At 52.7% G+C, this 66,674-nt stretch overlaps 1 long non-coding RNA gene across 1 annotated transcript; it reads left to right on the top strand.

Annotated features, from left to right (window-relative positions):
* The first annotated feature begins 6,338 nt into the window (after positions 1-6,338).
* On the top strand, positions 6,339-52,393 carry LOC306641681. The gene is made up of 3 exons (XR_013758243.1): positions 6,339-8,880; positions 40,184-41,172; positions 52,094-52,393. It is a non-coding gene; the product is annotated as an uncharacterized lncRNA (long non-coding RNA).
* The last annotated feature ends 14,281 nt before the right edge of the window (positions 52,394-66,674 follow it).

The raw sequence follows: 66,674 nt of genomic DNA, 5'->3' as shown, positions 1-66,674 counted from the left end.
AGTGGTAGGGAATAAAACCGATGAGGAGCAGCACTTGCCAGGCAAGGACAGACTGCTGCAGCTTTGCTGTGGACCAATGGCGACGTCACTGCCGCCCAGCTTCTGCTAGGGGGTGATCCTGAACTGCTGTCCCTGCTGCTGCCTTTTCCCTCAGTGCGTGTGCCAGTCTGCTGGGCTCTCCTTAACCACAGCCTGTTCACGAGGTCCACCCTGCCCTGAGGGTCTGCTTCTCGACAAGCTGCAGGTGAGCTGGGGCCTGCCGCTCCCTGCTGGCCACTCTGAGAGGCAAGGCCTACTCTCTACCACGCTGAAAGGATGCTGAGGTTTGGTCAGGTCAGTAAAGAAAACAAAGTTTGGTGAAATGGTTATTTTGAGTCATGTAAACAAACAAACAAAAAAATCCCTCTTCAGCTGGATTCTCTGCTGTTGCATAGACATGGCTGGAGCTGACCGAGGCCCCCGCTGTCCTGCCGGGGGTTACACTTAGTAACGTGTGGTGACCCTTGGCACCCATAAGAGCAATGGCCATCCTCCAGTGTAGCCCAAAGTGGCCAGGGATTTCAGTCCTTGCGTTCTGCTGATGCCGTGAGCCCCCTGAACCTTCCTCCCCAGCAAAACCGAACGCCAAGGCCACAGTCAGAGCCGAGCTGGTCTGCATGGGAATCCACTGTGGCAGGACTGGCCGAGGTAGTACCCGGAAAAGACAGCCAGGCCTGGGTTCGTGCTGGAGTCCTGCAATCCTGCCAGCATCCAGGCAGTTTCTGAAACCTTGGCTGCTTTAGTTTGGATCTTGAATGTCTACAAAGACCCAAGTGACAGTGGCTTGGTCCCCAGAGAGGGACTGTTGGGAAGCAGTGGAACCTCTATGAGGTGGACTAGTGGGAGGTCCTCAGGTGGCAGCGGCAGGCCCTTCCTCTTCCAGGCGAGTAGTCCAGCTTCCACACACTCTAGCACAAGGCCCAGAGCAACTGGGCCTACCGATGGTGGCCTGAGATCCTTAGGCCGTGCGCCCTGCAACTTTCCTCTCTGTGAGTGGACTGTCTCAGAGGTTAGTTAAGGCACCAACAACTGGCTGCCACCACAGGCACAAGGAACATGGTGGAGGTGCCCTGGGGTGCGCTTGCTCACATGCACGGCACGTGAGCCCTGTTGCGTTGTGGAGACAGGAGGAGGGGAGGGCTCATGGCTGGCGAGAGTCCTGGCCAGCTGCTCTGGCCAAGGCCCACCAGGACCAGCACTTCCCATCTTTACCTGGTACTCATGCATCTGACTCCGGTGTCTACAAAGTAACACTTGACCTGACTGCTTGTGACATCACGTGGAAAGATGTTCACGTTTGTTATGACCCTCTAAGTTGATGGGGCCCTCTATTGGTCACCCAAAGTGTGACGCACGCTAGGAATCCTCTTAAATCAGAATGTAGGACTGATCCATCTGGGGGGAGGCTCTGGTCTCCTTCAATAGGAGAAAACCTAATTTGGGAAGTACACGCTTAAAATGAAGATGCCTTCAAATCTTCCCCTGGACACTCTTAGTGAAGGGATTTGGGGTGTCTATTTCTTTGATAAATCTCAAAACATCTAAAAAATGGAGAAGAGGACAGTAGTGAATGGCATACTTGTGTCCTTGGGAAGTTTCAGTACAAATGCACTCAAAGAAACTGTTAGGTGTTACTGATAGGGGTAGCCCAAGTAGATATGAACAAGAAAATGCTTTTGAAATTAAAATTTATAGCAATAAAGTGTTCATAAGTTTTTTGTCATTGTGACCAAAACACCTGATAAGAACAATTTAAGGAGGAAAAGTTCATTTTGGCTCGTGGTCTCAGGGGTCTCAGTCCATGTCAGCTGACTCCGTTGCTCTGGGCCCAAGGCGAGGAAGAACATCATGGGGGAAAAGTTTGGTGGAGAAGATCAGCTCAAGGCATTGCAGCCAGGACCTGGTAGCCAGGAAGGAGAGGGCAAGAGAGAGGGATGTGTGCCAGGGGCAAAATATAGTCCCAAAGTCACATCCCAAGAGGCCTATTTCCTCCATCTGGAGCCTACTTGCCACCAGTTACCACCTTTCAAATCATTAGCTCGTCAAGCAATTTAATCCACTGATTAGGTCACAGCCATTGCAAGCTAAGCATTCCTTCTCTGATCATTGCCTCCTGAGTTTTGAGGGACACTTCATATTCAAACCATTACATATAGGAAAAAAAAAATGATTGATTTTTAAACAACTTTTAAACATGTCAAGGATCATGATCGTGTCAGTGTTTGGTGGGTCACTATGTACCATGTTATAAAGCATTTTAATTCCCAGACTCTTTAGAAATCACCCTTTATTTTCAAGAACAGGATGTGGCCCTGGGGAGACAGTGTGTTGCACTGGGCTAGGCTGATCTTAGAATTGGGAAGACTTTCAGATGATCTCATCTAGAGTTTTGTAGCTTTTAGCAGAGGCCCCTGGGAACAGCCTAAGGAAAAAGGTGGACATATTTTTTAGGAGAACATAGTGCCCAAGTTGGGGTGCAGGGATGGGGAGCTGGGTACATGTTCTGGGCAGCTCCACTGCAGCTGAAGATGGGCACCCCACATCCCCTCAGCCCCTGGGTGTCATGATGTGAAGAGACTGAATTTGACTCAGTTTCTCAAATGCTGGGCAGGGAAAATCAGATGGGCTCCCCTGGGCAGGTGTCCGTCTCTTGTAAAATTGGTAATAGTTTGGGACTGGGATTGTGGAGGAGAAACCTGGTGTGAGGTGTGCAACTTAGCTGACATGGTGGGCAGTTCTGAGGGTCATGAGCAGGGCTGTCCCTCCACAAGTGGCCATGATGGCACCATGGAACTCTGTTCAAAGGAAATCTTACCTAAAAGCTAGAGAAAAGAGATGGAGGAGTGTAGAGGAGTGTGCAGGAGGGCTTGAGGGTCCCGGACCCCTCCGGCTGGGGAGGACGGTTCCGAACCCTTGACCTCACCCTGTCCCCTTTGCACAGCAAGAAGAAGGAGGCCACTCCTGAGAGACAGTCCTCCCTCTTCTCAGACCACCCCCTCCTCATTCCCAGCTGAGAACGTCTTTTGTTTCTTCTAAGTTCCTCTTTTTAGAAATGAAACCACTTTTGTATTTCTTTTTTTAATGCCTTCATTTTGTTTGTTTTTACGTGGTGCCAAGCATTGAAACCTCGGCCACTGAGCCCCAGCCCCAGACCCCGCTTTAGTGTTTCTAAGGTGAATTGATTTTTGAGCTGCAGAGTTAAAAAAAGAAAAAGTGTGTGGGAGGGTTGTGCACCCCGCAGTGACATGCAGAGTCTCCTCCTGGCCCTGCCTAGCGCCCTGCTGCCTCGGTGTGGTCACCGCGACAAGAAGATGGTGTCATCCATGGGCCTGCTCTGGCCACTGCCATGTCTCCTGTGCTTTGGCACCTTTTACGGGACAGTGACTTTTGTCTTTTTGCCTCTGGGCAAAAAGGCCTCAGAAGGTGCCTTCCGGTGCTTGGTGAATTTGACTGCTCACCCCCATTGGACTGTCACCCATCATGCACGGCATCCGCGCCGTGAGGGCGTGCCCACCCCCTCGCAGACCCTTCCCCTCCAAGTGGTGCTGGGCCAGGCCTGCAGGGAGTCCCGGCTGGGCTGCTCTGTGAAGCCCTGCTGCTCTCCCGGGCGGTCAGCAGAGGCCCACCAGGCGCTGCCCTGCGCTGCTGGCTGAGCCGCTGGGTGGCACTGTGAGAACTGCAGAAAGGAGGCCGCTCCGCAGCCGTCACCCCACCAACCTCCCTCCACAAGAGCGACAGAGCCCACTTCAGCGGCTCCTGCTGCCGGCCGCCCTGTCGCCGCCCTGCCCTCTCTCCTGCCTCTCGCTGCCCCCTGCTCCTGGTCCCTGTGGAGCCTTGGTGTTCTGCATGGCGGGGGCTCTCGGGCTCCAGGCAGCCCGCGGGAGGAGGAAAGGCCAGGAAACTTGGAAGAACTTGGGAATTTCTCTGGAAGAGAAAGCAGAAGTTCCAGAGAGCCTTCTGGCCACATGACTCGTTTTCTAGAAGAAAGACGCAAACAACCCTGGGGCCAGGGCAGGGGGAGGCGGTGGGAGAAGGTGCTGGAAGAATGGGAGGAATGTGCAGAGAGGGCAGGAAGCGGGTCTCTGTGGTGGAATCTTGGCACTGGGTTGTGGCTTGAAGGTCTGTTCCCGGCTTCCAGCTGCCATGGTGTCAAAACCCCTCCACGGGTCACAGAGGGTGGGGCGCCATCCAAAGGGGCCCTTGCCTTCATCCTCTCACTTTGGCCTCTGGTTTCCAGTTCTTGCGGCCACTTCCCCTTCCTGGGAGAGATGGGACAGGCAGAGGAGGCCCATGAGCTGCCCCTATCTTGCTCACCAGACCACGGGCCCACAGCGCCACCCGCCCCTTTCCGTCTCGCCTCCCAAGGGTTCCAGAGGCAGGAAGGAGAAAATGCCACGGCTTGGGAGGAATTTGCTGTGAGAAAAGCATTTTCCCCAAACAATGACCGGGAAATATTGTCCTGACTGATATTTGAGACTTGTGTTACCCTCTTGGCAGAATTATCTGAAGGTTTTCTTGAGGCACATGAAAGGTGACCGGGCGCGGTTCCCAGACTCAGATGACCACCCACCCAGGCTGCCAGGGCCTCTGGGTCCCCCAGACAGGAGCTGTGTCAAAGCTGACCGGAGCAGGCCGCAGCCGCGTGTAGGTGGGGGCCTTGCTCTGCTGACTCAGGCCGCACTGGGCAGGTGCATGCCTTCAACCCATGAGTAATGCCAGCTTTCATCTTCAAAGGGCCTTCGAGATTCACCAGTTAGTCACCCCAGGAGAGCTACGGAGCAGGTTATCATTGTCTTCCTTAAGCCCGTGGTAGGGAGAGAGGCAAGTGGAGTCCCTCCTCAGGCCAGTGAGATCACAGTGGGAGTGTGCCCACTTGGTGGCCGAGTGAACACCTCTCAGGTGGCTCAGGAGGCTGGGTGAACCAAGGGCCCCTCACGTGGTGCTGGGGCTTCCCACCAGGCCGGGATGGGAGAGGCCCTGGGGGTGGGGAGGGACCGGGAATCTTAGACTCAGGCTCATGCAGCCGGAGCGAGGAGATGGGAAGACAGGTTGACGTAAACTTACCCAAGGGGACCGCACCATATGTTCTAAGCAATTCAGGAAACTGTTGCTGATTGTGCTCAGATCGCTCTGGCCCTCTGAGCCGTCCAGGTATCTGTGAGAGGAGTCTGGGGACAATTTTGTGTTGAGGATTTTGAGAAGTTGAAAATGATAACGACACATCACTCAAGGAACTTGCAAATAAAAACTGTGATTTGAAAACAGAAGAGTAAGAGGTGAACGTTCCTGCAGTTTTCATGCCACTAGCTTGTCCCCTTTGGGTGGACAGTGCAGAGAGGGTTTCAGAGGCAAATCTGTGTCCTGCTGACATAGAACCAGAGCACCTTCTGGAAGCTAGACAGCAGAGCGAGCCTTTCAGTCAACCCTGTCTGCAGCTGCTTTTTATAAACTTGGCATAAATACGTGCTTAGGAATGCCAGGACAGTGTATCTGGAAAATATTTTCCACCATTTGAAAACACATACACACACACACACACACACACACACACACACACACATGCTCGGAAAGAAAAGGAAAAAAAAACAATAGAGTTTGTTCACAGTGCAGAGTGGCTTCACTTGCGGTTTTTTCCCATTACTCCCTCAGTTCATTTTTCTGCTGCCAATTTTAGAAGGCAATAAGTCATAGTTGTTGTTAAACTTTGTCAGTTAAAGTGTAACTCTAAGAACAAAGTCATATGATAGGCTGTGGTCTGATAGCCCTTGGAGCACAGTCCTACCGGAAGGCACACCTTCCTATGCTTGCAAATTATGAGCTGGCTCCTGGGGTCTCCGGGTATTTTCTGGTGTGTGCGGCACATCGTGCTCGAAGGCAAGCCTGCCCCACCAGGCCCTGGCTCGCCACACCTCCTATCAGAGGAAAGGAGACGTGATGGACATCTACTCTGTGTGACCCAAAAATAAAGCGGGTCTCATTAAGGGACATTTGTTTTAAGTTCCCCACTTTCATTTCTCATAGAAATGTCTAGATCCACTTTCTTGTTTTCTTTTGTGATATGGAGGATTGAACCCTGGGGTGCTCTGCTGCTGAGCTATAGCCTTTTCATTTTTTAAGTTTGAGACAGGGTCTTGCTAAGTTACTAAAGATCTTGCTAAATTGCACAGTCTGTCCTTGAACTTGTGATCCTCCTGCCTCAGCCTAACTAACTGGTCACTGGGATTACTGGAGGGTGCCACTGTTCTTGGCTCTCTTGGTTCTTGATGCTCTGCCAGTCCAAGGGGGTGTGCACATGCCCTACTGTCTGTGAGACACACTCCCTACCTACAGTCCCCCAACCTTGGTGGGAAATGCAGTCACTTCCCTGCCCAGGGCTAGCCCTCTAGCGACAGTGCACTCAGCCTGGGGAGGTTCCTGTGCTGTTTCGGCTGCTGTGCAGCAGCTGGCTTCCTCTGGTCTCCAAGCCTCTCTTGGGCCTCTCTCTCCCTTCAGAGCTGGCGTGTTGTGTCCTCCTTCCTTCCACAGCACTGGCTGCACCACCCCTGTGCACGGGCTCTGCACTCAGCACTAAGCACATCTGGGAAGAGCCTCGGTCTCCACGGAGATGCTGTGCACGTGTATGTGTGTGTGTGTGTGTGTGTGTGTGTGTGTGTGTGTGTGTGGCTTTGGCCATGGACCAATGCCCCTGCAGATGACCATTGCTTACAAGCTTTCCTGGGGCGATAAAGGAAGGGTACAGGTTGCCGAGGGAGGGACAGCTGTGTCTCCACCTCTGAGAGCGGTGTTTTCTCCACAGGTGGCATGAGCAGTGGGTAAAATCCCTCTCCCACGTCCCCGCCAGCCTCCTGGGTCCATCTTCTTCCTTCTCTTGGGTGAACTGAAGCCAGCCCTGCCTGGGCCAACAGGACACTCACTCCACATTCTAGCAGCTGTTCAGAGGGCGGGCCAGGAGGGTCCTTCCACTGTCCCCTTACTAAACCTCTTCTGCAGCTGGCTGGGGAAGCTCTCCCTCCCCTGGCCTGAGCTGCCTGCCTGAGGCTGCTCTGCCCTCTGGCCACAGCTTCTCGAGGATCTGAATGCTCAGGAAGTGAACTCAGATTTTTTTTTTTAAACTTCCTCCCCCTCCTGTTCCAAAACAGTGCAGCCTTCCAGGAAGAAAGCAAACAAAACAGGTGGGACTACCTCAAGGAAGATGGGACAGCCTGCTCGGAACAGCAGATGGACTCTGGATGTCTCCTGGGGGTGTCACCTGTTGCTGGCCCTTCCTTCACAACAGACGCCAAGCTGTGAGGAGGCAGAGGGCAGGGGTCGCAGTGACCAGGCCCCCGACAGTGATGTGCCGTGTGTGCCACACAGAGGCCAGGATGGGCGAGTCCCCAGGTGCTCACAAGGCCATGCCAAGCCGGAATTAGGCAGCAGGACCTAATCGCCCCACAGTGCAGACTCCGCTGGGCGTGTGGGTGACGAGTTGGGTTTCTAGGTGTTTGCTGTGGTCTGTGGCATTCGAGGGTGCTGTCCAGGAGCTCCTGGCTGCACAGGGGCTGAGGACACAGCCTTTTCCATGCAGCCACCTGGCCAGAGTGCGTTTCCTCTGAGGAGGGAACAACCTTGCCCAGTTTCCACTGGATTGCCGCCTCCCGATCAAGGTGACAGCAGATGCTGGATCGGCCCTTACAGGAAGTGGTGATCTGCCAGGCTGCTGGGGAAGGTGGGAGCAGTGCCCTCCCATCCCTGGGTTTGGTATGCAGTTCGGCCAGGAGAGCTGTTTCATGTTGCCAGGTGGTGACGGCCTCACAGACACCCCAGGGAGCTGTCCCTCTGCTTCCATAACAATCGAGGACTTCTCTTCTGACTCATCATCAGAAGCCCCCCTCTCCTCTTGGTTTGAAAGTAAATATAATTAGCAACAAGGCAGCCCTTCCTGTGCCGGAGGGTCATAATCACACATGCGCCTGTCTGTTGTTCCCTGTCTGCGGAACACCTGCCTGAATCACCTTCAGAGGGTGCTTTATTCTGAAGTAGCCTAACCACCTTCAGGGGGGTGCTTTATTTTGAAGCAGTGGTTCCTGGTGAATGTTTTCCAGAAAGAGACCTGTCTGGGCTGGAGTCAATGTCAAGTGCAATCTGAAGCTAGGATTTGGCCTTGTGGCAGAGGAGCCCCTCAGTCTTCAGTCTTCCTGGGCCTCAGCTCTCCCCCGTTCTCGACCCTGGTCTGCTCCGGCAGCCCTGGGATGAACGTGGCAGTGCTGGGCTGGCTCCTCTTGGGGACCCAGTATGGTTGGCATGGAAACGAGGTGGCCTCCGCTGCTGCTGTTGGCTGCAAACCCTGGAGTGGTGGGGGCACCTGCCTGCAGGTTGGGATCTGCCCTCCCGGCCCAGGGCCAGGCGCTGGCCTTTGTTCCCAGCTGCCTGCTCAGGAGGCTGGCACGAAATCGGCAGCCCCACCCCAGGCAGGAGCCTCCCGGGTCACCCCGAGTCACCCTCAGCTCTCCTCCCTGAGAGGGCAGGCTGGGTGCATGGGGGTCGCGCTCTAGGCCTGGGGAGGGCTGGGGTTCTGCTGAGATCAGTGGGGCAGTGGCCCCGGGAAAGCACACACACCTCAGGGGCATATTCCAGGACCACCGCCCAGCCAAGGGCTCGGTGACACCGGCCTGGCCACACAGGTCAGGCTGCTGCACCTCCCACTCGTTGGGCAGGTGCGGTGGTGACCGGATGATGGGCTGGCCCAGACCTCGCTGGCCTGGATGGAGGGAGCAGGCGTCATGGGAGCCGCGGGCGCCTTTCCCCAAGTTGCTCAAAGTGTTTTCCTAGCAAACAGTTGTTTCATAACACCCGTGAGAGGTAGGTGGGGTGACAAAGCATTCTTTGTCCCTGTCTTACAGACGGGGAAATTGGAAGGCTTGCCCGTCCTGAGGGTGAGGCCAAGAAAGGTAGAAGTCTCTGGCCTGGAGCTCGGGGGCGGGAAGACTGGGGCCCAGTGTGCCTGTTACCAACTCCTGCAGGGAGGGGCGGTGCCTTCAGGGAAGAGGCCTCTGACGCCGCCCGCAGCAGGACGTGTCCTGGGCCTAGTGGTCACAGGGTTGACACTGACCACTGCTGACCACGGCAGCTGTCTGTGTGTTCTGGCCGGTTCAGTTTGCTCGACGTTCTTGGGGTCAGCAGTGAACTTTCGAGCACCCTGTTCTGGCCCAGGGATTGTTCCTGGAGAATGAAGTGGAGGTGGCCTTGCCCTTACGGTGCTCGCAAGAGACCTAGTCAAGATAAAACGAAGGAGCGGTCATTTCAGAGAGTGGTGTGAGCAATAAGGACAATAAAAATCCATGAGGTGACAGAGATCGACTAGAGAGGAGCCCGAAGAGGGGGCATGGCTAAAGAGGATCAGGGAGGGTCCAGCAGAAACCAGACCCAGGACCAGATTCCCGGGACCGGAACTACTGGTGCCAAGGCCCAGAGCAGGGAGTAAGGGCGGCTGTCCAAGGGTCAGTAGGGAGGACGCTCCACTCCTGGTGTTGAGGGAGGCCCCACGGGTGAGCAGGAGCTTGGTCACCTGGGAGGACCTTGCTGATGACGGGGCCACAGTGGTCCTGGGTGCCGGGGAGATGACATGCAGTCAGAATTTCTTGGGAAGGTTGTGCTGACGTATTTACTGAGGAGGGAGGGGGAGGAGTTTTAGGTGTGCCTGGGCTGTGGATGGCCCTGGAGGAGGAGACAGGAGGCGTGAAATAAAGAGGTGACTTTGGCCACGGTGCGTTTGAGGTCCTACTTCTGGGTGGCTGCACGCAGGCCTCAGCCTCTTCATCTCTGACCTTCTCCCTCTGGGGACGAGAAGACCACGAAGTTCTGCTACCCTGGCTGAAATCGCCTGAGGCTCCCAGGGTGCAAACTCTGTTTTCCAAGGAGGACAAGATGCCTGCTCAGCAGCTGGAGGAGGCCTTGGGAATGCTGATGTGGGACGTGGGGAAGGGGACCAGGTCCCCTGGGCCTGGTGGCCGGCCGCCACTCACATCCCAGTCCTTGGTGATTTTCCTTGAGGCCATAGTTAGTCCATTCTGATTACCTGGCCGGGAGGGCAGACCTATCTTGCCCCTCTTTTGGTTGATAAAATGGACTGGTGAATTTCAGCCATTTCTTCTCTAGAGAGGCTCTTTGAAAAACATGGGCCCATGTGATCTGAGAGACTCCACTGGTCAGGAGGGCGGGGATTCTTTTTGGCCACTGACCTGGCATGCGGCTTTGGAAAACTTGATGATTCCTCCCGTAACTATCTAAATTGGAAGCTACAGAAGGAATTGCATCAGAGAGCAGGCCTGGGTCCCTGCTGAGCTAGTGTGGGGTCCCACCTGAGGGTCCCTCTGCATCACTAGTGCTATGCATGCTCCGGGCTGGGGCTCAGGCAGTTCTTTTGGGGGAAAGGATATATGCATCATGTTTGCAACTGTGGGGTTTCCTGGCATCTCATTACAAAGCTTCGCAGTGTGGCATGAGGCTTCTTTCCTGGAATTCAGAGGGGAAGGCTGCTCGCCAACATTCTAGAAGCCCTGTGTGGACATCTGTTCTCACACCCTGAGAGCCCCTCGGGTGAGGATCTGGGGCCAGTTTCTCTGCAGGGCAGACCCACTACCCTTGTAGGTTGCTTTGTGGGTTTTGCAGCCTCTTCTCCTTTGCCTCTCCAGCAGTGCCTGTCACTACGGCAGGTCTAGATGCAGAAGCTAAGACAGGCTGGGCCCTTTGCCCAGAGTGGCACAGCAAGGGGAGAGCTGGGAATTAGCCCCGGTCCTTGGCCTTGGCTGGCACGCTTTCCCAAGTCCCCATTGTGGGGCGTTTGGTGGCAGCGAGCCAGGCAGTTCCAGGCACCTGGTCGGGTGGTGTGACGGTGAGTTTGGTAAGCTGAGCCTGGAGGTGTCTGTGATTCCCTGGGCTGGCTCCTGGGAACTCGCTTGGTGCTCAGAAGGCGGGGTCGCAACGTGACTAATGGACGAGAGGGCTGAGAATGAAAGCCGTCCCTTCACCGGTGTGAATCAGGGTCATTCGTCACCCCAGGAAGAAGGCAGAGCTGTGGCTCTCAGCAGCCCTGCCCTTTGCCTGGCCTGGCACTTATCCTGTGTGGCAGGAATCAGGAAGCTTCTGGAAGTGAGGGTGGGCAGGGCGCTGGGGCCAGCAGCGCAGAGCCAGGGCCAGGCCAGGCCTGCAGCAGCCCCTCTTCAGGAAGAGCAGCCCATGCACCACAAGCTGGGCAAAGGCACCCGTTCATAGGAGTGCTGGCAGGAGGTGGCTGGCTGCCATTGCTAGCTGGAGTCTCCTGGACACTGGGACAGGGGTCTACAGCCCTGACCCTCTGGGGTCCCTGAGGAAATGGGGCCATCCAGGGCTCCCAGAGTGTCCTCAGGTGTGGCCGCTCCCCTTCAGCAGCTGTCCTCCGTACTGCTGGGCCGCGGAGGCGGAGACCGTCACCCGCGTCTGGGTCAGTGCGTGCCTGTCTGAGGAGCTAGAAGACGTGTTGTTTGGGCCTGCCTCCTCCCGCTACTAGCAACACTCGTCCTCCACCATGGCTTCCCCTTGGGCTCTCCCTCCTCAGGAGACCGGCCCTGAATATTCATGCAGCTGGTCACGGGCCTCAGCGGGGACCCCCCTTTCTCTTCAAGGATGCACCAGCTCTGCCCGCAATCCCGATGTCCTCCACTGTGCTCCCCGCTGACGAACCCAGTCATTTGTTTGCTTGCTCCGCCACTTCCTCTCAGGGATGGGAGGGTCCTGTGAGAGACGGACGCTGCCTGATCTAGGTCACCATTGCCCCCTCTACTCCCTTGCAGAGAGCTGGATGCTAGGGACACATATCTGTCCCTGAGTGATGGATGGATGGACAGGGCCAAGGAAGTAGCTGAGGTGCAGATGGAGCCAGGAGGAGCCGATGCCACGTGAGGACCTCCCCAGGTGTTTCTGGGAGCGATCACCAGGGTGGATGGCTGAAGCCCCTGGGGGGTGGTCTCCCTGACATCCTGCAGACAACTCCTGGGGCGAAGCAGGAGGCACACCCTAGAGCTGGGCGTTACCTGAAGAAGAGAGTGGCTGTGTGGGAGCATGCAGGGCGGCCGAGAGGGCAGGTGTCGTCCAGCCTCAGAAACTGCACGTGTGGCCGGGATGTTTTCCTTGGTGTCGACCCGCCACGAGGGACCACACCTGCTTCTTGACCAGGAGCGTGGGAAAGAGAAAGGCTCGGCTTGTTCAGGTGGCGGTGGAGCTGGTAATAGTGGAGGCGTGCCCTTGCCCTGATTCAGAGCAGGAGGCGCTCCAGCCCTGCCTGCCCAGGGATGTGGCAAGCTGCTGGGCTCGGCCCTTCCCTGGCAGAGGCCTGGGCATGGCTCTCATTGGGACGAGAGTAGGCCTTCGAGAGGGGAGAGCCTCCCTTTTGTACAGACCCCTGCCCTGACCTTCGCATGCACGGAGAGACTTGTGGAGAGGAAGAATGGATCAGGAAGGGGAGGCTGCGTCTCCGTTCCAGCCTCCAGCCCCTGCAGGGGCACCAGGGCCTCCTCCCAGGGAGCCCACTCTATTCTGTAGACATGGCTCCTTTGTCTCCCCAGCCTCTGTGTCCTGCCGAGAGCACGTGGCAGGTCAGAGTCACCGGACCAAGCCCCACCTGTCTGGGGACCCTGGCTCCCTCCTGGCAACTCTTGAGGCACTGGAGCCCGACTCCAGAGAGGCACGGCCTCCACGCTCTTCACACATTTCAATTCAGACCAGCCGTTGTGACTCATGAAGGGCTAGGTTTGGCTCTCATTGACCAAGCTGCCATCTGCGCCAGGTGACGTGTGTGTCCTCACCTCTCCTCTTGCCTGAGAGCCACTGGTGGGATGATTCGACCTCTTCTCCACAGGCAGTGGGAAGGGCTGCGTTGGGCCAGGCAGGGGCGTTCCATGGACCATGTCCTTGACCCTCGACACACGTGGTGACCTTGCAGTGTGTCCAGGAGCATAAGTGCCAGGTTGCGGGACTCACGTCTGTTGTCTCCAGTTGCTGGCCCCATGCTGGGCAGCGAGCTTTCCATAGCGCCCTTGGGAATCTCGTTCCCAGCGAGCCGAGGGTTAAGAGCACGGGAACCCTTACCTCTCTTCACTCGGTGCCTTGGTAAGGCGCCAGCTGGTCAAGGGGGCAGTTTGATCCTCAAGTCTTTGAAATACTGGATGTGTTTATTCCTTCTTGCCTCTTGATCTTTCAACCTTGAAATTTCTAAGCACATCAAAGTCTTCAAAATACCCTCAAATTTCTGTCTCCAGAGGCATTTTGACTTGGTCCTGTAGGTGGGTGCTGCTTCTCTGTCAGGAGGTGGTGTTTGGCTCTTGAGTCAGGGGTAACAACAGGGCACGGAGACAAAGAGGTTTTTTTTTATCAGTTCAGTCACTATATTTATTTATTGGCAGTACTGGGATTTGAACCCAGGGGCACTTTCTCAATGAGTGACACCCTCAACCCCGCTCTGCTCTCTTTCTTTTTTTTGGTACCAGGGATTGAACCCAAAGTCACTTGACCACGGGGCCACATCTCCAGCTTTTTAAAATATTTTGTTTAGAGACAGGGTCTCACTGAGTTGCTAAGTGCCTCCCTAAGTTGCTAAGACTGGTTTTGAACAGGAGACCCTCTGCCTCAGTCTCCTGAGTCTCTGGGATTACAGGCATGCACCACAGCACCGACTCTGCCCCTCCTTTCAATTTTTTTTTTTTTTTTTTTTTTTTTTTAATTTTGAGATAGGGTTTCTCTGAATCGCCAGGCTGACCTGGGATTTGGGATCTCCCTGCCTCATCCTGCTTAGTGGCTGGGATTACAGAGTGCACCGCCATACCAGGCTTTTTTACATTTTTATGGCTTTCAGTAGTACTGTATATTATGTCTTTTTTGATACAAACATGCCTGTCATAAAGTTCTATTTAAATTTTTTACTTGCACACCAACACTGCGATCGATACTAAGACGGTCTGTGTAATAACCCGGTGACTGCTGTGTAATGGGCAGGTAGCATATACAGCGTGGATACGCTGGGATTATTCCTGTCCCAGGGGTCAGCGTGGGATGGTGAGAGATTTCATCATGTCACTCAGAACGGTGCACAATTTAAAACTTACGTATTGTTGGTTTCTGGAATTTTCCATCTAATATTTTCAGACTGTGGGTAGCTGAAAGGAAACTTTGAAGGGGGGTCTCCTGCACTTGTTTTCTGGCTGCTGTCCTGTGATAGCCTGTGAACATCCTGAGGGCAGAACTGTTTTCATACGGCCCAGATCCTAACCTAGTGCACAGCCCCCAGTGACCCTCCATAAAAGTGTTGTCATGAGCCCTCGAATAGCTGAGGTGGGTGCAAGAAGGCTGGTCCTCTTCGAAGCTGACAGGAGAAAATTCAGGAGTGGCCTGAGTCCTCGTGCCCTGTCCAGGCAGCTGGCTGCCCCTGCGCTTCCTGTTCTGGTCTGGAGAGCTGAGGTTTGGCTGTTCCATTCACTGAAACCCATTTTGCTGAAGGAGTGAGGATCCAGTGGGACATGCCACGCCACCAGCACGGCAGGGCTTTCTTGACACCCACCAGCAGGTGAGCTGGCCCTCAGCTGTGTGCCCACAGGTGAGGCGTGAACCTGGGCAAATTGCCTGGTCCAGAATGCCAGCTCTGCGGGCCACAGATGAGGGCTTTTGCAGCTGTGTTCTTCCCTGGGCAATGTCTGAGGCAGGCACTAGGGCATTATTTCTGGGATGTCTTGGGATGGACATGAGATGGAGCCACAAAGTTTAGGCCTCAGAGTGGACTCCATGTGTGGTCAGCAACTTCTGGGTGGGATCTGGGTAGAGGCCTGGGGTGAAAGGGGTTGGCGGGTGCTGCAGAGCAGGCAGGCCTCCCTGGTGCAGGGCTGGAGCTGTTCGCCATGGCATGAGCCAGCAGGTGCGTCAGCTCCTGAGCTCACGTGGCCCCTAGCTGTGCAGCCCAGACCAGGACCAGAGCAGCATTTGAAGGCTGGGTACGTAAGCAGGAGGACCTGGGCCCGCACCTGTTGTGGGCGCTGGACTGAGGAACACCTGGCAGGATTTCACCCTGGAGTCAACTTGTGTAAGCCCTGTCATTAGCTGACCAGCTTAGTCACTGCTTACGCCTCCTGAGTCCTCAACCTTTTCTCATTTTCCAGGACAAATCCTATAAGCAGGTCACACAATATGACATGTTTGCTGCCAAATTCCTCTGCAGTTAGGTGACTGCGGTTTGCATATTCAGGTCACTCTGGAGACTGGCCTCCTCCCCCTCGGAGCTTCCCTGGAGGTGAGCTCTGCTGGCCAGCCTGGCTTCTCTGGGGCATCCAGCTGCTCTTGTGCCCCATGGTGTTCACCTTGACTCCCTCTCTCCTGCCGTGTTGCTGAGACCCACTGAGCCAGGCCTTCTGCTAAGATGACAGCTAGAAACCAGCCTGGGGCTTGACCCCTGGTGGGTGGAGGGACTGTAGAACCAACCACCTACTGTCAGTCCAGGAGCTGAGCGCCATGGAAGAGCAGAGTGCTGTCAAGAAGGACCAGTAAAACGGGGGGCTGCGGTGCAGGGATCCTGGAGAGTTGCTTGGCCTCCTTCCTGGGGCAGGCACAGTAGCATCCAGTAGGTCATTGATAAACATGAAAGACTTTTGTGTACATGCATCATGTGGCGAGGTGACTCTTGGAGCAGTTATTATAACCCAAGTACATGCCACAGTCCCAGGAGTCTACACCCATCAATGCAAGCAAAATAAATATATAAATATATACCCCCCAACATATACACACACTTGTTTGGTAGTTGTAAAAGCACGGCTCAGAGGGAGATTCCTGCAGTCCAGTTGTAATAGGCCACCGAACTTTGTTTTTTAAAATTTATTTTATGGTGCTAGGGATGGAACCTAGAACTTTTATGTATGTAGGTGTATATGTATTTAGTATTTATTTTTGTGCATGATGCTGGGGATCGAACCTAGAATGTTCTTTCAAAGCCTGCAGGAACCTTGGCATGAAGGCTGCCTGCGGAGTGGGGACCCGTGGCTGGTCTCCCGGGGGCCTCACTTGGCCAAATGCACATTTACATATCGACATCTGGATTGAGAGCTTCTAACCTGGGATGAGAAGGTTCCCTGTTACACAGGCGGACTAACAGCCAAAGCTCCAACCCTGTGCAGCGTAAGCACTGGGGGTCAGGGCTCTCCAGCAATCCCAGGCCCCAGATGCTGTGGCCTGCCAGCCCACCCACTGCCAGCCCCTCCAGGCTGAGATGCAGTTGGCTTCCACTTGGCGAAGCAATTGTAAATGTCTGGTTCTTGTGGGGGGAAGAACGTGGCTTTGATAGCTGTTGATGAGCTCTTGGGTAGACGGAACTTTTCAAACAGGCCACGGTAAGCCCAGGCCTTGTGCTGGGGGCTGTGCTGCAGGGAGCAGGTGGGAGTTTCTGGGAGCATCAGATGAGCTGATAACTGGATCGCCTCAGGTGCCCCAGGGCAGCCATGCCACTTCGTGGTGGGAGGGGGAGGTGAACACAGCCACGTGGTGTCCCTCTCCTGGGAGTGGTCAGCCCATGGACTGACCCGGGCCTGTTCCTGCAGGGCCGGCAGGCAGGTGCTTGTTTTAGCTGGTGAGGGCTGGCACAAATCAGGGCCACTTCCTCAGCAGCGATGACCTGTGGGCACTGGCGGGCCGGTGGTTTCGGAGAATGGTGCTGGAGGTGTGCATGGCTTTTCAGTGGGAGTTTGGTTCCAGCCATACCATAAAAAACCTCATAAGTCCAATCGCTGGGCAGGGAACATCGACTTGGTGTGTGTGTCAGAGGCCTGGGAGGTGAGTCTGCCGACGGAGGGAGAACTGGCTGTGAAGCACGTCTTCATTTTCCTCATCTGTCAGGGGAGGACCCACCTCCAGGAGCCTTCCCGCTAGTGACCTGCCATTCGATTCTTTCTGTTCTCGGGGCTCAGAGGCCTGGCCCAGCCTGAGAAGCCCTGTCCATCTGCCTGAGCTGTAACTGTTGGACACCATGCACTCTTCAGGTGGCTTAGAAGACAGGATCGCTCCCTGTGCCTGAGGCAGGGCCTCCAGCAGGATGGTCATAGGGTGGAGTATGTGGCCCATGGAGCTGTGTCCTCCTCCAGCTATACGGGCCATGGGACTCACTCCTCCCGCTCACCTGATGGCAGGGAGTTTCTGACTCTCCTGATCTATACTGTATTCCAGAGAGTCTCCTTCTTCTTATAGTGAAAGAAAAAGATACCAAGAGTCTTCCATGGATTGCTCCCTCCATTTCTACCCATTTCTTACTCCCCCGTCCCTGTTCCATGCACTGATGCCCACACACTGGTTGCTGCATGGTAGGCCCTGGCCCATGGCCCCGGCTGACCCTGAGACCTGTTCACATGCTTCCCTGAAGATGCTTTGAGAAGCCCCTGCTCTCTATGTGCACACAGAAATATGATTCTCTTTAGTTGAGTTTCTGCATTGTTCAAATTAATAAATGGAAAGTCTGGCTCTCAAGAATTACACGCAACTAAAACTGCAAAATTGTGATGAGGACCTGGGCAACAAGGAAGCGGGGCTTTCTCACCTCCCTCCGTGCTGTTGGGAGGATCCGGCTCCACCATGTGCTCAAGGAGCCTCTCTCTGACTGATTGATGGATTGATTACTAAAACACTCAGCCTCTTGGCAAAGCACGTCTCACTCTGTTGAACAAATCATCTTTCTGCATCTTAGCCTCTTGAGCACAGGTGAAGGGGAGTGCCCTGCGATCTTCAGATCACTCCACAACGTCTGGGAGCCTTAGATATGAGGAATATATCTGGCATCCGTAAGAGGGCCAATGCCAGGGGATTTCAGTTTATTTTACAACCTAAGCTAGAGGTGGGTGAACTACTGCCTGCCTGCCTTATCTTGCCTAGTGCAGGTTTTTATAAATAAAGTTTTATTGAAACTTATTTATGTATTGTCTGGTGGGTTTTGGGTTGCAACAGAAATGCATAGGGCCTTCAAACCTATAATATTTACTATCCGGATCTTTATAGAAAAGGTTTTCTGACCCAGATCCACTTGCTCGCCCCCTAGGGTGGATGTTGTTATCCCCACTGACCACTGAGTGCTGGCCAAGCTCACCATCCAAAGCGGTCAGAACTGAACTCAGCTAATGGATTCCAAACCCCACCATCATGTGACCAGCAAATGCCTACAGGATAAATCCAAACTCCTCAGCATGGACCAAAGCCACTGGTCCTGCTCCTGCCTCTCTCTGTGTCATCCAGGCTAAACCCCCCCCCCCCCCCCCCCGGACTCCTTGCTGATTTCTGAGCATGCTGTGCAGCTTTGTATCTTTGTAAACAATGCTTTCTTTTCAGGAACTCCCATGACCGCCTTCTTTATGAGCCCTTCAGGGTGCATGGAGAACTATTCCCTCCCCTGCCGAACCTTCTCTGACTTTCAGCTTTAGTAAGCACCTGAGCCAGGACCAGTCTGCTCAGGGGTTTCCCTGTAGCCAGGCTGGTCCCTTTGCCAAAGATGGATTGGATTTTTCTAGAGCAACCCTATGAGGTAGGTAAGGGTAGCCTCACTTTCTCAGGGGCATAAATAGGTTTCGAAGGGTTAAGTAATTGGCCAAGGTCCCAGAGCTAGTAAGGTTTGGATTCAGGATTTGGCCCAGGTCCGTCCGATGCTAGAGCCCGCACGCAACCTCAGAGCCGGGCGCAGCCTCGGTCTGCTCCTGGCTGACCTCCAGGCCTGGATCTGCACAGTTTGCTCAGCCTGCTGTGGAGTCTGTCTCCGGGAGACTGGGAGCTCCGGGTTCGGCCAGCACATCCTGCTTGTGAAGCAGCCCGGCTCACGGAGGCACTCAGCAGATGCGTGCAGAATGGCGCACCTCTGGCCGCAGGGCCACCCTGAACCTCGTGTCGGCTTTCTCTTCCTACCATTTCAGCAGCATGGAGTGAGTGGGAGGTGGGTCACAAGGCTTCTCCAGATTCCTTTCTGCTGGTGCCACCGTGGCACTGCCTCTGCGTGGATCGTGTACCTGTGACAAGCCCGTTCTCAGCTCAGCAGCCCGGCTTTACTTGGGTCACTTGGTGTACGTTCATCAACATTTCAGGGAGCTTTTTGCATTTTATCCATAACAGGAAGGTTTGTGGCTGTAAATAAAAGATGGGCTAAAGTAATGATGGCAGACTGGCTCTTTTTCAGTCTGTCTTCCCCCAGCTCCAGGCAGACTGTGGGACGGATCCACATGCCCTACCAGGTTTCCTCAGACCCGGGAAGGGAAGTGAGGTGAGCGGTCCTTGCTAGCCCTGGCTGTCCTTAGGGCTGTGTTCCAACCCCCCGCGAGTGTCTGGAACTACAGGCGGCTCCAAACCTGGTGGCAGCCTGCTTTTCCTGGGCACACATGTGCTAAAGTTCACTTCAGAAAGCAGGTGTAGAGTCCAGCCACCTCAGCAGATGACTTTTTCAACCCTTGTTAAGTCGGGAACTGTCACCTAGCCCCTGCAGGGAAGCACCATGGCTTCTCTTGGTCATCTGTGACTCGCTGGAACACAACCCATGAGTTTTGGGGTGATTATTGTGAATACGAGTTCCTCTGACACAAGCACTGTGATGAGTCCGTCTGATGACCAGGACGGCTGCTGGTTGACCAGCAGGCAGGTAGCGTATGCAGTGTGGATACGCAGGACTAAGGACTGACTTGTGTCCCGGGTTGGATGGAACAGGACAGTGCTAGATTTCATCACACCATGAAATGGAAAACTTATGGACTGTTTATTTCTGGTATTTTCCATAATACCTTCAGGCTGCTGTTGGCCTTGGGTCAGTGAAGCAACAGGAAGTGTGACTGTGGATGGGGGACACACAGCTGGTGCATGGATTCTACATTTTAGGTGATGTGACAAGTCCAGTCTCCAAACTCACTGTTCACAGTCAACTGGGAAGTGACCTGGCCCTCTGTGGTATGCTATGTATGGTTGGTGAGGTGGTGGGCAGAGGCTAAGGCCTGGGGCCTGGGGCAGGATAGACCCTGGAGAGGGGAAGAGGAAGACAGCAGCCAGAGCTCTCATTAAGCACAGCTTGCTGTATCTGGAGCAGCCCTGGGAAAATGACAAATGGGCAGGATTTGTACTCTGTCCCTCTGGCACCAAGCCCTGCTCCCTGCTGGCCCTGACTCCAGAGCACTATGGAGTTGGTAGGTTACCTCCAAGGCAGAAACTTGTGTTCACAGCTCCCATTCATAGCACCCTGGAGCCACAGAGAGGTGCTGCAGAGCATGGTGACCATCCCCTGTCCCATGCCCCACCCCCAGTCACATTCCTCTTCTTCTGTCCAAATCACTGGCTTAGTCAGGAAACCTCACTGTGTCCAGGGACCAAGGGAAGGAAAGGGACATGGCACCCACTGCCTTCTATCACCTCATGTCTTCGTGGGGTTTCCAAACAATGACCACCCGTGGGTCCTGCACTGTGGGCAGATGTGGAATCTTCTACCAGCCTGGGAGATGATATGTTGTTCCACCAGGATTTCTGGAGAAGAACTGGCTCAGTGCTGCAGGGGCCTGCGGAGCTGTGTTTTTCCAGGTGCTGGAAGGGACCAGAAGGTCCAAGAAGACTCAGGGTCTTAGCTGCTGGTACAGGGCAGGCCAGATGATAGTCAGCATCGTCACCACCCATACCAGCCTCCCATCCTGACTGCTGCCATTTTGCTGGTGCTCCGAGGCCAAGGGAGTTCAGCCTCTTCCCATCACAGTGCCAGAGACAGAACAGCCTCCTAGGTACGATGGGTTTGAACCCGTTTACAGAGCCCAACACATGCAGCATGCTTTCCTGGCCTCCCCTCCCAGGAGAGTGGACAAGGATGCAATGCTTGGGTCTGGCCAGCCCCACTGACCTTGACCCTCATCTGTGGCACCTCCCTGTGTCTCCCCTTGGTTTGATGTGGGCCCTAAGTATGTTTTGCCTGGTATTCCTGGCCCTGGTGATCACGGGGGCTGCGAGTTATGAATTGTGTTTTTAACCTCCCATGCACAGACCTGTGGGCTTTCTGCCCGGGAGGCCAGAAGGTGGTAAGGTGGGTCCTGCAGCTGCCGTGAGGCTGCTCCCTCGGCTGACGTCAGTGCGAGTCATTCCAGGCAGAGGCTCCGCTCAGAAAGCTTGCAAGTGATACCGAAAACAAATTTGCATTTTTCCTTTCACGGGAACTCGGTGACTCGGTTCCACTGAGATGTTTTCGCCAGCCTTTGTACATCCAGCAGGCCGACGGAGCCCAGCTTGTGCGCGCTTGGAAGCCACCTCAGCTTCTGTCCTCTATTGCTCCTTTAAGGTTTATTCAGCTGGATTCATGTTCCCTGGCTCAGGATAAAAACCCTGGCAGGCTTGCCTTTTTCTGCTCCTCTTAGGAAATAGTCTGTCCAATGGTCTTTTCAAACGAAAAACAGTCTCAATCTGGAATTTTAATATCCGGGCCAAGATATTAGTCAAAACTCCAAATTTTAACATCCCTCTGCTCCCCACTGCCTCGGAGCCGGCGGAGGCTGGACGTCTGTGTGGGAAAGCCATGTGCACGGTGCACAGCGGGCGGGCTCCCTCCTCTCCTGCGAGGGCTCCTGGGCTCCTGCTTTGCGTCCCTCCTCGCAGGGCTGGAGTGGGCAAGAAGGGGCCCGGCCGCCTTACCTGAGTGGGTGCTGGGAGCTGACTCTGCGTTCTTGGAGCTGGGCTGGAAGCAGCCTGGGCCCTGGTGGGCTCCTGGAGGCCTGCCCTTCCGTGGCCCTCCTCTGGGTGGTCACTTGAGACTGTTGCTTGTGTTCACCTCTGACATTTTGCTGCTGGAATTTCTGTCCCTCCAGATGACCCCTCTGGTTAGGCCCCTAGTGACCCACCCTTGCTCCCTCTCCAGGTGACTCTGATCCTCCTGGATCACCAGTCCTGACAAGCTCTGGGGCAGAGGCCAACCCAATGATGGCTCCCCCTGGTTCTGAGCAGGTAGTAGCCGGCCTGCGAGTCAGGTCGCTGTGGTACTGTGACGGTGTCCCCTCTACCACTGCCTCCGTAAGGCCGTCTCTGTCTCCCTCTAGGAGGACAAGAGCGATCGCACTGGGGCTCCTGTAATCTCATGTAGCGGGACCCAGGGTGACCCTCCTCTCTCATGATCCTTAATCACAATGACGCAGACTGGATTAGGCCTGGCATCTTCGAGCCTTTTCTGCCTTCAGCTAGAGGGCGTGCCCTGGCAAGCTGGGGGCAGCGTGAGGATGTGCGGGGCGCAGCGCTCTCCACAGACGCAGTTCTTGGAAAGTCCCAGCTTTGAATCCTGTCTCCCAGCCAGTCAGCCCTTTGTGTTCTGCAGGGCTTGGGGAGGCTCGAGGTTAGACGGTGGCAGCCAGTGTCACTTTTAACTGTTTGCTACCTTTGCTATGGGATCACTACTGGTTGGTGCTGCCCAGGCCTTGGCCCATAGGGTAGTGCAAACTGTGGCCTGCCCAGGAGACCCACAAGGGACCGCTGGGGACTGTGATCCTGCCACAATTTGCCTGGCAGGCCTGGGCCCCTAGCCTCGGGCCTCCCTTTTCTGTCTGCATCACACATGGAAGGATTCCTGTGGTCTGCTCTGGGCCTCCCTGAGGCTGGCCTCATTCTGGTCTCCATAGCCCAGGCCTTGCTCTCTGGGGGCTCCATGATGCAAACGCCACAGGAACGATCAACACAAGTGACAAATGACACAGATGTGCTTGACTCCGCACTTCCTACTGGTGACTGCTGTGCAGATCTAGAAACCTCCTGTTCCCTGGTTAGCAGATCATCATTGGATGAGGACTCAGCGTTTGTGTGAGCTAAGCGGAGATGGACAAGATGGTTTGGAAATAAAATGTGCTTCTCATCTCTCAGAATGTGGTTCACCTTTTGGGGGCCGGGAGGAACAGATTTGTTTGGAAGGTTCCAGAATGTCAAATACATAAAATAAATCCTTTTATCTCCTTCTTTCACCTTAGCATTGAAGATAAGTCCCTGTCTCAGCTGGTAGAACAGTGAAAGAAAAATCACAAGACCTGGGCTACATTCTTGAAGACTTGGGAAGGTTGCTTAACGTGAAACCCATTTATTCTCAGGGTTTTCCGAAGGCTGCAGGTTATGGAGAAGGAACTGTCAGGTGTCACTGAAGACATTGTTCAAAATGACAAAAACTCATCAAAAGTCATGCTTGCTCAGGGATCTATCAGCACACCTGATTTTTTTTTTCCTTTGGTGTAACATTTCTTCTCCTCGTTTTCTCTTTACCATTCCCAAAACACCACTAATGAACGACTTGGAAGAAAATTCAAGTCTTCTCTTATTTGCTTGCAACTCATCTTATTCTTGGGTCTCAGAATCGTGTATCACTGGCTCCGATGAGGGTCAGTTCTAAGAGGGCCCAACTCTTATTTGGAAACTATTGGGGGAAATAGGAAAATTTTTTTTTCCTTCTTTTTTTGGTACTGGAAATTGAACCCAGGGGTGATTAAACGCAGAGTCACATTCCCACATCTTTTTAATTAATTAATTGATTTATTTCCTTTTTTATTTTGAGACAGGGGCTCACTAAATTACTGAGGGCCTCACTAAGTTGCTGAGCCTGGCTTTGAACTTGTGATCCTCCTACCTTAGCCTCCTGAGCGGCCGGAATTATAGGCATGTTCCACTGCACTCAGCAGTAAACAGGAAGATTTGAGAATGGCCTTGGGAGTCAGATTTTCTCTAGTTTGATTGGCCTGGAGTTGGTTCCTTGGGGTATTAGTTCGTTAGGGCTGCTGTAACAAAATTCCAGACCTGGTGGCTTAAAGAACAAAAATTTATTCTCTCATAGTTTTGGGGACTAGAGTTCACCAACCAAGGTCAATGTGGGCAGGGTGGCTTCTCTTGAGGTCTTTCTCCTTGGCTTGCAGATGACCGTCTTTTCCTTTTGGTCTAACATGGGCTGTGTGTGCATCTGTGTCCTAGTCTCCTCTTCTTATAAGGATACCAGTTAGATTGGATTAGAACCCACCCTAAGTACTTCATTTAATCCTAATTACTTCTTTACAAACCCTGTCTCCAAATACATTCCGAAGTCTTAAGGTTATAACTTCAGTAGGGGAATTTGGTGGGGAGGGGAAAAAAATTCAGCCCCTAACATCAGGTATCAGTCAAGCTGTCCTCCTGGTGACACTGTCAGATAGACATGACTATCCCCATCTAGGCATATGACGAAACCAAGTCCCGATAGATGACCAGCCGGGCCACACAACAAGCACATGCAGGAGACATGAGTCAAACCAGGTCTGTGTGCCCCAAGCCCGTGCTTTTTCCATTGCCCCACAGTCTGCTGGGGCCAGGTGGTTGTACAGCATGTGGGGTGGGGACCTGAGAGGAGAAGGTGGCATATCATAAGCTGGCACTAAAAATAAAGCCCTGGGGGTCACATGCCCATGCACAGTCAGCCCAAACTTTCCTTCCCACTCTCTGTCTAAAGCCCAGTTGTGTTTTCTCTTTCCTAGATCAGCCCTGACACTCATGTCAGATCGATTGTAACCCTTGGCAGGAGCTGGAGAGGTTCCCTGTTTCCAGAAAGAAGGGGACCTCTGTGGGAAAGATGGGCATAGGAGAAGAAAAGAAGGAGGCTTGGAGAGTCTGACTCAGGGCTGGTGTGGGAATCAACCAGGATGAGAAGGAGGACAACGCGGAGAGAAGCCGTGGAAGACCAAGGTTGCCCTGAGAGAGGAGGGTGCCACATCCACCTGTCTGAGTTCCAGCTTTGCTGGTCCAGAGCAGCTAAGTTCACCTCGAGTTCCCAAGTGTTAATGCATACATTGAAGCCCAACCCTACTACCTCAGAATGGGACTGTATTGGACATAGAGTCTCCAAGAGGCAATTAAACTGAAATCAAGTCATTAGGGTGGATCCTATTCCAGTCTGACTTGTATCCTTAGAAGCAGAGGTGACAAGGACACAGACACACAGAGAGGATGGCCAGGTGAAGATACAGGGAGAAGATGACCACTGCAGGTCACAGAGAGAGGTGGCCTCAGCAGGAATCAGCCCTGCCCACACCTTGACCTTGGACTTTTAGCCTCCTGGACTATGAAGAAAGAAATTTCTGTTGATTAAGCCACGGGGTTTGTGGCACTTTGTCATGGCAGCCTGAGCAGAGCAATGCACCTAATTTCATCCTATCCTTCTTCCTCCCATCACCTGAGTGGTCTTGGGGTAGCCAAGACTCTGCCTACATAATTCACAAACTAAGAACGGGAGATACAGGGAGAAAGGTCGAACATGAAACAGAAAAGCAGAAGACTACATAGAAAAGTGTCTGGCACCTTAAGCAAAAAACACACTAACAATCACCTAGAAATGGGTCACTTTTTTAGTTGCTCTTGAAGTTCCCCAAAAGTCCCTTTTCCCTAGTTCTCCTTATCCATGGATATATCTCAATTCTGTGTGGTTTCTAGAGATTACTGCTCAATCCTTGTGCATTAATTTGCAATATTGAGTTTCCTTATCCAGGAACAAGGGATCATCTTCCCATTAATTCTTTAATATCTTTCAAATTTATAATTTTCTTCTAGAAAGGACTTGCACTTTTTTGTTATTTCTAAGCATTTATTCATGCCTTTGGTATTTGTTTAAACTACATTTTCTATTTGTTGTTGAACAACAAATATAAATAAAAATGCAATTTATTTTTTGTATTTCGATTTGTGCCTAGCATATTTTCTTATTTTTAGTAACTTATATGAAGATTATGTAGAACTCCTTTGTCAAAATTACATCATTTGAAAATATTGTTTCTTTCTTCTTTTCTGTACTTCCTAATATTTTTCTTGCCTTATTGCATTATCTCTGACCTCCAGAGCAAGGTTTCTGACTTTCAGAACAATGCTGAAAAGAGTGGGTTGTCCAGAATCATTGTTTTGTTCTCATCTCAGAAGGAAGCCTTAAACATTTAATTTCTGGTGTTTGCTGTAGACCTTTTTTTTTTTTTTTGTAGATGTTCTTGGCCAGGTTAAAGAGTTCCTTTCTATTCCTAGTTTGCTAAGATTTTTTTTTTTTTCCTAATCATGAATGGATATTGAATTTTAGAAAACATCATTTCTACTTCCACAGGAATATCCAAGATTTTTCTTTTTTTAATTTTCTAAAATAATGAACTACTTTATTTAAAAAATTAAACCAAACTTACATTTAAAAATTTAAACTCATTTTTGTTTTTGCATACTAGCAATTTTATACATTGCTAGATTAACTGCACTAATTTTTAAAAAGGAATTTTAAGTCTAAAATAATGAGCAAGTTGGGCCTGCAGCCTAGAGGTTTTTGATGTGTCCTTCCAGATGTACTTGCCTTCTTGTTTCGCTTGCCTGTGTGAATTTCTCCAATGGGTTCCAGCATACTCCAATTCACACTTGAGTGGGTCCAAGAGGACCCTGGTGGGAGACTAGAGGGAGAGGGACTGACAGCATGGTTATCTCCGAGTGATTATATTCTTTGAGAGAATGCCACTGATTCCCTCAAAGTGGTTCTCTAAATACTCTTCCTTCTTCTGGATTTTGGGACTCTCCCTTCCCTGTTTCCTTTCCCAGGAGTGAACTTGTATTCCTTTTCAAGCACGCACTATAAATAAATCTTCTCCAAATTATTCTCAGTGTATTTTTGTTGTTGTTGGAACTCTCACGGATTCAGTCTATGACTTTTTCTTGTAATATTCTTTGGGTCTTACACTCAAGACTAGGTTGATTTTAAGAAAGAAGTTGGAGATTGTTTCTTCTTTTTCTATACTCTGGAATAATACTAGTCCCTTGATATTAGGTTAAAACCGTGATGGGATTTGCTGATGAAACTATCTGGGTCTTTGTTGTCATATCTAAAGAGTCATTGCTAAGGTCATCTAGTTGTTCTCCTGTGTTGTTTTCTTGGAATTTTATAGTTTTGCATTTAGGGCTCTGATCCATTTTGAGTTCATTTTTGTTAAGGGTGTGAGATCTGATCTGTGTCCAGATTTTAGTTGTTGTTATTATTATTATTATTATTATTATTATTTGCATGTGAAAGTTCAGAGGTTCCAGCTCCACTTGTTGAAAAGACTGTCTTCTTGCCATTCTATTGCCTTTTCTCCTTTGTCAAAGATCAGTTGACTACACTTAGGTAGTTTATCTCTGGGTTCTCTGTTCTAGTCCATTGATGAGTTTGTGTATTCTTTTGCTAAAATCACACTGTCTGGATTACTGTAGGTTTATTGTAAATTTTGAAGTTGTATAGTCTGAGTCCTCCAACTTTGTTCTTCTCTTTCAATATGGTGTTGGTTATTCTGGATCTTTTGCCTCTTTACATAAACTCTAGAATTAGTTTACAGATATCCACAAATGCAGTTGCTGAGAATCTGATTGAAATTACATTGAATCTATAGACCAAGTTGGAAAAGGGCAGCCTCTTACAATTGTGAGTCTTCCTATTCATGAACATGGAATATCTCTGTTTATTTGGTTGGCCTTTGATTTCTTTTGTGTCTGTTTGATCCTATGAATCATGTACATATTTTGTTACACTTATACCTAAGTATTTGGGGATGTTAATATAAACAGCACTGTGCAAGTTCATTACTGGAATGTTGTAAAGTGCTTAACTTTTGTATATTAATCTTGTATCCTACAAACTTACTGTAATCACTTATTAGTTCTAGGAGTTTTTTCTGTTTGTTGGTTGTTATTGATTCTATGTAGACAATCACATCATCCTAAACAAATAATGTTTAGCAGTGACCTGTGTTCTCAATTTCCGACCCACTCTACGGCCCGCTATTTCCCTTTGGACCTCAGCCTCTCTGTTATTTTGTCTAGGCTTTTGGTGGGAGAAACAGTGTGGTGTGTACTTACGCCTTCTTACCTAGAACTGGAACTTTAGAGCAGGTCTTTGTAAATAAAATTCACAGTTGAGATTTTTCAGATTACTAGATTTCTACCTTATTTGGGGCCACCAGGGTAGAATAGAATGCTAATGCACATGGGGGTTAGTTCCAGCTGTAGCTTCTCGGTTAGGAGATCTCCCTTCCATATGTGCCAAGGAGCAAGACAGGTCACAGAGGTTCCTTATTAGACTCTCACCCTTCTGTCCTGTTTCCTGTCCTTCCAAGTCACTGAGCTCAACCAGTGTTCTCAACATCACAGCTGACTTTGGTGCTTGCTAGGTCATTAAGCTTACTTAGAGCTTTACCTACCATGGTGCCGTATGTATTCTTTAGCATCTTGATGATGTTCAAAAACTGATTATTACTTAGAAAATATTTTGTTCAATATTGTTTGTGGCAATTGTGCTGGTCAAGTTTTCAGTGTACCATACTTCAAGAGCTGGAAGTCTCTAGAAGCATGTTTTAAACTTCTAATTATGCTCATTAATCTTCTGATCTTGTAAAGATAACTTCATGGGTGTGCATTCCTTTCCTTAAGGGACTTCATTTCTTTCTTTTTTTTTAAACAAACTTTTTATTAGCTGTTGATGGATCTTTATTTTATTTACTTAGTTATATTTGGTGCTGAGAATTGAACCAAGTGTCTCACTCGTGCTAGGCAAGTGCTGTACCACTGAACCACAACCCCAGCTAGGGACCTCATTTCTACACATTTATTTAACTTGTCTTATTTAAAACAGCATTTGGAGATGATAGCAAAATAAACAGTATTTTTCATACTACCTTTTTTATTCCTATTTTATCAGATATATTTATTTATGACAATTTAGCCTACACTCAATGCCTGATATATAAATGAAATAAGATATATGAAGTACTTTGAAAATGGTGACTCACTATATACATGTAGGATGTTATTATCTCAGTAATGCAAAATCTCTTTATATCTAATCAGGTCATGGATTACTGGTGAGGGCTAAATTAAAAGGAAAATGCATAACAAACGCCTGAATGGAAAGCCCAGGGGCTGATGAGGACCTGCTGTGCACCTTGATGCTGGCACCTGACTTCCATGGGTTTCAAGGAGTTCCTACATATGAACTTGAACTGGAGTTTCCTACAAGTTGAGCAGCAGGAGTCTGCTAAGCAATATGTACCGCAGGAGGTTCACTGTTGAATTGGATTTCTATAGTCACGGCTCTGGTCTGTTTAAAGGTAGGCTACGGATTGCCACCGAGGAGGAAGGATGGGCTTATGTGATTCTTGGCATTTGCAGGACTCGACATCAGGAGCTCAACATAGGTCTCTGTACTTGAATCTTTTTTTCCTCATCGACTCCTTCCTGGTGGAACTTTCATGTGTTACGTCTGAGTGGACTGTGCAGTTTGGCCTTCTCTGTGCACCTGATCAAAACCCAGGGAGGGCACATGGTTCATTCTGTGGCTCGGCCACCATGATCTATGTGACACCAGAAAGTTTCTTCTCCTCTCCAAACTTGGCTTTTCTCCTGTTAAGGTTGGAATATGGAGTGTCCCCTAAGGCTCACATGCTGAAGGCTTGGTCCCCAATGCAGCAATGTTCAGAGGTGAGGTTTTTGAGAAATGAATGGATTTCAGTGCTGTAGCCTCATCAGTGGGTTAACCCATGGATGGATTCACAGCTGAATGGACGATGTGGAGGTGGGGCCTCACTGGAGGAGGCAGGTCTCCAGGTCACACCCTGGAAGGGTACATCTTTCCATGGTCCCTTCTCTCTCTCTGCTTCCTGGATGCCATGAATGGAGCAGCTTTCCTTTGCTACACCCCTCCTCCATGATGTTCTGCCTCACCTCAGGCCTGAAGCAATGGAGCCAGCTGACCATGGACAGGAACCTCTGCAACTGTGAGCCAAAATAAATCTTTCTTCCTCTAAGTTGATTTTCTCAGGTGTTTTGGTTATAGTGACAAAAAGCTGAGTAATACAAGATACATGTGGCTTTGGTGAAAGATTCTAGAAACAGCCCTCTCCTGCTCAACCCAGTGATTGGCACATGGGACACCTGCACTGAGAAGTGTTTCTGAAAGAATTCGCTCACAGCCCTCCTGCTGTGTTAGGGCAGAGATCCCCAACTTTGGCCAGACATGAGACTCACCCGGGTATCTTTGAGAACCAGAACAAACACAGCAGAATATCAGGGTGTGCGGTCAGCTTGAGCCCGACCGGGGTCCCGTATGAGGTGAAGGCACAAATTGTGTGAAGATGCAGGCATTTCCAGAAGAGAGCCCCCACTCCCTACATACTCCAGCCTGCCACCATGTGATGTCTCGGGGGCACTGCCAGGAGCAGGTTGTCCCGCAGAGGCTGTGCGGAATTAACCTGGCTATGAGGAAGAGCAAGGTCAGAGGCCCTGAGGTTGCAGGGGGCAAGGAAGACTTGAGGAAGCAGAGGAAGGCCACGGAGGCTGAGGGGCAGAAGTGGGTGATGCAGGAGAGGTAAGTGAGTGGAGACTGTTGGTCCACTCTGGCTTCCGCAGGGAGGAGCACAGGCAGGGGACGGAGGCCATTGTTCTCAGTAGAATGGGTAAGGCAGTTTGTCACAGCGGGGTGGACAGTACTTGCGGGGAGGAGCAGCGGGGACCTTGGTAGAAGGCACATATGGCTCAGGTTTCAAAGTGGCCCCCAAAGTGCGACTGTCCCCGAGGATGCTGGCTTCAGGTGTGACCTTGGGCAGCTGGCTTCCCTTGGGGCCTTGCGTTCCCATGCCTGCAGTCAGGAGGTTGGCGTTCTGCTCTCTGGAGCCTGGACGCAGCCCCACACAGAAACCTCACAGTGCTCTGGTCTCCTGGTCCAGCCACCAATGTGCTTTCACACGCCCAAGGCGTGTCCCTCTGCTTCTGAGAAAAGCCGCCAAGCCCCCCAGCCGGAATCCCCTCTGCTGTCCACAGCTTGTGGTGAGACTCTGGGCCACGTGGTGTCGCCGGCCCGCCTCTGTGGTCTGCTCCTGGAGGGTCAGGGTGGAGGCTCCACCCTCTTGGCTCCTGCCTCAGGGACGACAGCTTTCCCTGGGAAGCTGAGGGGACCGACGGTCTCTGCTGCCCGTGCTCAGGGGCTGACTGGAGAGAAGGAGGTCTGCCTCTGATGGTCCCTGGCCTCGGGGTCTCCATCCTCAGAGTGTTGAGGCAACTGTGAAGCAGGCAGAGCTCCCGGCCTCTGGGGCACCGTCTGCCCTCTGACGCGGTCCACCCCACCCTGACCCCCAGGCCTCATGCCCCTCTCCCTGCCAGCGCACACCTCCCCACGACCAGGCCTCCGGGCGGACTTTTCCTCCTTGGTATTCAGGACAGTGCCTTGCCTTTTCGAGGCCCATTTGCCTTTGACCCCTAATTTAACCAGAGAATGAAAGACTGGGTTCCCTTTGACCAGGGTCTCAGTGGGCGGGCATTTGAGCCAGAGGTGGACTGTCCTCCTTTCTGGCTCCTGGAACACACAGCTGTCTTCTCTCAGCAGACAAGTCTGTGTGGCTTTGCCAGGCCACATCACCAGGTGGGTGGCCCTGACGCCAGACACCGCCTGGGCTCCTGGGGCTGGAGGCTCTGGTGGTGGCACCAGCAGGCTTGTTGTCCTCAAGCTCTTTCTCCTGGGATGGGGGGCCCAGGGTTGCTCTGTTTGTGTCTCATCTCCTCTTCTTGTAAGGACACCTGTCGGAGGGGTGGGACCCACTCAGACCACCCGTTAACCTCATGGCCCCTTTGCAGACCTCGTCTCCTAGTGCGCCACTTCTGAGATTAGGGTTAGGCCGTCAACGTGGGATCTTGTGGAGACGTGATTCAGGCCCTGACAACCTCCTGAAGTGGCCACAGAGCTGGGACAGGAGGTTTTGGCTTGGGCAGACGGGGGTTTTGATGGAGCCTAGATGGCTTTTCTGGATTAAAGACACGTCAAGGGTGGAGGCTTGGAGCTGGCCGGGAGACTGTCCCTGTGCTGGCTTACTTCAGCCGTGAGCAAGTGAAGGACGGGAAGCCTGGTGGAAGGATGCCACCAGCGTGGGGTGGGGCAGACACCTGAGGCCAACGGTGACAGTGACGAGAAGCCCGCAGGTGGAAGCCAGGCACCTGGGGGAGGGCATGCAAGAGGAGCTGGCTGGGCGTCTGGGTTCAAAGTTCGATGCAAAAATAACCTGCATCCTGGCCCTGGGGATGGCTAGGACTCGGCCTTCCAGATTCACTGTGGCCTCTGTCCCTGGCAGCAGCCCTGCGGCCGCCTCTCCTGCCCATTTCACACTGTAATGAAGGGTGAACAGAGGGCCCGGTGCTGGCAGCGGGGGCAGGGAGGCGGAGCGGGAGCTGGTGTTGCAGGACCACGGGAGCAAGGCCCTCCAGCAGCGCCTGCCCGCCTGCCTGGTGGTCTAGGGACTAAAAGCAGAGCTGCATTGTTGACTAAGGTGGCGATTTATGGTCAGAGACAGAACGTCACTAATGGGTTCCAGCGACTTCAGTGGACCAGAAAAGAAGACTTGTTTCCCTGGTGCCCCTCCATGTTGGGAATGCTGTTCCCACATAAGCCACAGAGACCATCAAGCGTGCTGGCTGCGGGGGTGTCCTCAGGGAGGCTGGCTCTGAGGAAGTGCAGGAGGCTGGGGGGATTGGGGCTGTCAGAGGCCCTGGTACAGCCAGCCTGCCCACTGATCCTGCCACCAGAGGCCTCGCTGACCTTCCAGGACACAACTGAGGCTGGCCATCCCTGTCCAGGGGTCCTGCAGGAGAAGTTTGCTCCTGACCTTCTGAGGACACGCCCTTTTCTGTCCCCTTCCTTCCTGTTACTCCCACGACACCGACTCTCCCTGGAGCCCGGCCGAGAGTGCCCTCTTGGTGGCTGTGCCCTCTCACGCTTGGTGAACAGGGCCTCTGGCTCAGGCAGAGGGCTCCACAAAGCTGCCACTTGCTTTTCGAGTTCAGCAGTCACCGTGGTTGCTTTGGTCTGAACTTTCCCTGAGTTCCACACCAGCTTCCTGGATGGACAGAGCGGCTGTGCTACAGTGGGCACAGCACAGAGAGCTCTTCCCTGGTCACCACAAGCCCTCCTGTGTGACCAACGGCAGGGGGCTGTGCAGAGAGGCTGTCAGCTTCTGGGAACCACGTAGGCCAGCAGCTGGTCTGTCTGGATCTTCCTAACAAAGGTTTTGACGGTTTTCGGTATGAAAAGAGCTATTATGCAAAGGTCTCTCACCTTTTGAAGAAGTGCCATCGAAGGACAGAGGAAATACCCTGGAGAGGAGGGGCTGGAGTCCAGGGGACCCTCCTGGTTCTGAGGAGAAGGAAGTAGACCGGAGAATCATGGACCAGGTAGCGGGGAATGCGGAGGGTACAGGGCCTCTCCCATTTTGCAAGCAAAGAATGGAGGCCAAGTCGTTGGCATTGCTGACCTCAGGAGCAGGAGCCCGATAGAATGCAATTGTCAGGGCTTGGCCTGAGAGTCTGAGGACGAGTGTCCCTCACCAGGAGCCAGGAGGTGCTGGCAGGTGACTGAACTTCCTGAGGCCTTCCTAGCTTGTCTGTGGAGTGGAATAACTGGGGCTGGGGGGCAGGTCCGAGCTAGAGAGCTGCCTGGCACCCCCAGCATGGCAAGAAAGTAATGAATGATAAATCAAAGGTCCGTGGGTGAGGACGTTCGCTCCCACATATATTCCTGGCTTGGAGTCACCTAAAGCGTGCCCATCTGGCCCCCAAAACCAGAGTGAGGGATCTTACTCCTGTTCTCACTGTGTGTCCAGGTACTGGCTGGGCTCCTAAGTGTCTGGGGTGTTGTGGGTGGGGGACATGTCCATCAAGGTTGGTGGGATGTTGTTACTTAGGGGGAGACAGGATGTCCCCGCTCCATGGGGACCGCAGTCAGCCAGTGAGACCTCAAGTCACTGCTAGAGGGACTTCTGCCTGGGGCATCCGGGCCCTTGAAAGCAGGCTTCCATCCACCGCTCTCCAGTTCCGCCTACTGACCAGCACACAAAGCTCCCTCCCCCATATTGCTCCTTGTCCCTGGGTGCTGCCTCCAGTACTTTAGGACCCCACTCGTCTGTAGCCCCCAGAGCAGGTGACCGAGTCCTGTCCCCCTCCTCTCTCCCTCCTTCAGATCACCACCTACCAACCAAACTCCTGCTCTGGGTCTGTCCAGCCACACAAAGCAGCAGCTGTGCCCTTAGGACACAGAACCTACTAGCTGTGGAGGACAAGCTGGGCCTGGTTCAGAGCAAGGCTGGGGGAGGGGGCAGGAGTTTTTTCTCCCAGGTGAGGTGGGGGCTCTAGCGTATGTGCGTGGGTGCATGGAAGACCAAACCGTGTCACGCTGACCTCACGTGGTATCAAGCGAGGTCACATAGGTTAAAGGGCTTCCCAGACATGAAAAGGGGACCTGAGACAAGCTGGTGCTATTCATTCTGTGGGAAACACTGGAAGGGAAGGGACCCAGGGACTCCAGGTCCTGGAAGTACTCGCTGCAGCCAGAAGCACCCACCATTCCATGGGGCAGGGTCAGGGCATGCCTTGAGAACTGGGGGGAGGGGCGAAGAGGGGAAGCGTGATCTCCTCCATGTCTGAGTGGGACACTCTGCTGGCCAAATGCGCCCTCCTCTTGCCCAAACGTGAGGATGCACGCAGCCAGTCTCTAGAGCAGTCCATGGTGGTCCTGAGCAACAGGCTGGCCTGAACGCTACTTCCTGCTGCGACCTTTGACCTTTGGCATTGCTTGCCTCCTTTCAGAACTTGAGGAATTGTAGTTCACGAAGTTGTCTATAATGGAATATGATTGACAGGACTGAAAAGAAGGCCTGTGTTTCTGTGACCGTTTGTCATTTTCTATTGTCTCTGTTTTGTCCTCTGCGATTTTGAAGGACTCACCTAAGGTAGCTGACGGGAACATCCCAACCGGCCATTGGCTGGCTCCACCCGGCATGCCCCTTCCTTTGGATAGTTTGCTTCTGTCTGGGCAACATGGCTCACTGTCTAGACTGGGATTCGTGGTGGCTCTCCCAGCCACACGCGCCAGCCCCTGCTCCGCTGCCGGGCCTGGTTCTCACAGCCGTTCCCTGAATAAATACGCTCTGTCTCCACAGCAGACGCTTTATCCCCTCAGTGTCCAAGGGAACTGATTCATCGCCCTGAGGTTTCTGTCTGGGAGCTGCTTCCAGACAGCACAAGCCATGCGTCCCCTGTGGGTGGGATCCAGGCCTGGGTCTGGCCCTTCTCCCCTCGTTCCCTCCTTTGGTCTTCCTCAGGGATGTGGTCTCTGCCTCTTTCTGTCCCACTTTTTTCACACGACTCCACACCCTGCCTCAGGTTTAATCCAAGAGAAGTTCTTGTTGGTCTGTGATGTGTGAAGCTTCTAGAATCAGATGCTCAGACTAAGAGTATGACACCCTTCTCTTCAGTCCAAGACACTGAGGCCAAAGGGGGAGCCTGTGGGTGTAGAGTCTTGTGGCTTCCTGTCTCAAGTTAGTGTTGTTCCACAATCCTGGTGGCACTTTTAGGGGCTTTGATGGTGGAAGGAGAAGCATTTCTTTCCATGTAGGGAAATAGCTACTGGGTTCCGTCTGGAATTCATTTTCCTGGTCCCATTATTTTCAATCAAATGGCATTGTGAGGAAGTCACTGTGAGCTTGTTTAATACCTCTTCTGTTGTGTTTTTGTGGTTTTCTTTGCAAAATTCAGTGTAATATTTCACCCCTTTAAGAAGCTCTGACAGGAAGTTACAGAGAATTAACAGGGACCAGGTTGTAAAATGGAAATGGACCATTCATGGTGGAGGAGGGGCTGTGGACAGGGTTAGAAGTCGCTCTGTGGGGAGGGAAGCACTGTGTCCTTCGTTTTGTGGAGTTGAGATCTTGCATCCAGGGAAGATTCCTTTCTACTCCAGCAGCTGAGTCTGTCCTCTCTCTAGGGCACGGGGTGGCGGGAGTGGGGGCTACGTGACAGAAAGACATTGACCAGTCAACAGAGGAACATCAAGGAGGCAATTTTTTCTTTGAGCAGGCTGGGGAAGGGCAGCGGAACACCGCGTGTCGCAGGCAACGTGGAGGATTCAGCCTCCACATTCTTTGATTCTTTTTCCATTGAGGGATAGTCTGTTTTAGTCAGCTTTTTCACCACTGTGACCAAAAGACCTGACAAGAACAATTAGAGGAGGAAAAGTTTATCTGGGGGCTCACGGTTTCAAAGGTCCTAGGCCATAGAAGGCCAGCTTCATTTTGGGGGGCCTGAGATGAGGGAGAACATCATGGCAGAAGTGTGCAGTGGAGGAAAGCAGCTGGGGACATGGCACTGGGAAGCAGGGACACTAATCGCAACTCACAAAATATATACCCCAAAGGCACCCCTCAATGATCCACCTCCTCCGCCACACCCGGCCTGCCACAGTTAGGATCCAGCTAACCCCTATCGGGGATCAACACACTGACTAGGTCGAGGTTCTACCTACCATTCACCTCTAAGCCTTCTTGCATTGTTTCACACGTGAGCTTTTGGGGAACACCTCATATCTAAACCATGACAGGATCTACGTTCCTCCTCTCGACAGACTTGACAGTACTTTGACCAGTAAAATATGGGGAAAGTGACATCATATGTCCTCCAAAACTGGGTCCCACAAAGCCATGCAGATCTGTCTGTTTTCTGGGACACACCCTTGGATGTCTGTAATCAAGAAAAGAGTCTGGCTATGCTGTGAGGAGGCCACACCTCTTGGAGAGGCCGCACAGAGACGTCTGCTTGGCAGTCCTGGTCTGAACTGGCTGAGCTCAGATGCCAGAAACATGAGGGAACAGGTACCCAGATGATCCAAACCCTAGCCCCTGAGTCACTTCCTAACTCCTGACTTTCAGCCTTCCCTGTTGAGATCCCCACCACTGAGGAGCAGAGACTAACCCGCCTCTCTCTGTCCCTTCCAAATCCCTGACCCGCAGAGTCATGTGCTCCATGAAATGGTGTGCCAAGGCACTACGTTTTGGGGTAACTCGTTATGCAGCAAGAGAAACTGAAACAGGCAGTTTATAAATCCAGGCAAAGTAAAGCAGATTAAGGGGTTAGAGAGTGAGGCGGAATTGGGATTGAGGAAGATATTTTGGATACGGAGTCAGAAAACTTCTCTGGGGAGCTAGCATTGAAGCAGTGGGGACTCAGGGACACGAGCATTGGGGGAGCATGTCCTGGGGACGGGAACAGCAGTGCCATACCCTGCACTGGGAGTGAGTTATGTAAGGAAGGGCAGGAGGCTGGGGATGAGGCAGCTGGGACACCGTGCAGGGCTTTGGTGGTCCTTAGGGGCTAGGGTTTCGTCATAAGCCAGTGTGAGGTCTGCATGGGATCCATTGTCCACAGGCCCTTCCTCATAGATTTCAGCAGTCTAATGACTTCAAATGGCTTCCATATGCTGGTCATTTCTAAATATATGTTCCTCACCTAGACCTTGGCTTTGAACACCAGACTCTTTATTTATTTGCCCACTAGGTTTATACATGGATTATTAAGAGATATTTAAGGCACTAGGTATAAAACATTAGTGTATCCCCTGCCCCCAAACCTCCTCCTCCCTCAGTCTACCCAACGTGATCACATGGCAATCTATCCAAAGTCTCAGGTCATTCTACGCCTTCTTTCACTCATGACCGGTGTATGATCGACCTCACCTCTTTCCATCTGCCTCCTGGCACAAAGTGTGGCTTTTGAAAAGCTCAGTGGTGGTCTGATGTACCCTTCCTTATAAGTAACATGGCCTTTTTGCCTGGATGTCCAAGAGATTTGTATTTTTCTTTAATGTCTAGAAATTTTCCCAGAATATATTTTTGCATGTTGACTTTCTTTAGGTAGTTTCGCAAATTGAATTTATGACATCGGTTTCAGAAAGTTTTCTTGAATCATTGGTTTTAGTTTTAGTTTAGTCCCTTGTTTTGGTTTTGTGTTTTGGGGATTTCTATTATACAAATGTTGGATCTTCCTGGTCTACCTTCTGGATTTGTTACTTTCTCTAAACCCCTCTTAATTCTTTCTTCTTTTGATGCAACTTTTTTTTCTAGATTACTATTTCTTTCTTACAAAATTTATTGGTTTTTTTAGTTATAGGATACTTTTTCTTAAAGCATTATTTTCTAGATTCATGCATTCTTTTCTTCTTTTTAATATAATCCTCATTTCTGGCATCCTAATTTCCTGAATTTTAATTTTATCATTTGACTCCTGAGTTTTTCTGGCTTTAATATTTTTTTTTTTTTTTTTTTTTTTTTTTTTTTTTAGTTTGCTTTGAAATTTGTTGTAGATTTCATTTGTTTTGTGGTTATATATTTCTGGTATATTTTATGGTCTTTGGGGATGTGATTCTACAACTTTTATCCTTTTCTCCTAAGTACCATTGTGTATTATCTGACTTTTGGTAAATTAACTTTGTTAAATGTCTCTATTAAACATTTTAATATAAAATTAGTCTCTCTGAACTGCTAGGAGATCTCATCCCACTTGGCTTTTCTACCTTTATTGGTTTGGAGTTTCCTGTTCATTTGTTTTCAGGAGTGTTCCAGAAGTCCATGTTTTGAAGTCTCTAACCTCTGTCCCCTTTCCCTCTCTCAGATGGCCTTTCTGTTTGTCTCCTTCCTTTGTCTCTCTTGCCTCATGTGCTGCTCAGATTGGATTAGAATCTGAGCAGTTTCTTCTCAATGTGGGGCTTTGTCCTTCAGGGATTTTCGGTTGGTTGGATTTCAGAATTCTTGGGACTGTCTTAGAGAGTTCTAGCCCTTTCAAATTTTTATCGTGACCCCTTAAAGTCACCCACTGTTTGAGTGGTCAAAACCTTTCCAGTCTTAGCTATTGTTCTCAAATTGACCATTGGGAATTTTGGAATTCTCAGGTGTGTCATGGGTGCTGATTCCCTCCTTTGTCTCCTCTTGCACAAACGTTAGTAGTAGTTGTACTACTCAGGTCTTGTAACTGTTGGTGTTTTTCTCTGCATGCTTATATTTTGGAAGTCATGGATATACCTGGCCAACTGTTTTTGTGGTACACATTGACCATTAATTTTTTGATTTTGCTCTTCTCTACTGCTGTGTTATCCATTTTTCATGGTGGAATTTGGGGGTATTAAAAATTATGGTATAGGCATTGTTCCAGAACATTTCTGTTTACATCAATACATTATCTGAAGTAGTATTTACAAATGTACATCAGATCACGTCACCCTCTGCTAATAATGTTTCAGTGACTTCCCACAGTGGACAGAAGCCCAAGTCCCTACATTGGCTTACAAGGTGCTGTGTGCTCTGGCTTTACTGTCTAATCACTTTTTTGTTGAACAAATAAATTCATGAGTGACTATATTGCAGAAGATGCCCTTGGTTTCATTGTGGAGAATGGCAATGTAACAGAAATGGGAAGAGGAGGCCAGATAGGAGAATAATGCAATAATCCAGGCAAGAGATTGTGTGGAATGGGGGTTAAAGAGAATTTGTGAGCTACTATAAAGGTAGCCTAGGCAGACGGCTAATTATGAGCCTCGGTCAGCAGATGCAGCTTACTTGTTTGATTGACAAACTGTTGTGACAGGTGGGATGAAAATGACTTGTGACAGGCTGCTCCTAGTGCCTGGCTGCTATAAATTCAGGTCGTATTTATCCAATGTCCACCAGGTGTGGTGTGGCCAGGCAAAATCCCAGAGCAACCAGGGAGAGGGTCTATCAGAGGTCGGGTAGGGAAGGTGTTTCCATAAGTGTGTGTTGTACACTGAACCAGCCAAAGGGCTGGTGACTCAAAACAATGAGGATTTATTGTTTCTCCTGGTTCCATGTATCACATGGGCAGCTCTTCTGCTGGTTCTCCTGGGCTTACTCTTGTGGCTGTGATTAACTGGAGACTCACTCAGTGGGCTGGGAGGTCTGAGGGCGCCTCTCCTGGTCTGGCAGCTGGGGTGGTGGTGGGGCTAGGGCCTTTCCTCTTCCAGTAGGCTGGACCAGCTTCCTTATGGTGACCACAGGGCAGCATTCCCAGAGGACAAAAAGGGCTAGCCATGGAAGTCACACACTGTTACTTCTGCCAAATTCAATTGGTCAAAAGCAAGTCGCAGACTGGCTCAGATTCAAGGGGGGCCAGAAAGAGACTGACTCCTGATGAGAATAGCAGCTCGGTCCTTGCCAAGGGATATGCCTACCAAAGTAGCAGGAATCTGTGGCCATATTTCACAGCTCCCACAAAAGGAGACCAACACTTATTGTTTGCTGTGCTGCAGGCACTCTTAGGTACCACCCGGACGTGATCCGGCTTTATCAGCACAGCAAACCCGTGAGGAGGCTGCAGGGACAATGTGCAGCCTGTCCGCAGACCTGGAGCCAGCAAGGGAAGGCCGGAGGTCCAGTCCCAAATCCTGCCTTGCTTTTGTTTTTTCACTTCCTCTTTGAGGCCAGAGCTGGTCATGCACCTGATTTATGCAGAGGAAGGATTCAACCATCTCCGCTAAGAAGTTTTCTCTTCTCCCACCCTGCCTGCTTCTTTCCTGTGCAGGTTCAAGGAGTCCCTGGCCTTCTCTGGGGCCTTTTCCTTGTCACATGCTTCAAAGTCCACATCGCTGAGTCGTGACTGCACCTGAAGTGGTGTTGCTCCCGCTCTCCAGACAGTGTCCCTGGTTGACCAGGATGCTCTGGGCTATTGAATTGGTCGATGGCTCACCGTCCCACCAGCCTGACCCTTCTCTCCCTGGTGTTGTCAGGGGATTTTCTTTGCTGGAGGTTCCTGCTCCAGTGGAGGCAGCTCTGAGCAGCAGCCAGAAGCTAACAGCCCTGCTGCAGGGCCCAGGAGGCCTCCCAAGTCCGTTCAAGCAAGGCCACCAGTAGAGCTCCTGGAGGGCCTGGGGCTGTCACTCAGCAGCGGGCAGTCCCCGTTGAGCTGACAGATGGAGTGTACTTGTGGGCGGATGGACTCTGGCCTCCATGGCTACTGTTCCAACATTCCCTGTTTTCCTAAGGGAGAGGATGAGCAATGGTGTGTCCCTGAAGGGACTTGGGGCCTGATTCTTTGTGGTTGCCTCTGGTGGCCCTCCAGCTCAGGTCTGCCTGACTTTCAGGGCTATTCTGCCCCTGCGTGTCCTGAGTCACCTCTGGAAAACCAGGAGGGAATGTGGACCCGGGAGCAGTGGAGGACACAGAGGAGCAGATGGCCTCTACTGCTCTGCAGCGTCTGCGAGTCACCACCTGGAAACCAGCACCGATGATGTAACCACAGGTGTGGCTGGTTGCCTCCCGGTGTGGGTGCAGGGCCTGTGGCTGGGGAATCCCACTGGTGACAACACAGCCTCCTGAGCTGACGCGGCAGCCGGTGCCCACACCAGCTCTGTGGCTGGCAGCGTCTCTGGGAGGCCGAGGGGGCTGGCCGGCGCTCCTGCAGATCACCTGCACGAGGGCTCTTTGTGGTGGATTCACTGATGACTCATTTGTAATCTGGTTTCAACACCGTGAGTCAAAACACACCACTTTCATTAAAAATAACCCTCACTGGGGTCTAACGGCTTTCTTTTTTCCGTATTTCATTGTATGCGGGAGCTGTGAGGTGGCAGGTGAGGTGTCCAAGGGCCTGGGCATAATCACGCCTACACGGGGCACCAACCCAGGCCCGGAGCGACAGGCTCGCGGCCTGCCAGGGCTGGGTGAGCGCCTGTGTCCTGGAGGGGATTCCAGTCCATGCAGAGGCCCCGTAGTTGTCAGCGCTGCAGGTGGCACGTGGGGAAATGCAGATTCCTGGGCTCCACTTCAGACCCCTGGGAGGGTCCTGACCAACTGCTCAGGAACTTTTTAGGCACGACTCTGACTTGGGGTGAGAGGGAAAGGGGTCTCCCTGCGGGCTGCCCCTCCCTGCAAAGCAGAAAGGCAGGTGGGCCACCAGGCGGAGGGGGATGGAGGCGGCGAGAGAGGAAGAGGCTGAGGGGCGGGGATGGGGGAATCCCGTGGTGACGCCCCCCACCCCCATCGGGACTGCACTGAAACCCCCGCTTTCTGTAAAGCACCCACAGGCTTTCTGGTTTGGGGACCAACGCTTGGGTATCCCCTATTTTCCTATTAAAAAAAATCATTAAAACAGTTTCATGGGTTTTCTGCAGGGTTAAAAGCCCTTGCTGAGGCCGCATATTTGTATTTGGTGTCCTTTAAGCATGTTGGAAACTACTTTGAGAAAGACACTTTGAAACGATGTGGATGCGCAGAGGGGAATGGGGGGGAGTGTTTCCTGGGGGCGGAGTTTTGGTTGTAGGGGAAGCAAAAAGCTCTGGAGCCGGGTGGTGGCCCCCGCTCCCAGGGAGCGCCCAGGGACATGAAGGTTCATACCTCTCAGGACACTGCAGAGTGGTCACCATGTACGTTTTCTGTTTTGCTTAGTTGGCAATAATAATAATAATGATAATAATAATAATGATAATAAAAACTAGACAAGAAAGATCCCGTCGAGTCTGACTTGGGAGAAAGTCTAGAGACCCCAGGCCCCTCCTGTGGTCTCAGTGGCTCTTGGTAATCACTGTTTATTTCAGCCATTTGTAACCCAATTCCCCAGTTTTTGTTCTAAAGTTGCATTTCAGGAAGGCCTTTCCTGCCAAGGCCAGGTGGAAGCTTGACCTGGCCCAGCTGAGTTACCCTCCCGCCTCACCCTCCTTCCCGAGGCCGGGGGAGGCTGGGGTAGGGATTGGGGTGAGGGGACATTTCCCCACGGATGGTGCTGCAGGCCTTGGTCATCCAGCACCTGGGCTGGCCTGCTGGGGTCCTGCGGCCCCTGGCTCTTGGCACCCTGGGGAGCACTGTCTCCTTTGCCGAGGCTCCTGTCCGTCCCCTCTTCTGCCTGAGTGCTGCCTGTGGCTCGGGGGCCTGCCCTGGGCTCTGGCTGACCTTGCTCCTCCCTGACTGCCCTCCTTCCTGGGGTGCACAGCTTCTTGCTGTGTGCATTTGCTTCCAGCCCGAGTGACCTCCCGGTGCCTTCCCTGCACTGGCCATGCACCGCCATTCCTGCTGGGCTGTCCTTGAGCCTTGGAATAGGAGCCTGGTGGCTCCGGGTCGTACCTGTCGTCTGACATCGTCCGTCCCTCACGCCCCTCTCCTCAGGCGTCAGCTGCCTCTGGCAGGCTCGGCCACAGGCGTGGGGGCTCCACGCGGGTCCCAGTACTTCCAGCGGCATCGCCAGCCGTGTCCCGTCTCAGTATGGAACTTACTTTCACTAAATTAATTATTAGGGCCTTTGCTGGTAGCTTTGGAAGAGAAAAGAGGTGACATCAACGATGGCTACAAAGATGGCAGCTGGAACCGGGGTGCTTGGGTTCAAAGCCAGGCTCTGCCTCTGTGCGTCAGTGTGACCTCGGGAAAGCGACACGACCTCTCTGCACTTTGGTTTTTCTCATCCATAAGTCGGAGCAACAGCAGAAGTTCCCACTTCTGGGAGCTTCCGCTGAGGAATCCCTGAATGTTGGTGGAGGACCGAGGACAGTGCTGGCCACGTCCTGGAGCCATGGATCGCTACGTGGGTTTCCTTCACCTTCGCAGAGCAGCAGGCAGCCCCTCAGCACAGGAGCAAGTGGCAGGCACCCCTCTCACTTGGTCCAGGGGTTTCTAGTCACGTCTCTTTTTGGGGCCCCTGATGCCAGCCAACGTAGGGCTTGGCCCTGGCTCTCCACCAAGCTTTGGAACAAAGACCTTTGTGTGGGGACTCAGGATGGAGGCAGGTCTCTGCCCAGTGGTCCTGCTCTTGGCCAACTCCAGTAGACACAGGCCCCCCTCACCTGGCTCTGTTTGCTTTTCTCTCCACATTTCCAAGGTCTCTGAATTGCCTCTTTCAGAAACCAGGGTGTCCAGGGTGACCTCTCCTGCACTGTCCCCAAGTTCTGCTGCTGTGCTTCCCCACAGCTCTGGAGTCCCTGCAGCCTGTAGCCAAGTCCAAGCCCCCATGATTTCCCAGTCTCCTAACTGGTTGTAGCGTCTTGAAAAGTGGCCCCAAAGATGTCAGGTGCCAGTCTCTGGAATCTGTGAGCCTTAGCTCTTGTGTGAAAAACATTTGTCAGATGTGATTAAGTTAAGGAATCAAAATAAAATTTTTATTGTGGTAAAATACTCAACATAAAATCTATTATTCTAGCCATTTCTAAGTGTGTGGTGCCAGCACATTAAGGCCATTCAGACTGTGCAGCCTTGAGCTCCATCCACCTCCAGACCCTTCTACTATTGCAACACTGAAGCTCTGTGCCTGTTAAATGCTAACTCCCACCCCCTCCTCTCCCCAGAGCTTGGAGACTGCCATTCTGCTTTCTGACTCCAAATTCAGCCACTCCAGACACCTCACATGTGATCATTTTGTAGTCCCCTTTTGCGCCTGGCTTATTTCACTTAGCGCAATGTCTTTAAGGTTCAGCCCTGTGGTGACATGTGCCAGAATCTCCTTTATTTTTAAGAATGAATGATATTTCATCGCATATACATATTCATCTGAGAATGCAGTTTTTTATTTCCCTGTGACCAAAATACCTGACAAGACATCTTAGAGGAGGGAAATTTTATTTGGGGCTCAGGGTTTTAGAGGTCTCAGTCCATAGATGGCCAACTGCACTGCTCTGGGCCTGAGATGAGGTAGAACATCATGAAGAAAGGGCCCAGTGGAGGAAAGCAGCTGAGCTTATGGAGGGGTTGGGAAGGGGAGAGCGAGAGAGAGAGAGAGAGAGAGAGAGAGAGAGAGAGAGAGAGAGAGAGAGAGAGGTAGAAGAAGGGGCCACAGGGCCGAGGTACCAGTCCAGGTGCACTTGCAGTGATCCATCTCCTCCAGCCACACCCCATCTGCCTACAGTCGCCACCCAGTCGGTCAATTCAAACTAGGGTGGGCTGATTAGGTCACAGCTCTAGCAGTTTAATCATCTCACCTCTGAATGTTCCTGCATTAGCAGGAGCTTTCGGGGTACTCCGCACATTCAGACCATAATCCATGAGTTGCCTCCATGTAAATACTGTGAATAATGCTGCTATAAACAGGTAAGTACAAATATCTCTTCTGAGATTCTGCTGTTTTACTTCTGTGTGAATAGCCCGAAGTGGGATTGCTGGATCACGTGGTAATTTTACCTTTCGTTTTTTAAGAACGGCCATGCTGTGTGCAGGGGTTGAAACTAAAGATTTTGAGATGAGGAGGGTCATGACAATGGTTCTTTTAAGGAAAAGGCACAGGGAAATTAGACACGGTGAAGGTGATGTGAAGACAGATGGGGGCAGAAAGGGGCACACAGCCATGGGACACTGAAACTGGAAGAAACAAACAGCAGAGTTGGGGGGAGCATGGCCTAACCAACACCTTGATTCAGCCCAGTGGAACTGACTTGGGACTCACATCTGCCTGAACCATGGAAAAATAGATCACTGCCATGCCTGTGGTAACTTGTTACAGCAGCCACAGGAGCTCATACCCACTCCCACACCCACCTCACCTCCTGCGGCTCCATGTGCCTTTTGAGTGTGTGTGAAAATGCAAATTGGGCATGTTCCTTCTCCTGGGTGCTTCAATTGTTTCCCACTGCCCTTGGCACTGCGAGCAGCTGCTTCTAAACAGGGACAAGGCCCGCCCTGCCTGGCGCTGACCTCCTCTCTGGAGGCACCACCATGACTCCCTCTGAGCCCCATGCTGTGGTGAGACCAGTTTCTCTCCACCCCCTCCCCACCCCCGTCTCGTGCCCTCTCTTGCTTCTAGACTTTTCCTGTGTGTTCTGTCTGAGCAGCTCTACCTCATCCTCATCCTCATGCTCCCAGGTTTGTACAGGATTAACCCCTAATTCTCTGTTGGTTTTCAGGTCTCAGTGGGAGTGCGGCTGTCCCTGCCTCAGGACACACTCCACATGCCCTCCAGACGAGGTTGGTGACCCCATGCTATGTGTCCCCCAGCTCCTGGTCATCTCTGTGTGCTTGTGCTTGGCTGCAGGGCTACTCTGCTTGCCTGAGTCCCCTGCTGGGCTGGGAGCCCCCTGCAGGCTGTGACTCTGCTATGTTCTTCCTGGTCCCCTGGAGCACAGAGCTTGGCTTAAGGTGTCCACCACTGGATACCTGCTGCTAAATGACTGGGCAGACGTGGGAGGGAAGCAAGGAAGAGCTCAGTCCAGGACAGCGAGGAAGAGGTCAGAAGTCATGCTACCGTCCTCCAGGGGAGCATCTCCTGGGAGCATGATCCACCCTGGGTGCTGGGAGTTGGCAGCGCTGTTGGGGGAGGTTTAGGAGACTTCTGGAGCCAAATGAGCCACACAGGCATCGCTTGTCACTGGTCAAGGGGTCTCTCCTGGAGGTGTCTTGGTATTGTGCATCTTGCCCTCACCTTGAATCTAGGCTTGGCACGTTGTCACCCAGCAAACACACACACACACACACACACACACACACACACACACACACACACACACACACCTGCCTTGTAAAGCATTTTATAAAAGTAAAAACAAACTAATCGGGCTAAACCCACATAACAAAATTTTCCAGTGTCGCCACGTCTAAGCACACAGCTCAGTAAGGTCACATACACCCACATGGCTGTGCAACCAGCCCCGCATCCGTCTCACCCAGCACTCTCTCCCTGTGCTCTCCACCCCCAGGGCCCCCCGACCACCTCTGTCGACTTTCTCTCGCTCTGCGTGTGACTACTCTAGAGTCTCATGTTGCTGGATTACCCGCTGCGACTGGCAGGCCTGGTGTCCTCAGGTCCCTCAGGCTCATGGCATGTGTCAGCAGGTCCTTCCTTTTTAAGGCTGAGTAATAGTCTGCTGTGCGGCTCTGCCAGCATTTGTCTGTCCATTCATCGGGCAGTGGGCCCTGCGTGGCCTCTACTCTTGGGCTGCTGTGAATGGCTGGTCCGAGCGCGGGCACGTGGCCGCCTCTTTGGATCCAGCTTTCGGGTGTACACCCAGAAATGGAGTTGCTGGATCGGATGGAGGTTCTGTTGCTTTTTGTTGGAGGAACTGTTTCCTGCTGTTGCCGCACCCTCGAAAATCCCCAGGGACAGGGCCCGAGGGTCCCGATTCTCCACACCCCTGACTCCCAAAAGTTTTGTGGATTTTGTAGCTTTTTGCTGGATATTTCTTGGCTGAGATGGGAGGAAGGTGGTTGCATCCTTTACCGTACCACAAGTGTTGATAAACTGTCCTTTGAGCATTTCTTTTGTCCCCTGGGGTTTTACTTCCAGTTGCAGATGGCTTCTCTTCCCTGTTCTCTCCTCGCGAGTAGGAGTCTTCCTGCCAGCCTCAGCATCCACTTCATTACCAATGGTCTTAAAAGCATTTTCTTAAAAAAAAGCATTTTCTTTGCTCATGTGGTTCAGCATTAAAGACCTTCACCATTTCCTCCCAGAAAATCCCATGGCCACCCAGTTCCATTCCCCGGAGGCCACCCATTATCAGTTTTTTGATTACATATTTGGAAATATTTTATACTTATAAATAGAAGAATAAACCCATGAAGAGAATATAAAGGTAATAACAGTTGAGTTCCAAAACCAGAACTGAAGGTACGCAGACAGGGAAACGGCAGATGCATTTAACCTCTGTGATCACAAGATACTAAGGAAAATAGCTGCTTGGTTCTTTGCATTTATCTGGATCCCAGAAGCACACTGTGGGATCACGTGCCTGGAAGAAAACCAGTTGTATCCTGGCAATTTCCACGGCAGCACCGTGGGGCTAGGTGACAGTGTCTCAAGACCCCCAGCAGAAGTGTTGAGTGGACCTCAGGCCACTCAGCAGAGGGCCCCAAAGAAGCAGGGGTCTGGCGTTTGGATAAACATCTAAGTCCTGGGGTCTGCTGAGACTTCTGGGGTACCGCAGCCCTGTTGGCTGTCTCACTGATCTGACTGGTTATCAGTTAGACATATTTGCCTTAGAAATGTCACAGTGCTTCCCTGCCTGCTGGTCCCTCTGGCAGGGTGGGTCTTGGCCAGGGCAGGCAGTCCGCTCCTCCGTCGTGCTTGTGAAAGCTGGTACTCTTCTTGCTGATACGTGCCTGTCTTTCCAGTAGAGGGGTCAGGATTGGGTTTCACCAATGGGGTGTGAGAGGAAGTGAAGATCTCAGTCCATTTCCTGCTGTTCTTATGGAGTAGTGCAGACAGGGTTTCCTGCAAGGAACAGAGTTTATTTGTTCATAGTTCTGGAGACTGAAGGTCAATGTCCAGGTGACAGCAGGGTGGTGATTCTGATTCCAAGATGGCACCTTAACGTCTGTACCCTTCAGAGCAAGGAGTGCTTTGTCCCCAGAAGGACAAAGGGAGAAAAGGGGCCACACCCACCCTTCAACAACAGCATCAATTCCACCCAGGAGGTCGCCTCTTAAAGCTGCCACTTCGTAATACTATTACAATGACTATTAACTTTCACATGAGTTTTGGAAGGGACAAATGGTCGGACCATGGTGGTGACATTGTTCCTGCCTGCTGGACGTTGACCGCTACTCCGAAAGAGCCCATGTTCTTTACCTCTGCTCTTGACTGAGTTCTCCTAGTTACTGCTGCAAATCATAGCCACCACTGAAGAACGATAAGCCATGAAAGCCACCTCTGAACCATGAGCCACCATGAAGAGCACGCAGCTCTTCTTCATTCTGACACTGAGCGTATTCAAGGAAGTGCCCCGTGGCCACCTGAAAAAGCCCGGGCGATGGCACCGTCAGAGAAGCAGGTCTGCAGCTTGCACCGTTCTTCGTCCTGTGTCCTGGGCCCTCGGAGAGTGATTTCGGGGGGCCTCCCTTCATGGGGACTGCTCAGATACTCATCAGCTACCCTAGCAGGCAGAGCCAGTGCCAGTCCCGGGGGTCTCAGGACGCTGGTGGGAGAGTCCCAGGGCTGTGTTTCCTTCAGTCACTGCCACGTCCCTGAGCATGCCGCCAGCCCCGCCATTGGGAGTGTGTGCCGCTCGGGGTGTGGCTGGCGGTCTGCCCCTCTCCTTCCCTCCCGCCTTCACTCCGGCTGCTCTGTGTCTCGGATTCCCTTCCCGCAATCTTAGCACGGCTGCCGTCATCTGGGTTGAACCACCATTGAAACACAAGAGGAAGTCCTCTTATCTTCCTTCTGGCTAAGAAAAATTGGAGTATTTCAGGACGAGGGTCCCTGGTTCGGATGTACTGCCGTCCTGGACGTGCGCCTAGAGGTCAATGTGCGTGCTTTACGTGACTCTCCAATTAAGAACGGGCCAAACTGGGAATGGAAAATGCTCCCCCTGAATCCAGGCTCCGACAGAGGCGGTCAGTGCGGATCCTGCTGGCCTACGAGTGACAGAGCAGCTGACCTGCCGGGGCCAGGGCACCGGGTGTGCCTGCTCAGGTGCGTGTTTCAGTGCGTGTGTTTCACGGGAGACGTGAAGGTGCCTGTGAAGCCCTGCTGTGTGGAGAGCATCGCCCTCGGGGGCCTCGCTGCGTCCTTCCATGCATCTCGGGTCTCTTTCTTGCCCTTGGTGACCCCTGGTTTTGCCCTTGCTGCAGAAACTGGGGACTGAGGCTGACCTTGCTCTCTGTTTCCTGTTCACTGGCCGAAAGTTGCCAGTGAAGTTGTGAAGCTGACACACGCAGGGCCCTGAAAGGAAAGAGAGGCAAGCCGGCCAAGCAGGGGCCCGCCACCCCTTGACGGACACTTGGCAAGACGGTCATGGAACGACTGGGCCCTCTTCATCTTCCCATGAAAACCTGTGTACTTTGGGATTCAGAGCCACATGAATCTTTGCCTGGCGGAAATGTAAATGTTTTGAGAAAGCCATGTGTTTCCGAGTTTGAGCCTCGGCAGAGACAGGAGCTGGGATGAAGGGTGGTGTGCGAACCGAGGCTCTGGCAATTTCTAGCTCTGATGGGACCCAGGTTCCTCCCTCCCTCCTGGCCCAGCCCGTCTCCATCCCCTTCAGGAGACCCAGATTAGGGGCCATGGAGAGGACGCCCCTTCTCTCTGATCCTGGCCCATATGGCTCAGGGCTGGGGCTGGAGAGGCCCCCAGGTAAACACAAATGCTGGTTTGCACTGTTGCTGTCCCTTGGCCCCCATCTGGGTGGGGACTGGAGTAGGGAAGGGGTGTTGGGCTCCTTGTGCATTTTGAACTCTGCATGTCTGACCTGAATGTGGGTAGCTCAAAGGTAGCCCTAGGTCTCCCAGGGGGCTCTGCGGCCATCAGGTCCCTGGGGCTAAGATGGAGGAAACCAAGGAGAGAACGGTGCTGGCTTTAGAGCTTTCAGACCGCTGAGTGACCCTAGTGACCCGCTGACCCTGTTATGGATGGAGGAGGACACGGGCCCTCCTGCCTTTCCTGCCCTTGTTGGCCCCTTAAGTGCCGGCTGTCTGCCGGAGGCAGAGGCACCTGGCCAGGTGTTTGCAGCTGTGTAGACACACACAGGGGAGGTGTGGAGCTGCCGAGCGGGGCGCTGCCTCTGAGTCAGGAGACCAGGCTCCAGGCCCAGTTCTGCTGCTGATCAGTTCTGTGACTTTGGTTTCTCATCTCTGAGGGGTGATTGTAACCGGGCACTGTCCACGCCATTGAGGTCTGCCGAGGCTCCAGCGAGGGGGGCGATCGTGACTGAAGCCCACTGCGCAGGCCCATAGATTAAGGTTGGGTAGGCCCAGGGCTCGTCTGGAAATGTCCACATCCAGACTGTGTCCAGGTCAGAGCTGGAGGGAAACAGCAAATATTTGCTTCACGTCTGCCATTGGGCAGATACAGAAGCTGGGTCCTAAGAAGGAGAGTCACTTAGGCTGTCTTGGACATCTGGAAGGCCTGGGCGAGGCCTTAGAGAGGCTTGCTCCACAGGAGGACCACAGGCCATGGATGTGGAGCACCACGGGACTGGGAGTGTTGCTCATGCATAGGCGGAGGGATGAGGTGCAAAGCAGACGCAGAGCTGAAGGCCCACTTCTGCATGAAGAGCAAAGGCCAAGGGGTAGACTCGAGGTGGGACCCAGAGCGCTGTGCTGCTGCTCTTCATGCTGTGTGTCCCTTGACCTTGCCAGCAGAGGTGATCCTCTGCCAACTCTCCAAATCCTGGAGCCACCTGAGGGTCACAGGCGCCTTTGGGTGGGAGGAAGCAGTGACTCGGGTCCCGTTTAACTTGCCGCAGGGCTTTCTCCACGGCAAGTTGCCCTGGTGGAGAATTACAGGGGTTGGGGAGACGAACCCTAGAGGCTGTGACGTTACTGGGTGAACAAAGGCTGATGCATGATGCCCAGCCAGGAGCCGAGGGAAGCTGTGGCTCTTGACCTCAGCCGGAGAGGCCTGGACTTGTTTTGTGGGGACAGGGCTGCTCACGTTGCCTGGGATGGCAGAGGCAGGAGGTGGGAGGCAGGAGCAGAGAAAGCCAGGTGCCAGGCCAGCAGAGCAGGGTCCCCTTGCTTCAGTATTTGGGCGTGTGCAGCCTGAGCTCCTGCTTTGAGACAATTGACACCTGCAATGCCAATCACGCAGGGACAACTGGGGAGGGACAGCTGTGCCCTGGCCACCCCTGGAATGTTGGAAACGCTGGTCTCGGGAAGGAAGCTGATCTCTGGCTCTCATGTTTCCTCCTCCCCCAGTGTCCACGAGCTCCGGGGCCAAGACGCTCCCAGGCTCCTCCAGGTGCCTGTGCTCCACGCTCGTCTGCTTGACGTCGGCGACAGTTCTCGCTGCCGTTGTTAGTTACCCAGTCCCAGCGTCATCAACCTAAGGAGACAGTTGCTCCCTAGACAGTGCTCCATGGGGCACAGCATGGCGGCTGACGGAAGAGACAGAGAAGCGCCCAAGTACAGACCAGGGCTGCAGGGTGGGGCACTTGGCTGCTGGGCGGGAGAAGGAGCAGAAGGCGGGTGGCGGGTCTCTGTCTCCTCGGACTTCTTATCTGTCTGAGGCCCCAGGCTAGGAAATCACAGGGGAGGTTGATCAAGTCCAGGAGAGCGAGCTTTGGGGTTTCTGCGTGCTGTGCCAAGCCAGGCTGTGAGAATGGTGTGGTCTCTCCGGAGGCAGCTGTACGCAGGCCGGGATCATCCTCCAGGACGAGGCTGTGTGAGGCCCACGTCAGACTTGCTCCTGCAAGGCCCAGAGAGCCTGGGCCAGGAGTCAGAGGGTGCTGCTGCCTGCTCTGGAGTGGGGCCAGGGCTGAGGGCTGGGCTTTGCTAAAAATAAGCCATTCCTGTTTGCGCACCATGCTCTGGCTCCACAGAGACCGGCACTTGGTGCCCTGCTGCCTCTGGAGGCGGCCTGCGGGTGGAGGCCAAGGCTGACTCAGAGCAGGCAGGTTCTCCGGACTCTTCCCACCAGCCCGTGAGTGGCAGCACCGCTGGAAGAAGAGGCTCTCATGGTGGCCCTGGGCCATGCCAAGTGCAGGGCTGTCCTGTGGGAGAGGCAGTGCTGCTGGGACGGGGGGGCTCAGCGAGGTCTGCTCCTCCAGGGCGGCCTCCACCGCCTCCGCCGGCCCCAGAAGGCAGGGTATGTCGGGGCGCCGCTCTCCAGCTCTCCAACCTGCACCCGTTAGGGGGTGGGGCAGTGAGCAAAGGTTTATTTTGTTTTGTTTTCAAAATAAAAATAACTTTAAAGAGTACTTATTTAAAAAAAAAAACATAAAAAGGTAAGTACAAGGAAATTTTTTAAAAAACACCCAATACTTTTCTTCTCTCATAATTTCCTAGTGGAAATGCCCATGTTTTTATATACAGGGGCACACACTGAGGGGAAAGCGTTTTCCTTTTGTAAGAACAGGGTTAAGTCAACATTCTCTGACTGATTTTCTCAGCAGCACATCACGGACAAGTTTCCATAGCCATAGTTACAGACGTGCATGATCGTTTGAATATCTGTATTAGAGAAATCATAATCCAAACGGGGGGTCAACACATTTTTTCAGTAAAGGGTCAGACAGTAAATATTTTGGGGTTTGTAGACCAGATGGCCTCTGTTGCAAGTATTCAGCTCTGCTTTTGTTGCTCCAAGGGGGTCAAAGATAACATGTGAGCAAATTGGTGTGACTGTGTTCCAATAAAACTTTATTCATAAAAACATGCCTGAACTAGTTGTGGCCAAGAGGCCATCATTGGCCAACCTCTCACTGAACCCATCATCTACATGTAAGAAGTTTTCAATATTTTATCTTAAAAACAACACAAAATATGTATACTTAGATAGGTATATGTACACATAGGGTTTACATATGTATAGGATTCGTACATATGATTCCTATATATCTGAATATATATATTTTTGACCAATATATATATATATATACACATCAGGATATGTTGCTGCAGGATGAGTTTGCCTCACGAGCTGGCCTTCTCAGCTGATGCTAGGGGTGGTCATGGAGGGTGGTGGTGGCAGAAAACAGCTCAGAGCAGAGTCCTGTAGCCATGGAGGGTGTGTGTAGGAGAGTCCCGGAGCCAGCCGAGCTGGGACTGTGTGTGCAGCCTCTGGCGGGGGTCGTGGGGAACTCCTGGGCTTCTCGGCCTCAGCGTCCTCCTCCAGCTCTGTGAGCAGCCGGAGGAACACAGGAATGGAAAGAGCGCTGCCAGAAGCCCAAGGGGCCTGAACAGATCCTTCCTCACGGCTCAGGGGGAGCCAGCCCTGCAGACACTTGATCTTGGACTTGGACCTCCACAACTGGGAGACGTTCATTTCTGTTAGGTCACCCTGCCCGCGGGCCTTGTTGGAGCAGTCCTAGGAAAGCCATTCAGGTAACCGAGGCTGTTGTGGGGCCTCGGAGGGTCTCTTAAAGAGGGAAATGGAGCAGCACATTCATAGGAAGACAAAAATGATTTGGAGTCCAGGGAAAAAGGGATACAGGAGACCAGAGAGATGGTTCTCTGAAAGGTCCATCCTGGACCTTTGTGTGGCTGGCATCCCCTGCCGGCCCGGCTGCTGGCCCACCTCTCCTGGTGGGTCTGCCGTTCTCCTCTATGCTGGGGCTGGCCCATTTCCACGTCTCTGAAGTCTCCTCTTGTTTTGCAATGACTTGTTGGGTGGCTGCATCCCGCATCCTCCCTTGGGAGAGACCAGGAGGTGGGAAGGACACTGAGCCTAGCAGAGAGCTCAGCCCATTTCACATGCATTTGAAGGAAGGACCGCAAAGTCCTTCGGGGTTGTTTTCGTCCACATGGGACAGGTTTTAGAGCTCATGCTGGGAAACTGGTCCCGGCACTTTGCATTCTTTCCAGACAAATATTGGCTTTGTCCCATGTTTCTTCAGTGCCCTGGGCAGCTACAAATCCGGAGACAGCACCACCAGGAATCTTGACTGCAGCAGACCCTGTGGCCTTGAGTGGCTCCCTCGACCCCATGACCTTGGCTTCTCCGTGGGTTGATAGGCAAAGCCCTGCCCATGGGTGTCGCTGCAGACGCAGTAGCCCCAGTCGCAGAAAGACGGGTGTGTGGATGCATGACTTGTGTGTGCCCTAAGCTAAGTGCACAACTGATGGCCCTGGAGAAGAGCTACAGAACACGCCTAAAGGAGGGGAGAAGTTAGTCACCCAGTAGTCTTTGTTTGGCGCTGAGAAATTTAAAAAAAATTTAGTTTAAAATCATTTTAAGTGGTAAAATAGACATTCCATAAAACTTGCCTCCGTAAGCATTTTTAAGCATGCAGTTCAACAGTGTGAAACACACTCATTGCTCACCGCCAGCCACGTCTAGAGCTTTCTCATTTTGCAAAACTGAAACTCAGAACCCATTAGACAACCCCACACCCTGGCCCCAGCCCCCACCCAGGAAACCACCATTCTGCTTTCTGTCTCTATGAATTTGACTCTTTTTGTACCTCATCTAAGCCGAACGGTACAGTTTCGTCTTTTTGTGACTGGCTGATTTCACTCAGCATAATGTCCCCAGGTTTACCCATTTCGCAGCAGGTGTCAGAATTTCCTTCCTTTTTAGGGCTGAATGACATGTCACCGTGTGTCTACACTGGGCTTGTTTATCCGTTCATCTGTGGATGAACACTGACGTTACTTCCACTTTTGGGCTGTGAATGATTCATGCTGCCGTGGACACGCGGGAGTCCAGTCAGGGCTCTGGGTTTTATATTCTGGCTCCTCTTAAATGCTGCCCTCATCCTCCTCTGCTGTGGGGGTCCAGGGGTTGATTTTTCCATGGGTGTGACCAGCCTGGCAGGGTCCTGGCTGTGTCTCCTGCAGTCTCTGTCTGCGCAGACATTCCCACGAAGCCGTGGTCAACGTCAGATCATTTAAGGTATGACTGTTCTGGAGTTTTTTCCTGAAGGACCATCTGTCTTATCTCCGTTTGACTTTTTGAAAATGTTGGAACTGTTTTTCAATTGAATACAAACATTTTCCCCTCTGACGTTTATATGACTGAAGCAGGGAAAGTAAGACCTTTGGTTTTTAATGAAGTGAATCAGCCCCCTTCGCCCCGGCCTTGACAGCATCTTGAGATGCTCTGGTGTACGTGGGGTTCACCTCTTAAGGTTGGAGTTAAAAGAGACCCAGTCAGTTCCTTAGAAAGTAAGGTCTCCCCAGCCGTCTCCAGGGTTCTCTTGTCTGAAAGCATCCTGCTCTGGCCCACTCTGGGCCGTCTCTTCTGGCCCCTCCAGAGAACACAGTTGGGGCCCAGAGAGGTGAAGTGTGTTTCCAGAGGTTGCCCCTGGAGACAGTGAACAAGGAATCACCTGTGCTCTACCCAGAGCCCTTAGCAGGGCTGTAGGGGCATTTGCAATGAGTGCTCAAGGTTGCAGCTTCTGGTTCTTTCTTCCCTTTGTCTCTGTGCTGCAGGTCTGTGGAAAGGTCCCATGCAATGGGCAATGGGTCCCCTCCTTGGGCCGACTGTTTCGGAGGCTCTGGGGTCCTACGGTTTCTAGCCAGCTCATTGAGGGTCCCCACCAATGGTGTGGAGTCCAAGACTCCACAGGTGTTGGTGGCCACCTGGTTCCGTGGTCCCCACCTGCATCTGGCACCTGCCTGGAAGAAACAAAGCAAAGAGACTGGAACAGGGCGGCAGGCTGAGAAGAGCCTTGCAGGAGCAGCCTCCGGCCAGCGCCTGCTCTTCCCAGGGACCCGGTGCCTGGGACAAGCTCATGTGAAGGACAGGGCATAGGGCCTGCTTCTGGCTAGTCCTGGGGCAAATCAAAGCAAAGCAGAGGATGCCAAGCCCCCAGTACAAGTGGGTCAAAAGTTTCAGGACCCTGAAAAAACCGTGCATTAAAACTTGCACCTGTAGGGGAGCGCCTGTGCTAGACCAGTCTCTTGGCCGCCTCAGCTTCCCGTTTTTGGGTGAGGAAGCAAGTCGAGGACCCCCGGGAGGAACCATTTGCCTCGCACACACGTGCGAGCTGGCCGGGCTGCAGTCCCTTTTCCCCAGTGGCTTAGGAGCTGTGGGGGCTGGGGACGCGCCTGTGCACGGTTTTTCAAGACGCAGCCCAGGACAAAGGACAGAAGGTTGAAGGGTACATCAGAAGAAGGGAAAGCAAAACAGGAAGTGGCCCAGCTCGGGCACTTTCCACGGGAAGGCTGGGAAACACGTCCCGATGGAAAAGAGAGAGGAGACAGCCTTTCAGCGGCCCTTGGGATATGAGATGCGCCTCAGCAGGCGCCACTCCATGGAGGTGGCCGGGGACCCAGACTTCCAGGCAGGACACTATGGCCCTGGCTCAGCTTTGTGGAGTTTGACCCCATGCCCCGATTCTCCCTCCTCCTTATCCTCTTTGAAGGATGACTTTGACACCTCTGTATCCCTTTGAGGTGTGTTCACGGATGTCCTAACACCCAAGTGTGGAGGGAGTCTGCAGTGACTCAGAGAACAGTCTGCCTCCGTGCCACCTCCATGTCGTCCGCAGTGGACTTTCTGGGCGTCTGGATCAGTCGTGCTCAGAACTAGTTGGGCAGATGGAGAGTATGGGCCACACCTGCTGTCACCGTGAACCCGTTATTGGGCCTAAGTCACTTGGCCCCTCTGCCACCGAGCGTGGAAGGGGCAGGAGGAGTCTGCCTGTCTCTCTCCCTCCCTCTCCCAACCAGGGTGGGCTTCCCAGAACTGCTCGTGGCAAGAGTCTGTGGGGTAGGGGAACAATGCCCAGGTGGGACCCCAGGTGGGACCCTGTTATGAGTGACAGACTTTGCTTTACTTTGCTTTGCTATACTTTACTTTTCTATGTGGAATTTTATGTGAATAATGCAGTCCTATGTGTGACTGTGCAAAACCCCAATGATGTAACCCCAAAAAGGTGTAACCAGTGAGAAACCCCAAAAAAGAGGTGTAACCAATGTGAGGCCCCCCAAAAAAGGTGTAACCAATGAGAGTTTAGAACAACCACACCTGACACCTCCAGTGCCGTCCACCTTATCCAGACAGGACAGACACAAGAACTGTAAGAAGACCCGCCAGAGAGCAGGAGATGGGAGCCGGACCAAGCGTCAGAGAAGTGAGGACATCAGAGAGCTGAGGACACCAGAGAGCTGAGACCCAGGATGAGCTGAGCCCAGAGTGGGACGAGATGCGGGAAAGGCGGCCGCCAGCCTCCGCCTCCCTCTGCAGGGAAGCCTCCACACGCCCTCCACATGGGGTGGACCCCCAGCATAACTGGCCTAAGACATGTCACATAGTGAACACTGGTGTGTCAGCCTAGAGACCAGAGTGAGACCATGCAAGTGTGTGAGTGTGCACAGTGAATAAAGCAGCACTAGGAACTGCCTAGCTCTCACATCTGGTGCTTTACACACCTGCAGACCCCGGACAAAGCAGGTGAACAAGAGGCAGACGTTGACCCCCTGCTGCGATCAGGGCCACCTCTCCTGCCCGGGCTGCCTCAGGATGGGGTGGGAGGAGTCTCCCGCCACTGTTGACTTGAATTGAGAGAGTCTTTGCTCAGAGAAGCAGGAAAAAACTCCCGTTCCTTGCTAAAGTTCCGTCTCTAGTCGTTATTTTTGTCCCCAGTTATCAAGGAAGTCAGACTTTTATGTGAGAAGTGCACAGTGTGCCAGGCGTCTTCAGTGGCCTCTGTGCAAATGAGTCAGGAAAGCCCTTGCAGACAGTCACCGGAGGTCAAGGGTCAGCCTCGTCCCACCATGTTCTGCTCAAAATACCCTGCAAGGAGGCGGCAGGAAATGAGTTGCAGCAACCTCTATTTATGTGTGAAAGTTTCCAATTAGGAATTCAAAGAACTTGTTGTTGAATGGAAAAGTGAACCAAATTCCTTTGATGTGTTTCTCCACTTCCTTGGTGGTCCCTGGCTCAGGGCTGGGTCCAGGGCAGGAATGTGGATGTCATTCAGTTCATCGCAGGAAGGTGAAGGGGCACTGCATCTGATGTAATGGAGAGGAAACACTCATAAACTCAGGTTGGGGGCTGGCAAGGTTGCCTGGACCCAGGGTCTGCTTTTGTCAATAAAGTTTTATTGGAACATGGTTGTGCCCGCTTGCTCATGTGCGATCAATAGCTGTTTTCCCAGTACAAGGGTGGAGTTGAGATGTAGTTGAAAGGAGACTGTGCCTGCAAAGCCCTCACTTTGACTCCCTGATCTTTGAAAAAAAATTGACTGACCCATGCTTGTGCTAACCAGTTCTTAGTTTTTCTCATGTAAGGGACCCCTTTTAAAATATGGCGAAAGTTATGTTTTCATCTCCTTTCAGCAAAATGCATGACTTCCTGGCTAAGACTGCCGATATGCAGCTAAGCAGGGTCTTCTATGAACCTGGATATTCTGGCTTGTCCGAGGTGTGGCTTCCGAGGCTGTGAAGGACATCTGGGTTGGCTCTTACCCTGTCTATGGCATTGGTTGTAGTTGTGATAAAAAGCAAGCAAGCAAACAGAAACAACCTTGGATTACAGGTCAGGAGACCCAAGCCCTCTTCTTGGCTCTGTTACCCTTATACTCTATGACATTGAGTAAGTCACTGCACTCCTCTGGGCCTTGGTCCCCTCAAGAGTCACAGGAGAGGTCAGGAATAGGTGACTTCTTGAGGAGCCATCTGGCTTTAAGTTTCCTTGATTTCCAAGAGTCTGGAATTTGTTTGTGGAGCTGGGGAGAGAGGGGTTTGTGACTTACGTTTTTAAGGCATCTGAATCTGCTTGGCCACCCAGAGAGGTGGTTAATTTAGTTAATTCCAAGCTCTGAAATCTGAGATTTGATTACCACTTTGGGTGTTTGGCATCTGTTGGAGAAAATTCTGCCAAGCTCCAATCTCCACTCCTGACCCTGGCCAGCCGTCCGGATCCAGCGAGCAGCCACACGGGCTGCTTAAGGGCATGGGCAAGTGCAGTTCTGCCATATGCCTTGTACCTCTGGGAAAGCAAGGTGGAGCCCGGCCTCCCAGCGGAATGTCTGGAGGTGCCTCCTACCCGGTGAGTGTGCATGAGGCTTGTCTCAGACAGGATGACCTCTCAGGGAAGCAGATCACTGGGGAATTCATGTTGCTTTTGTTTTTAAAATGAAAATAAAGCTTTTTCTTCCTGATGAGAAAAGTGATCCATATTTATCATGGATAATTTTAAGATGTACAGAAAATATGAAGAAGAAAGTAAAAACCACCCTGGATCCCATTCTGCAGAGATGACCTTCACAATTTGATAAGCCTTTTTGTGTGTTTCTTTCTCTTTAACACTCACACTCTCACCTAGGTGGTCTATTCCTGTGGCTCCTTCCCTATTTCTCATGTAGCAGAGTGATCCCTGTGAATATTTTTTCTATGACTTTGGGTGTAGATGTCCAGCATTACTTTTAACAGTTGCATAGTATTTTATCAACTGTATCTTAATTCACTGGCTCCATAATATCTAGATTGTTTCAACTTTCTTATTATTTTTATGTATTTGTCTACCACACCATGATAACTATCTTTGCATTTACATTTTGCGCATTTTTTTGGCGCAATTTTGTTTTGGTTGAGATTAAGTTCCTAGAAACTTAAGAAGGTAAAGTGGCCCCCGTGGATCATTTAACACACAGGGTCAAACTCCCTCCAGAAAATGTGCAGTGCTTCCAACCATCCAGGTGTAGGAGGATGCCCGTCTCATCGCCTCTGGCCACACTGTCAATCTTTAAAGTTTTGGCCAATCGGTTAGGGTAAAACTGATGATTGATTGTGTGTCGATTTGCATTTCCTGGGCCACTGCTTCCGCAAATGCCGCTGTCTCTGGCTACGCAGGGGCAGGGTCATGCCTTCACAAGGGCTTATCCTTGCTGGAGAACCTACGACGGGCAGAGGGCAGATGCATCTCATGCAGAGAGCTGGAGCCAGGAGACCACTGCAGAAGAGTCTGATGACTCTTTGAGGACAAAGCACTTCACCATGGATTTCTCTATGGCCTCATGGGTGACTGCTCCTGGAAACTTCAGATGGCATCTAAAAGGCACATGGTTCTGGGCATAAAGAGCCTCAGTCAGCTGGGCGACATCTGTCCTATACGGCAGTGCTCTGCAGAGGCTGCCCCCTTCCTGCTCATGGGCCCTGCTGCTCTAACCACCCTTTGGTCTGGGCCCCGTCTGCCCCTCTCTCCCCTCCTGGGTTGGATGACAACTTCGCCTCTGCCAGTGCACCCGAGAGCTGCCTGTAACCCAGCTTGAGAGTGGATGTGTCCCCCTGGGGATGATGGAGAGGCTGAGTGTGTGAGGTCACTACTGCCCAGTGTCTCCCCTGTGGCCCTGGGGCCACCACAACCAGCCGGGGCCGGGGGAGACCACAGTGTGAGCTGCCCATCGGGCCTGGCACTCAGCGGTTTCCTGCCTTCTCAGGGGCTGTTGCCCGGTGGTGATGACTCACGGCATTTGGAAAGTGTGGCTGAGCTCTGAAGAGGGAAGTGAGAGATAGCAGAGCCAGGTCAGCGCAGGGCAGGAGGGGCTGCTTCAAGCTGGGCAGCTCGGCTCTGGAGAGCGGAGGGTGGGGCCCCGTGGATGGGGCCTGGGGAGTGGGCCCGGTGGGCTGCCCTCTGCAGCATCGTCACTGGTTTGTCCCGGGGAGGCGCCGCTGGTCTTGGCCGAGCTGTGGGAGGAAGTGGATGATGATTCAGTGAGCGAGCGTTTCCTCTGACTCAGGACTGGGTCTGCTCCTGAGGGGGCCCAGGGATGCTGTGTGGCTCTGGCTGCACTCCCTGAACTTGGAGTCAACATGGAGGCTCAGACTCCGCATCTGCTGGCCCTCCCTGGGACCCCTTTGTCTGAGTAAGGGGATCAGTGGTCCCATGTCTGGCTCCAGCAGGGCCAGCCTGGACTCCCTGTGATTCTGGCAGAGAGAAGGAGCGAGTGGGGCTGAGGGGCGTCCAGCCCTGGGAGTGGGCTGTGGAGGGAGGCCCAGCTCCAGGGCCCACCAGGCAGGGGTTGGGATGATGGAGGAGGTGGTTGAGCCAGTTCTCCTGGGGCCCAGTGTCCATTCAGCAGGTGACGAGACGGGTGAGGGCAGGTGTGGCCAGCAAGTCCCTTTGTGAAGGGTCCTGTGGGCTGTTCCAGAGCTGCTGCTGGACACCTGTCCCAGGAGCGCTGCAGCTGTCCAGATGCCTGGAGGCCAGGACATCCAGTGCTCCCTCCACACCCTCTGCAAAGGGGCTGCGTCCCCACTGTCACCTGGTTAGGGTGGCTCTCTTCTCCCAGGTACATTCTCTCCCTTTCCCCAGACCTCTCAAGGTCGCTGTCAGGGCAGAGTGTCAGCTGACTGACTCGGGTACAATGGCCAGCATCTGGCCACCCCGTGGCTAGTAAGAACTAGATTAGCCACATGAGCGGGAAATGCAAGTCCAACCAGGCAGCGCTTCTAAAAGGGGGCTTTGTGTGACCAGGACACCTGCAGCAGGGCCAGCGTGCCAGGCTCTCTCCTGTCCCGTCTCGCAAACACTGATTTCGTCTCTCTGAGCTTCCTTTCCTTGGCAGGCGATGTGCTTGGTGGCTGCTTTGCTTACTGCACCAGGGAAGGCCTGCAAATTCACCAGGCCCAGGTGGTCTCACTGGGACCGGGTGAGCATCTCAGCTCCATCTTGGTAATGGGTGGGTGGGAGAGCTGAGCTGGAGGCAGCTCATGTTTGGACTCCATGGTCAGTGCAGAGGGAAGGGCTCCTGTCCTGGGCAGTCAGAGAGTTCAGCTGGCCACGCCAGGCACCAAGACCTCCCGGATCAGGCCAGGCCTGCATCCTCCTCGTTGTCTCCCCTAGCCCTGGTCCGGGGCAGGGGCTGTTTCTGTCCTCAGAGCACATTATTTTCTGGTTTGAAAATCCATGGGAGAGGGGTTTTCTGAGCTCCATTTTTGGGGAACGCACAGCTTTGTGACTTTCTGAGCAGACTGCCTTGGAGGATCAATGTGGTGAGTGAAGGAAGGATGAGAGAGCATTCTCAGGATGGAGAAAAGGAAACCAAATAAAAACCCCAGGGAAATCCCTCCCAGAGCTGAGACTCCTGGAGAGCCTGTGGTGACCGGTTACATCTGGACTCGAGCGGGAATGTGCTAGAAAAGACCAACAGGGCCTTCCCTCGCGGGGGTCCATTGGGGATGAGCGGCTGCAATTCAGGCACAGCCTGAAAGACGTGGGAAGGGCTCCGTGTTTAGGCACAGGGGCTGGCATCAGGCTGGCAGGTTGGTGACCAGAGGAACGCTGACCTCCCTTTAGTCACCCACACACTTACTGGAGATCTCTCTGAAGATGAAGCAGACATGCACTGCACAGATAATGCCAGGCCAGTGACGCTACAGGGCTATCTGTGGGCATAGAGGAGAACGCTGGTTGTCACACCCACAGGCGAGCAGTCTCTCTGTTCCTCTGATTGGCTTTCTTGCTCAGTTTTGGGCATGGAGCATTGGGTGTTTTAAGGGATGGAGTGAAGGATGTAGAAACTTTCACTATCCTCTCACGGGTGACATTATTCCAGGGACAGAGCAGCACCCGTCACCCGGCAGCTGGCTGTGGTCTGTGGCAGGTAGCCCTCCCGAGACAACCAATCTGAATGCTGTGTTGGGATTTCAGTTCTGCTCTGTGGCTCCCGACAGCTGTGACCCAGGGTAGGGGAGGGTCCCCAGGTTTCACAGGGGCTGCTGGGTGGGCGGCAGGAAGGCCTGATCTCACTGGGGGCACCTCACCTCTGCACTGCGTTGTGCTCTGGAAAGGTGCTGGTGGGCTTCTTTGAGCCAAGAGCGGTGGCCACACTGGTTCCATAGGGCCTGGGAGTGGGCTTCTGGACTTGGCCTTGCCTGGGGCTCCCTTATGTGTGGAGTCTGTGGGGCCCTCTGGGCTCTCGGGCAGCTTTGAAGTTTGCTCATTCCAGTCATTCATGCCTGATCCCCGGTCCTCTCTCCAGGGCTGTCCTCACCCCGTGTAATCAGGCAGATGGCGCCTTCTGCTCTTTTACCTGCTACCTGGACAGAGCCAAACCCAGGGTAGGGACTCTACACATGTGTGTGGGCCTTTCTTCCTGCTTCACCTTTGTGAGGGTGGAAGTCCCAATCTGCAGGACCTCAGAGTGTGACCCTCTTGGGGACAGGGTCTTTCAAGAGGTGATCGAGCTAAAATGGGATCACAAGGGTGGAAACCCATCCAGCGTGACTGGGGTCCTTATGGCAGAGAAGATGAGGACACAGACACACAGAGGGATGGCCAGGTGAGGGCACGGGGAGAAGGCGACGTCTGCAAGCCGAGGAGAGAGGCAGCCCTGCTGCACCTTGACCTGGACTCCAGCCCCAGGACCGTGAGGAAGTGAAGTCCTTTGTCTGAGCCTCCTGGGCTTTGGCCCTTTGTGACAGCAGCCCCAGCAAACTAGTTCCATCTTTCAACCTGTGCCCTCCAGGGGGTTAGGAAGCTCTAGAGACAAAAGCAGAGAATGGTGGAAAGGAGGAACCGGTAAGGGCTGGTGTTTACTCCTCCCATGCTCTCCCTGTCCAGCCTCTCCTCGCCTGCCTCCGCCCTCCCCAGAAAGCAGAAACTCGGGGGAAATGAAACGCAGGGCCCTGGCAGAGGCCCCCAAGCTCTGGGGTGGGATGGAAACCCCTAACACAGACGCCGGAGCATCCTTCCTTCTGGTCGCCCCCCGCCCCCCCACAGGCTCTGCTTTAGCTCACGTGTGCTGCCAGGAGACACATGGGGCCTGATCGAGCAGCAGGGTGTGTCTCAGGAGGACTGGAATAGGGTCCCAGTCACCGTGGGCACGCTGTGACCCTGCAGCGGCAGAACTTGCCTCAGGTGTTTCCCAGGCAGCTTCGTGGAGCGGGGTGGCTGGTAAGGGCCACGGTGACTCCGTCCTCTGGGCCTTGCCCTTTCTGTCTGAAGATGGTGACAAAGCCCTTTCCACACAACTGCTATGGGCGGACTGCCCTTTGCTCTGTCCTTTGCTCCTGGATGGTCATGTGATTTGACCTCTCTGCAGCAACCAGGAGCTCATCTCCTTGGAATGATCTTGGGATCTCCGGGAACAGCTGGGAGCCTTCAGACTTGCCCAGCCTATTAAGAAGTCAAGCTCCTTTGAAAACAGGCCCAGTGTGGAAGTCTCAATTTCTTGTTCTCCTGGGGCATCTGCCATTTTGGGCATGGTACTTTCCATCAGGCAACGCCATGATAATCCAACCCCTGGTGGGCTTCTTCTGCAAGGCCAGCTTAGCTCATTGATTTTAAAGGAATCTGGAATTCCAGGGGCCCACTGTTGATCAGCCCGTCCTGGGCTGCATAGTGCTGGGTCCCTAAAGGACTTGGGCCTAGATGTGCTGCTAGTGCACAGCTTCCCTGTGCATGCTGGGATGGGGTTTGCCCCATTGCCGCCTCCTCCACGGAGCGTGGTCTTCCTGCAGTGGGCTGGCGTTTCGTCCCTTGGTGTGGGTGTGGCACAAGCTTCCCTTTCTTTTCTACCCTCTATCAAGTGTGCATATCCCTGGGCCTGCCCGAGGGTCAGCCCAGCAAGAGTGTCACAAAGAAACCGTGGGCTGGGCCCCCTGGCCCCAATTCCTCCTCAATGCCTTCCTCTGCTGCTCCACGGCTGCCCTCGGGCTGCCCTCCTCGTCCTGCTCCAAGCTCCAAGCAGATTCCCTTCCTTCATGAGAACCTAAGTCCTCCTGAGGGCATCTGGTTTCAGATGAGCCATGCTGAGCTTTCAGAATCCCAAGAAATCACCACGCCCCATTCTCAAATAGAGCCCCGGGTTTCTGGGGCACTGGTTGGACAGTCGGGCCTGCTCGGCTGACTTCGATGGCCATTGACTGGAACTCTGCTCCAGCCAATGAGGACTTGGTGAAGGGACCTTAGACACAAGGCTTCCCTTGTCCTTGGAGACACCCAGCCCACTTGGCTGGTGGCGAAGGGCCTGGTTGCTGTAAGCATTGACAGTTAGAAGCCATCCCAAGTGCTACCGAGCGGTGGTCCGAAGGCGATGAGCAGGAACGTAGCCAGCAGTTAGGCAATGCTCCTCATCTGCTGAGAGGCGGCTTCTGATAAGCATCGCCGCGTTATCTCTCTTCGTCCTGGTGGCTCATTGACTTGTTGTGTGACTCATAGTTGACATATTATGGGGTCTGATTCAGCAAGGGAAGTTCGGTCTGCTGTAACAGGACGGCATCCAAGGCCACTTCAGTTTCTAGGATACTGGCTTTTTAATGAGAGTGACTTTGCCAAGAAGGAGAAACAGCAGAGTCTTCATTCAGAACCTGAAGGATGAGTGGAGAGCACCAGAGCAAAGCCGCGTTTCTCCCCGCGCAGAGCCAGTGTAGTGGAACCCGTGTGCCCCAGGGTGCATTTCCACGTGGTCAGCTGTGGGTGTCATCGGGACCCCCAGGGCACTCTCTGTTCCAGTCAGTGCTTTGGGTATGTGGACTCCACCTCTGAGAAGGGACAGGATGACTCTCAGCCCGGCATAAACTGTTTTCACACCCATCTCCCTTTTTTACTTTCTTACAATAAATTAGTCATGACCTGAGGTCCTGCTGATGCTTTCCGATGGCTGGACTGTGGTCCACGGAGCTTTGTTCCTGCAGAGGAACTTCCCTCATGAGTCCTGTGGAACGGCCCTCATTTATTTGCTACAGTTGCCTCAGGCCAAGCGTCTGTCCTGCCCAACCAGAGATGAACTTTTCAGCAAGTGGGTTTTGAACATGGGCTTTTGGTAGACTGGTGTGCCAGTCCAAAGTCCTGTCCCGGGCTGAGTGCGTTCACACGCGTGTGGCACTCACATGTGCACACACGCACGGAGCCCAGGGCTTGCAGAGTCCCTTGATGTCCTCTGAGCTCCCCTGCAACAGGAGCTGAGCGTCCACTGACCTGGCCTCATTGAAGGAACACGTCTTAGGCCAATGCGAGCCGTCTCTTTGCTGCTGACTTTGTGACTTTGGGTCAGTTAACTTCTCTGCGACTCAGGGTCCTTTTTTGTAAAGTGGGGATCCACGATACCTACTCTCGGCTCTTGTGAGTGGAGATAGCGTTTTCGGCACACATGGGTCATAAAGTCTGCTCAGTAAGTCAGCTGTTTTCTTTAGCACAGGCCACGGTGAAAACGGTTGCTGTTAATGATGAAAACGGCCTCCGGTTGCCATCCGCCGTAAGCCTGGCCGGCCTCACATTAGCCTGTCAAGGGATCACGGCATCCTCGTCTTACAGAGGAGCCGGGCAGGACTGGGACCAGCAGGGGGGCGGTAGGGAGCCTGCACAGCCTCCCGCTGAGCCGCCCCTCAGGGATGCTCGCTGGAGGTGGTGGTAGGTGTGTTTGGCGATGGCTGGCAACTTGCCGGGTCAGGTGGCCCCAGGCGCCTGTTGCACCTTGGCCGCTCTGCACCTGCTCAGACTGGTCCCTGTGCTGTCAGTGAGACAGCGTTGTGGAGCCCTCCCCTGGCCACCTGCCACAGGCCGAGAGT

This window comes from Sciurus vulgaris, assembly GCF_902686455.1.
Source record: "Sciurus vulgaris genome assembly, chromosome: 12".
Lineage (NCBI taxonomy): Eukaryota > Metazoa > Chordata > Mammalia > Rodentia > Sciuridae > Sciurus > Sciurus vulgaris.
Note: the sequence above shows the minus strand (reverse complement) of the source record. Positions and strands in the feature narration are given on the sequence as shown.